This window comes from Hemitrygon akajei, chromosome 8 (assembly GCF_048418815.1).
Source record: "Hemitrygon akajei chromosome 8, sHemAka1.3, whole genome shotgun sequence".
Classification (NCBI taxonomy): Eukaryota; Metazoa; Chordata; class Chondrichthyes; order Myliobatiformes; family Dasyatidae; genus Hemitrygon; species Hemitrygon akajei.
In genome coordinates this window covers 179,132,919-179,205,007 of record NC_133131.1, presented here as the reverse complement: position 1 = coordinate 179,205,007, position 72,089 = coordinate 179,132,919, and the positions used below count along the sequence as shown (strand labels likewise).

General features: G+C 42.8%; 1 protein-coding gene across 13 annotated transcripts; it reads left to right on the top strand.

Moving 5' to 3' along the window:
* The first annotated feature begins 17,465 nt into the window (after positions 1 to 17,465).
* LOC140732484 (fucolectin-like) lies at positions 17,466 to 27,588 on the top strand. Of its 13 annotated transcripts, none has more exons than XM_073055205.1 (5): positions 17,473 to 17,689; positions 18,558 to 18,625; positions 19,165 to 19,450; positions 24,141 to 24,313; positions 27,101 to 27,236. In XM_073055205.1, the coding sequence occupies exons 2-4, from the start codon at positions 18,559 to 18,561 to the stop codon at positions 24,298 to 24,300; spliced, it is 513 nt and encodes a 170-aa protein (XP_072911306.1). In that variant the 5' UTR covers positions 17,473 to 17,689; position 18,558; the 3' UTR covers positions 24,301 to 24,313; positions 27,101 to 27,236. The 13 variants fall into 13 exon arrangements, with proteins under 13 accessions (XP_072911314.1, XP_072911306.1, XP_072911305.1 ...); XM_073055204.1 differs by having other exon boundaries at positions 17,473 to 17,693; XM_073055201.1 differs by having other exon boundaries at positions 17,473 to 17,747; positions 18,537 to 18,625.
* Positions 27,589 to 72,089: the final 44,501 nt, after the last annotated feature.

Sequence of the window (72,089 nt, the reverse complement as noted above, 5' to 3'; positions counted from 1 at the left end):
ATGGTAATGAGAGACACAGATGGCAGAGGAACTGAATGTGTATTTTGGATCAGTCTTCACAGTGGAACACATCTGCAGTATACCGGACATTCAAGAGTGTCAGTGAAGTGAAGTATGTGCAGTGAAAGTTAAGACTGAGAAGGTGCTCAGGAAACTTAATGGTCTGAGGGTGGATAAATCTCGTGGACATGGTGGAATGCACCTTTGGGTTCTGAAGGAAGTAGGTGGAGAGTCAGCGGAGGCAGTAACACACAGGAACATCAGGACGAAGGGTCTCGGCCCGAAACGTCGACAGTGCTTCTCCTTATAGATGCTGCCTGGCCTGCTGTGTTCCACCAGCATTTTGTGTGTGTTGCTTGAATTTCCAGCATCTGCAGATTTCCTCGTGGAGGCAGTAACAATTATCTTTCAAGAATCGATAGATTCTGGCATTGTACTGGATGACAGGAAAATGCCAAAGTTACTCTGCTATTTAAGAAGGGTGGGAGGCAGCAGAACAGAAACTATAGACCTGTTACCCTGACATCAGTGATTGGGAAGTTGTTGGAATCGATTGTTAGGGATGAGATTATGGAGTACCTGGAGGCACATGACAAGATAGGCCAAAGCCAGCATGGTTTCCTGAAAGGAAAATCTTGCCAGACTATCCTACTGCAATTTTTTGAGGACATTACCAGCAGGGTAGACAAAGGAGTTGTAGTAGATGTGGCATACTTAGATTTTCAGAGGGCCTTTGACAAGGTGCCACACATGAGGCTGCTTAGCAAGATAAGAGCCCATGGAATTACAGGGCGGTTACTAGCATGGGTGGAGCATTGGCTGATCAGTAGAAAACAGAGTGCGAATAAAGAGATCCTATTCTGGCTGGCCACTGGTTACCAGTGGAGGTCCACAGGGGTCACTGCTTTTTATGATATATGATATATGATATATGCCTGTGATTTGGACTACAGTATTAATGGATTTGTGGCTAAATTTGCCCATGATACAAAGATAGGTGGAGGAGAGGGTAGTGTTGAGGAAACAGAGAGTCCGCAGAGAGACAAAGATAGTTTAGTGGAATAGGCAAAGAAGTGGCAAATAAAATACAATGGTTATCCACTTTGGTGGAAAAAAATAAATGGGCAGAGTATTAGTTAGATGGGGAGAATTCAAAATGCAGAGATGCAAAGGGAAGTCCTTGTGCAGGATACCCTAAATGTTAACCTCCAGGTCAAGTCAGTGGTAAAGAAGGCAAATGCAATGTTGGCATTCATTTCTAGAGGTATAGCCTATAAGACTATAGAACATAGAAAATAGAATAGTACAGCACATTACAGGCCCTTCGGCCCACAATGTTGTGCCGACCCTCAAACCCTGCCTCCCATATAACCCCACACCTTAAATTCCTCGATATACCTGTTCCATCAGCATTTAAAGATGAAAACATCCAGAGGAGGCAGAGGAGATTTGAAGATGAGAGAAGGAGTCATCAGTGCGGGGAGGGGAATCCTTGCCAGAGAAGTGGGGCTGGAAACAGAGGCGACAGAGAAGAGCTTGGTGTCGTGGTGGGCAGGGGATCACTGAGGTGTAGGTGAAGATAAGACCCTTGCTGAGGACAGAGAGGACAATGTTGTAGGGAATGGTGAAGACTCAGCAGGGATTAGAGCTCAGATCAGAGGGGCAAAGAGAGTTGGAGGTGTCAGAGGAGGGGGAGGATTGCTTTGTTCAGGGAAGGTAGGGTGGGAGGTAGATGCAAAAGTGAATTTATAGGTTGTGGAATCAGTTCAGAGTTGAGTTATATATCTGAAGAAACTTTTGGTGTTCTCTTTAATATTGTTGGTTAGCTTACATTTGTACAGTATTCCATAGTTTCCTTTATTATTTTTCAGTTGCCTTCTGTTGGTTTTTAAAAGATTCCCTATCCTATAACTACCCACTAATTTTTGCTTCACTATACAGCATTTCTTTGTCTTTTATGTTGGCTTTGACTTGTCAGCCACAGTGGTGTCAATTCTGCCTTTAGAATCCCTTTTCTTTGTTGGGATATGTCTATCCTGCATCTTTCAAATTGCTCCCAGAAACTCCAGCCATTGCTGCTTTGCCACTATCCCTACTAGTACTCCTTTCCAATCAGTTTTGGCTATAAGAGCAGGGATGTGATATTGAGGCTCTACAAGACACTCGTGAGACCACACTTGGAGTATTGTGTGCAGTTTTGGGCTTCAATTTTGGAAATGTTAGACTGACATCGAAGAAGGTTCAGAGAAGATTCACGAGAATGATTCCAGGAAAGAGAGGGTTACCATATGAGGAACATCTGGCAGCTCTTGGGCTGTATTCCTTGGTGTGTTCAGGAGCACGGGGGGGGGGGTGGATTTCATAGAAACATTCTGAATGTTAGAAGGCCTGAACAGATTAGATATGGCAAAGTTATTTCCCATGGTAGGTGAGTCCAGGATTGAAGGATGTCCATTTAGAACAGAGGTGCAGAGAAATTACTTGAGTCAGTAGGTGGTAAATCTGTAGAATTTGTTGCCACAGGCAGCGATGGAGGTCAAGTCATTGAGTGCATTTAAGGCAGAGATAGATAGGTTCCTGATCAGCCAGTGCATCAAAAGGTATGTGGAGAAGGCAGGGGAGTGGCAATGACAGGAAGAATTGGATCAGCCCATGATTGAATGGCGGAGCATACTTGATGGGCTGAATGGCCTACATCTGCTCCTATATCTTATGGTCTTAACTTACCAACCACTGAAAGAAGACTCAGTGGTCTATAATTTCCTGGGCTATCTCTACTCCCTTTCTTGAATATTGAACAACAGCTGCAACCCTCTAATCATTTTCATTTTAAAATCTTTTTTATTAATTATTATTGACGATCAACAAAAAATACATTAAGTCAATATGTTATTATGTACAATGAATTAAGTTAGCAAATAACTGATTAACAAAGCTAAGCAATATATCAATGATAAGAAAAAATAAAGTGTTAAGAATATTTTTTGAAAGAAAAGAGAAAGAAAAAAAAGAACCCCTACTAACAAAGAGAAAAAACTCTACTAACTGGAAAAAACCCCAAAATAAAAAACCCCATTGGGAGCACAACCCCAGAGCTGTACATCATACAAGCTTCCATTAAAAAAAAAAACATCAATCCGCCAACTCAAATCCATTTAATGAAAAATCAGAAGGAAACCATATTAGTTAACTCAAATCAGATGATAGTAGCGGGCAAATGAACCCCACCTTTCCTCAAAATCAAATTGAGGATCAAAAGTTCGACTTCTGATTTTCTCCAAACTAAGGCATAGCATCACCTGAGAAAACCATTGTATCAAAGTAGGAGCAGAAGCATTTTTCCATTTCAACAAAATAGCCTTTCTGGCCATTAATGTAACAAATGCAATTACTTGTTGGTCTGATGGAGAAATACCATGAATATATTGAGGGATTATACCAAATAAAACTGTCAATTTATTAGGTTGTAAATTAATTTAAGATTTTAGAAATTGTAGAGAAAATAGACTTCCAAAAAATGTTTCAGTACAGAACATGACCAAAACATATGTGTCAACGTGGCTGTCTCAGTTTTACATCTGTCACATTGACTATCAACATTAGGAAACATTTTAGACAGTCTCTCCTTTGTCAAATAGTAACGATGTACAATTTAAAATTGAATTAAAGAGTGACTGGCACAGATCAAAGAAGAGTTAACCAACTTCAAAATCCACAACCAATCTTCTATTATCAAGATCATGTTAAGCTCTCTCTCCTAATCTTGCTTAATCTTAAGTGAAGGATAATTGTGCTGTTGTAACAATAAATTATAAGTTTTCCTAATAAAACAATTCACTAAAGGATTCATTTTAAAAATAATATCTAACAGGTCAGAATCCTGTATATATAGAAAATTACTTAAATATTATTGTAAGCAGTGTCTGACCTGAAGATATTGCAGGAAATGTGAATACGAGAGAGAGTATTTAGTTACTAGTTTCTCAAAAGACATCAATTGGCCATCTTGGAACAGATCCATGAAAGAATAAACCCCTTTATTCCTCCAAAGAAGAAAGGTAGGATCACTTAATGAAGGTTTAAATAAATAATTTCTACAAATTAAACTAAAATGTTTACATTTTTTGAGATTAAAAAAATTACGAAACTGGATACAAATTTGTAATGACTGCTTAATTACACGGTATAAATTTAAATGACTAATTTTGGCCAGTTGTACAGGTAGAGAAGCTCCTAATAATAAGGTTGAGTGAAACTGTTTCAGAGCATTCAATTCCAAATCAGTCCAAGGTGGTCATTCATTTTCATCAGCCCAATTTTCTTCGGTATTCACTAAGGAGAAGGATATTGAATAGTGTAAGGTAAGGGAAACAAGTAGGGAAACAAGTTGGAAACTATGATGATTAAAGAAGAGGAAGTACTGGTGCTTTTAAGGAATATAAAAGTGGATAAGTCTCCGGATCCTGACAGGATATTCCCTAGGACCTTGAGGGAAGTCAGTCTAGAAATAGCAGGGGCTCTGACAGAAGTATTTCAAATGTCATTAGAAATGGGGATGGTGCCGGAGGATTGGCATTTTGCTCATGTGGTTCCATTGTTTAAAAAGGGTTCTAAGAGTAAACCTAGCAATTATAGGCCTGTCAGTTTGACGTCAGTGGTGGGTAAATTAATGGAAAGTATTCTTTGAGATGGTATATATAATTATCTGGATAGACAGGGTCTGATTAGGAACAGTCAACATGGATTTGTGCGTGGAAGGTCATGGTCACGTTTGACAAATCTTATTGAACTTTTTGAAGAGGTTACGAGGAAAGTTGATGAGGGTAAAGCAGTGGATGTTGACTATATGGACTTCAGTAAGGCCTTTGACAAGGTTCCACACGGAAGGTTAGTAAGGAAGTTTCAATCATTGGGTATTAATACTGAAGTAGTAAAATGGATTCAACAGTGGTTGGATGGGAGATGCCAGAGAGTAGTGGTGGATAACTGTTTGTCAGGTTGGAGGCCGGTGACTAGTGGTGTGCCTCAGGGATCTGTACTGGGTCCAGTGTTGTTTGTCATATACATTAATGATCTGGATGATGGGGTGGTAAATTGGATTAGTAAGTATGCAGATGATACTAAGATAGGTGGCGTTGTGGATAATGAAGTAGGTTTTCAAAGCTTGCAGAGAGATTTAGGCCAGTTAGAAGAGTGGGCTGAGCAATGGCAGATGGAGTTTAATGCTGATGTGTGAGGTGTTACATTTTGGTAGGAGTAATCAAAATAGGACATACATGGTAAATGGTAGGGCATTGAAGAATGCAGTAGAACAGAGTGATCTAGGAATAATGGTGCATAGTTCCCTGAACGTGGAATCTCATGTGGATAGGGTGGTGAAGAAAGCTTTTGATATGCTGGCCTTTATAAATCAGAATATTGAGTATAGAATTTGGGATGTAATGTTAAAATTGTACAAGGCATTGGTGAGGCCAAATTTGGAGTATTGTGTACAGTTCTGGTCACTGAATTATAGGAAAGATGTCAACAAAATAGAGACAGTACAGAGGAGATTTACTAGAATGTTACCTGGGTTTCAGCACCTAACAGAGAAAAGTTGAACAAGTGTTACGTATTCAGGCAACAATAAATATATATGTTAGGCAAGGGTTTTTATAACAAATAACACGTTTATTAAACACTGAAAACAAACCCCCCAAAAGTAAACAAACATTAGCTTAACCGGAATTCAGCTGCTGTGCGGTAGATTCACAGTTCTTAATAGCATTGCAGTTCAAACAGTTCTTAAAGCGGTATTGGAAAAAAACAGTTCTTTAAAGTGGTATGCCGAAAGTTCAAAAGCTCACAGTCCATTTAAAAGGAGAGACTTTTTTAAAGCGATTTAAATTCTCTTCCACGTCGTTGTCCTTCGATTCCCCGGCGTCGAACTTTCCCACGAAGAATTTTATGAAATATAACGGCTTAAAGGCACTGACCTTCCTTCCACACTATTCTCAATCTCCCGCTATCCCAGCGGAGATTAACACAAGAACAGTCAACGAAATCCTTCCGAATGAGGATCACACAAGGTCGAACTTTCCACCGTCAAAAATCATTTCTCCTCGATCTTTATCTTCCAAATTCTTATCTTCACTCTCCACCAGCAAAGAAACCGCTGGCAATGACCTTTTAAACTTTAGGCATTATATAAAACTTCATTTTTCAACTAAACTGTGTCATCACATTAAATCACGCAGTGACATGAAGTCAGCTTGGCAAATCCCGCCATGAACTGCCCCACCTGACAGGGTGGGTCTTCCTTTTATAACCTGTAAAAAAAACCTGTCACATGACCTCTACTGGCGGGAAAATGATGTCACTCCACCATCACAAGACCATTACCTCAAGTCCAGTATAACTTCAACCCCAGTCACGTGACAAGGGTACCACTGTCACGTGTCACGGGTATGTAACACAAGTTAGGTCTTTATTCTTTGGAGCGTAGAAGGTTGAGGGGGGACGATAGAGGTATTTAAAATTATGAGGGGGATAGATAGAATTAACGTGGATAGGCTTTTTCCACTGAGAGTAGGGGAGATTCAAACAAGAGGACATGAGTTGAGGGTTAAGGGGTAAAAGTTTAAGTGTAACACGAGGGGGAAATTCTTTACTCAGAGTGGTAGCTGTGTGGAACGAGCTTCCAGTAGAAGTGGTAGAGGCAGGTTTGATATTGTCATTTAAAGTAAAATTGGATAGATATATGGACAGGAAAGGAATGGAGGGTTATGGGTTGAGTGCAGGTCGGTGGGACTAGGTGAGAGTAAGCATTTGGCATTGACTAGAAGGGCTGAGATGGCCTGTTTCTGTGCTGTAATTGTTATATGGTTTATATAACTAAAAACACATAACATATATTAACAGCCCAATAATACATTCTTCAATTAGGCAGAGCAAGACCTCCATCTTTTAAAAAAAAATTTGTAAATGATATTTACCAGTTCTTAGTCTTTTATTATTCCAAACAAAAGATGAAATAATAGAGTCAACCTGATCAAAAAACTTCTTAGTTAAATAAATAGGGATATTTTGAAATACATATAAAAATGTTGGTAAAATCATCATTTTAACTGCATGAATTTGGCCAGCTAACGAAAGTGTAAGTGGTTTCCATTTACAAAATAATTTCTTCATAAAATCCAATAAAGGAACCAAAATAGCTTTATAAAAGGTCTTTATGATTTTTAGTAATAATAATACTTAAATATTTAAATGAGTCCATAACTCTAAAAGGAATGTCATCATATATAGAAGCAGAATCATTTAGGGGAAATAATTCACTTATATAAAGGTTTGGTTTATATCCTGAAAACTTTCCAAAATCGTTTAATAGTTTCAATAAACTAGGAATGGATTCTTCAGGATTCAAAATATAAACTAAGAGACCGTCAGCATAAAGGGAGGTCTCATGAGCATCCCATTTATGAGAATTACATGAATATTTTTAGCTTCACAAAGTGAAATAGCCAAAGGTTCCAGCACCAAATTAAACAACAAAGGACTTAACAGACATCCTTGTCTTGTACCCCGTGAAAGCTTTAAAAAAAGGAGATCTGCAATTATTAACAACAGTAGAAATAGGGCTTTTATGTATCATTCTGATCCACTTATTAAAATTAATACCAAAACCAAATTTCTCTAAAACATTAAGTAAGTATTTCCATTCAACTCTGTCAAATGCCTTTTCAGCATCGAGAGACAACACATTGAGAAGTCTTAGAAAAGGATGAATATATAACATTTAACAGTCTCCAAACATTAGAGAAGGAATAATGGCCCTTTACAAAACCTGTTTGGTCTTGAGATAATTTTAGCTTTAAAGTTCTCCAGCAGATTAGCCATTATTTTTGAAAGAATTTTAGCATCCACATTTAATAATGAAATAGGCCTATATGAAGCACAGTCAGTAGGGTCTTTATCTTTCTTCAGAATTAAGGAAATAGAAGTTTCATAAAATGTGGGAGGTAACTCTCCTATCAAAAAAGAATCTTTATGTCACAATGTGGAGGGGCAAGTGTGCTGGAGGAGGACCCAAATACGTTTTGTAAATTTAACTAGAGTTTATTACTATTTACAAGGAAAGTTGTGACACAAGGATAGAACAAAGAAAAATCAAGGAGAGCAAGGAGGAAATAGGAATAGGCATAATGGATGAGGACTCATGCCCAGGACAAGGCTGGGACTCAGGGTCTGGGAGCCAGGACTTGGAACACAGACCTTGGAGCCAGGACTCGGAACACGGATGTTGGAGCCAGGACTTGGAACACGGACCTTGGAGCCAGGACTCGATACTTGGAACACCAGAAACACAGAACACAGAGCCGGGATCCCTCCTTGGGACAGGACATAAACCAGGGTTTTACACACAGTCAGGACCCCTCCTTGGGGACAGGACTCATACATGGAACACAAATGACAGTCCATTCGAGTAGCGGAAAACAGACTGTCTACTGAGTTGGATATGAGATGACAAAACAACGACAGTCCATTCGAGTAGTGGCAAACGGCCTGCCTACTGAGTTGGATACGAGACAACACAACAATGGACGGTACTATAACTGGGCTCAGATTTGCTCCAAGCAGTGGGAGCTCTTGACTCACCCTGGCGGGTTAACCTTGCCCGGACCTGCTCTGGCAAGGGAAGGTGGCTTGCTGGTACTTGCTTTGGGAGGAGACTTGGCTTGTTCCGGCTAGATGGCTTTGGCTCGCGGTGACTTTGTTAATGCTCTTGCGCCGAACGGCTGAAGTCAGAGACTTATAAACTGCCGGTTTGGTCGAGAGTAAATTGCCTTTAATCACCAAGCCTGAGGGACACGGGAAAACAGGGAATTAACAAGAAACAAGGAATCAATGGTCCGGATCGTAACACAAGCTAGGTAAATTTAAAGGGAACTCAATCCGGACCATGACACTTTAAGCATTTCCAACATATATGGAGAAAACAATTTTTCAAATTTTTTTATAAAATCCTACAGAATAACCATCCAGTCCAGGAGCTTTACCAGACTGCATTGAAAAAATAGCTTTCTGAATTTCACTTTCAGTAATAGGAGCATCAAGAGTCTGTTGATCTTCAACAGAAATTTGAGGAAAATCAATCTTTGTAATGTTATGTACCCCGTAACTGGGTGTCAGACAAGCAGAGAGAGAAGAATCCGTTTGAGTCTGATGGTACTATATTCAAAAGGGTTTTTGTTAATAAAATAAGCAAAACAATACCAATAATGCAAATATACATATAACACAAGTTAGCAGTAATAAACCTAAAAGTGTAGGAATAATAATAATAAGCAATAATAAACAAGTTCTATCGTTGTCTAGGGGTAAATGAATTGTCATAGAAAAGTATAAAGTTCAGTTCAGTTCATGAGTGCTGAGGTAGTTATGCTTGTTGTGTTGTAATTGTTGGAGAGAGAGAGAGCAAGCAAGAGGTAACAGCTACAGCAGCCAAACCTTCCTTTGCTTTCTTAATCCATCGTATTGCTGTGGTCATTCAGTTATGACCCCTCTTGTCTTCAGCCAGACCATTTTTCTGTGGTGGACTCATCACTCTGGCATGAGTGGACACACACACAAGTCCCCACCGGCCCTGCTGTAACACTGTGAGTTTTACTGATCAATCTCCTGGTTCGGTCTCCGAAGCCCCCACCTTTCTGTGGGTTCCCAACACTCAATCAGTGTCCACTGGTGTGTCTGAAGGGTGTCTCTCCATACCAGTCTTTTTATCCCTACTAACGGGGTCTCAGCTATCCATCAACTCTGAATGACTGTGTCTATCAAATCAGGCCACTCCTGCAGTCTCCTGAGGAATGTTAATGAGCAAAGTAACGTCCTTGTAGTGTAAGTAAATAATCCAGGAAGAGTCATAATAAATCAACAGTCTCTCTCTCTCTCTTATCTGTAGCAAATGTTCGTGCCTGTGTTTCCTCTCTCTCTCTCATGAGCAGCATAGCAACAGCAATAGTTCATGGTTCTCGGGGGGGGGGGGGGGGAATGGTTAACTCTGCACCCCATTTCCATCAGGTCTGTTCATCACTCATAACAGTAAAAAGGCATTCATTTTAGAAGAATCAACCGGAAACTGAGATTTATAAAGTTCAATGTAAAAGTCTTGAAAAAATTTATTAATATCTTCATAATTACATGCTAACCTACCATCTCCCTTACAAATTTTTAAAATTTGTCTTTTAGCTCTAGCTGCTTTTAGTTGAGATGCTAATAGTGTATTATTTTTATCTCCATATAACCATATAATCATATAACAATTACAGTACAGAAACAGGCCATCTCCGCCCTTTTATTCTGTGCTGAGTGCTTAATCTCACCTAATCTCACTGACCCACACTCAGCCCATAACCCTCAATTCCTTTCCTGTCCATATACCTATCCAATTTTGCTTTAAATGACAATACTGAACCTACCTCTACAACTTCTACTGGAAGCTCATTCCACACAGCTACCACTCTCTGAGTAAAGAAATTCCCCCTCATGTTACCCTTAAACTTTTGCCCCCTAAGTCTCAACTCATGTCCTCTTGTTTGAATCTCCCCTACTCTCAATGGAAAAAGCCTATCCACATCAACTCTAACTATCCCCCTCATAATTTTAAATACCTCTATCAAGTCCCCCCCTCAACCTTCTATGCTCCAAAGAATAAAGACCTAACTTGTTCAATCTTTCCCTGTAACTTAGGTGCTGAAACCCAGGTAACATTCTAGCAAATCTTCCCTGTACTCTCTCTATTTTGTTGACATCTTTCCTATAATTCGGTGACCAGAACTGTACACAATAGTCCAAATTCAGCCTTTCCAATGCCTTGTACAATTTTGACATTACATCCCAACTCCTATACTCAATGCTCTGATTTATAAAGGCCAACATACCAAAAGCTTTCTTCACCACCCTATCCACATGAGATTCCACCTTCAGGGAACTATGCACCTTTATTCCTAGATCACTCTGTTCTACTGCATTCTTCAATGCCCTACCATTTACCATGTATGTCCTATGTGGATTAGTCCTACTAAAATGTAGCACCTCACACTTGTCAGCATTAAACTCCATCTGCCATCGCTCAGCCCACTCTTCTAACCGGCCTAAATCTCTCTGCAGAATTTGAAAACCTACTTCATGAACCACAATGCCACCTACCTTAGTATCATCTGCATACTTACTAATCCAATTTACCACCCCATCATCCAGATCATTAATGTATATGACAAACAACATTGGACCCAGTACAGATCCCTGAGGCATACCACTAGTCACCAGCCTCCAACCTGACAACCAGTTATCCACCACTACTCTCTGGCATCTCCCATCCAGTCACTGTTGAATCCATTTTACTACTTCAATATTAATACCTAATGATTGAACCTTCCTAACTAACCTTCCATGTGGAAACTTGTCAAAGGCCTTACTGAAGTCCATATAGACAACATCCACTGCTTTACCCTCATCAACTTTCCTCGTAACTTCTTCAAAAAGTTCAATAAGATTTTTCAAACATGACCATGACCTTCCACGCACAAATCCATGTTGACTGTTCCTAATCAGACCCTGTCTATCCAGATTATTATATATACCATCTCAAAGAATTCTTTCCATTAATTTACCCACCACTGACGTCAAACTGACAGGCCTATAATTGCTAGGTTTACTCTTAGAACCCTTTTTAAACAATGGAACCACATGAGCAAAATGCCAATCCTCCAGCACCATCCCGTTTCTAATGACATTTGAAATATTTCTGTCAAAGCCCCTGCTATTTCTACACTAACCTCCCTCAAGGTCCTAGGGAACATCAGGGATCCTGTCAGTATCTGGAGATTTCACCACTTTTATATTCCTTAAAAGCGCCAGTACTTCTTCCTCTTTAATCATCATAGTTTCCATAACTTTCCTACTTGTTTCCCTTACCTTACACAATTCAATATCCTTCTCCTTAGTGAATACCGAAGAAAAGGAATTGTTCAAAATCTCCCCCATCTCTTTTGGCTCCACACATAGCTATCCACTCTGATTCTATAAGGGACCAATTTTATCCCTCACTATCCTTTGGCTTCTGACTCCTAGGGGTGACTATCTCCCTGAAACTCCTGTCTATTTCTGCCTCTGCCTCCCGAATGATCCAAAGTTCATTCAGCTCCAGCTCCAAACACATAAAATTGACTTTTCAATTTAAGCAAATTTCTTTCAATAGGATAAGTTAATAATAAATTATATTGTGATTGGAGTTCAACTCTTTCTTTGAATAAATCAGTGTTAGAAGTGATTGCATAAATATTATCCAAGTCTTTAATTTGTTTGGAAATCTTACCTAACTCTGTTTTTGTCTGTTTCATAAATTTAGCTAAATAGGAGATTATCTGACCTCTAATCCTCTGGAACCTCTCCCATCCCCATTGATGATGCAAAGATCATTGCCAGAGGCTCGGTAATCTCCTCCCTCACCTCCCACAGTAGCCTGCTGTACATCTCATCCGGTCCAGGTGACTTATCCAACTTGATGTTTTCCAAAAGCTCCAGCACATTCTCTTTCTTAATATCTACATGCTCAAGCTTTTCAGTCCGCTATAAGTCAACCCTACAATTGCCAAGGTTCTTTTCCGTAATTTGAAGCAAACTATTCATTAAGTACCTCTGCCATTGCCTCTGTTTCCATACACACTTTTCCACTGTCACACTTAATTGGTCCTATTCTCTCACAGCTTATCCTCTTGCCCTTCACATACTTGTAGAATCTCCTGGAGTTTTCCTAATCCTGTCCACCAAGGCCTTCTCATGGCCCATTCTGGTTCTCCTAATTTCACTCTTAAACTCCTTCCTGCTAGCCTTATAATTTTATAGATCACTATCATTGCCTTGTTTTTTTTTTAACCGTTCATAAGCATTTCTTTTCTTCTTGACTAGATTTTCAACAGCCATTGTACACCACGGTTCCTGTACCCTACCATACTTTCCCTATTTCATTGGAACATACCTATGAAGAATGCCACACAATATTATCTGAACATTTGCCTCATTTCTGCCAAACATTTCCCTGAGAACATCTACTCCCAATTTATGCATCCAAGTTCCTTTTGATAACTTCATAATTCTCCTTACTTCAATTAAACCCTTATCTTTTCTGTTCTTATCCCTCTCCAATGGCAGATGGAGCTCAGCCCAGATAAGTGTAAAGTGATTCATTTTGGTAGGTCAAATATGATGGCAGAATATAGTATTAATGGTAAGACTCTTAGCAGTGTGGGGAATGAGAGGGATCTTGGGGTCCGAGTCCATAGGATGCTCAAAGCAGCTGTGCAGGTTGACGCTGCCATTAGGAAGTCAGACGGTGTATTAGTCTTCATTAATCGTGGAATTGAATTTAGGAGCTGACAGGTAATGTTGCAGCTATATAGGACCCTGGTCAGACCCCACTTGGAGTACTGTGCTCAGTTCTGGTCGCCTCACCACAGGAAAGATGTGGAAGCCATAGAAAGGGAGCAGAGGAGATTTACAAGGATGTTGCCTGGATTGGGGAGCATGCCTTATGAGAATAGGTTGAGTGAACTTGGCCTTTTCTCCTTGGAGTGAAGGAGGATGTGTGGTGACCTGATAGAGGTGTACAAGGTGATGAGAGGCATTGATCATGTGGATAGTCAGAGGCTCTTTCCCAGGGCTGAAATGGTTGCCACAAGAGGACACAGGTTTAAATTGCTGGGGAGTAGGTACAGAGGAGATTTCAGGGGTAAGTCTTTTACTCAGAGTGTGGTGAGTGCATGGAATGGGCTGCTGACAATGGTGGTGGAGGTGGATACGATAGGGTCTTTTAAGAGACTTTTGGTTAGGTGCATGGAGCTTAGTAAAATAGAGGGCTATAGGTAAGCCCAGTAATTTTTAAGGTAGGGACATGTTCGGCACAACTTTGTGGGCCGAAGAGCCTGTATTGTGCTGTAGGTTTCATATGTTTCTGTATTTCTAATGCTATGGTAAAGGAGATAGAATTGTAATCACTTTCTCCAAAATGCTCTTGCACTGAAAGACCTGACACCTGAGCGGGTTCATTTCCCAATACCAGATCAAGTATAGCCTCTCCTCTTGTAGGCTTATCTACATATTGTGTCAGGAAACCTTGCTGAACACACCTAACAAACTCCACCCCATCTAAACCCCTTGTTCTAGGGAGATGCCAGTTAATATTGGGGAAAATAAAATCTCCCATCACGGCAACCCTGTTATTATTGCATGTTAATTTATGTTACTTGCATTTGTAATGTTATGTGCTACTGTCGCTGCCAATGGTTGATTTTCATGTCATTTATAACATAGGCACATGTGGCTCCAACAACAATAAACTTGAACTTGAATTTTGATCTCCTCTGGTCCCTGCAGGAACTGGAATAATTCCATAACCAGAGAATGTGTTTCAGTGATAGTGAATGTTGACCAGAACAGTGGGCCCCTTTCCTCTCAGAGTAGTGCCATACGGTCAGAACCGAGGCATGGCATCTTCTGCCTGACTGGAGCAGTCTGGGCTTCCCACCCTCTCTCAGTGTTCAGTAGAGTTTAAATGTGTCTGCTGCCGTTGTTGGGCTCAATGTTCTGAAGTTGGATGTGAACATTTGATATTGAATCAGAATCAGAATTATTATCAGTGATATATATCATCAAATTTGTTGTTTTTCAATTTAATTCAAATTGAATCATCATTGAACCATACATGAATATTCATGAATGCAGCCAGATGAGACAGGGTTACTCCGGGGCCTTAGAAACTGTCACACACAGCAAGGAAGCACACATGGCAAGTATAAGAGAGAAAACTGCAGCCATATAACACAACCATGCAATGAAAGTGTAAACTTGGGTTATTCAATGCGCCAAAATCTGCAGATGGCCTCAATACAGCTTGTCTTTGCTGAGCGAACACTGGGGGGCAGCACTGACCCAGCCTGAACGCTGTGCCACAGCATCCCTGGTGGAGCACACCGTCTCTGATGCCTCTGTCCTGGCGGCTTTCAATAGGTGACACCATAGCCTTGCACGTACTGGATAGCAAGTACGTATAAGATATCAGTAAAATACTAGTATGAATACATAAACGTTACCCTAACTTACAAAAACACAAATATAATTATTTACATGTTTATAGAAGAATGAGGGGGATCTCATTGAAAACTATCAAATGTAGAAGGGTCTAGATGGAGAGGACACGGAGAGGATGCTTCCTATAGTGGGGAGTCTAGGGCAAGAAGACACAGACTCAAGGTAGAGTGTAGATGGGGAGGAATTTCTTTAGCCAGAGAGTGGTGAATCTGGAATTTGTTGCCACAGGGGGCTGTGGAGGCCATGTTATTGGGTGCTCTTCAGGTAGAGGTTGATAGGTTTTGATTAGTCAAAGTGTGAAAGGTTATGGGGACAAAGCAGAAAAATGGGTTTGAACACGAACTGGATTAACATGATGAAATAGAGGAGCATACTCGATGGACCGAATGGCCTAATTCTGGTCCTATGTCTTATGGTTTTAAATAGTGCAAAAGTGGAGTAGTGAGGTAGTGTTCATGGGTTTACCGACCGTTCAAAGATTGGTGGAGGGGAAAATGCTGTTTCTAAAACATTGTGTGCATCTTCAGGCTTCTCATAGTAGTAACAAGAGAGGGAATATTCCAGATGGTGAGAACCTTAATAGTGCTGCCCCCTTTTTGAGGAATCATCTCTTGAAGATGTCCTCACTCATGTGTCCATGATGGAGCTTACAACCTTCAGCAGCCTCTTTAGATCCTGTGCTTTCGAGGCTCTGCGCCAGGCTGTGATACAACCGATCAAAGTGCTCTTGTATTTACTGTGAGTGCCCGCAAGCAAATGAATCTCAGTGTTGTAAATGGTGATATAATGTATTTTGATAATAAATTTACTTTAAACTTTGAACTTTTGTGAAGGCCAACAGCTGACGACGGCAAAGACAAGATGGTGTGGGGACCCTGGAAGAGGTGGGCAGCAGACCAGTATCAGAGGATCTCTCCACACCCAATACTTTGATGCAATCAGGAAGAGAGGATACGTGCTGGTTTATTTCTTTAGGACTTTGAGGGGATATGTTATGTCACAAAAGACTCTAGCAAATTTCTAGCAAATACAAAAAGAATAAAAGAAATAATAATAATAACAACAAGGAATAACAGACATAAAACACAGACAACAGTCAGATGAAACTTCTAAGGATATATTTTCATCAACAAAATCTCTATGCGAGCATATGCAATTCTGATAAGAAGTACACACCAGTACACAAAATGAAAGCACAGCCCAGAAAAAAACGAAGAAATTATCGCAGTTGAAGGAAAAGTTAACCAATGGAAGAGCATGGAAATCCATAGAAGACATGCCAATGACATGAGCAGAGTGGATGTTGACAAGAAAGTGTCAAACGAATACGTGGCTCAGAGTTAGAAACCTCTTCCCAGAAACAGAAGGGTTCTTGTAGAACCAGGTAAAGGAAAGGTATGTCGCATCCAGAATTTTCCAGTTAGTGGACGATTTCCTTCCACGTCACTCCGATATATTGGAAAACTGTGTGCGAGGCAAGTTACAGCAGTGGTTTGCCATTGCCTTCTGCCGGGTGAGTTTTTTTTAAAGGTCACCAGCTCTTAACCCAGCACGGATGGACAGCGTGCTGGATGGTGCAGGCTGGATTCAAACTAGGGACCATCATCCAGTGCTGACGCCACTACGCCACCAGCCGGCCAACTAGAAACCACACCTTGCTATAAATACCAGCCCAATCCAGTTTCAGAGTCAGAGCCTTACAAATTATATTTCAACTGATCCATTATTACAGATAGGAAAATCCATAGCAACCAGCGGGATTTACCGGATAAACAAGCAAGAACAATTTACTGTATCGCCATTCCAAACACACACAACATACAGAAATCAATAAGTGAAGAGCACTAGTAATATGCTGAATTAAAATAGGGAAGTTGAAAGGCTATCAAACATGAACGGGTTATTCATTGTCCCAATGGTTATATCTACAACTGATAGCATCTCTAAGACACTACACAATAGCATTAAACATTAGGCCCACACAACAATATTTATGTAAATTTCCAGAAAGCCACAATTACAAACTCCTCTAGAATCGTCTGAAAGTTCCTAGCAATTGGGAAAAGTGTCTTCTTGGCTCTGCATGCCTGTACCTCAGATTTTAGCAGCTTGAGCTGAGAAAAATAAAAATACAACAACAATAATAATAATTAACAATTAATGTAGAGAATATGAGAGGAAGTGTTTTTGAAAGAGAGTCCACAGGCCGTGGGAACAGCTTAGTGATGGGTCGAGTGAAGTAAAGTGAAGTTATCCCCTCAGGTACCCCGGGGTGAGAGGGACTGAGCACACCCCCTCTCCATACTTCCCCTTTCCAGCCGACCGTTTTCTCTTTCCTCACTGTGGGCGAGTAACGGTCGCTGAACACTGCACTTCCCCTCTCCTTCCATGTGTCTTTTACTCAATGTTTCCATTGCCCAAAGCTGACAAAATGGCATTATCTTTCAGCCAATCGAAAGCTTGTTCTGGCCACCATTTGACCAGTGGGCACCGAACCGTCCCTGGGCTGACTCGATATAAAATGTGACCAAAGAGAATTCCTCAGCTCTGGTGGAGATTTGCGGTAGGTGAGCAACTTTTACTGCTCCCAGAAATCCAATTTGAGCAGTACCATTACCCAGGTAATTAAAGGGTGAGCATTTTTACAGAGTCTTTCACAACTGCAGATGGATGCTCAGCTGTAAGGGCCCAGTGTATGAGTGGAGTGACTGGGGAACTGTGGGGCTAATTTTGCAGAGAAGGAGGGAATTCTCCAGAGGAGAAATACTCGGTGACCAGGTCACGCAGACAGCAGCCCAGCCTCAGAATAGAGGGACGTCCCTTTAGATCAGAGATTTGGAGGGATTTCTTTAGCCAGATAGTGGTGAATCTGTGGAATTCATTGCCAAAGACGTCTAAGGAGGCCAAGTCATTGGTTATATTTAAAATGGAGGTTGATAAGTTCTTGATCAGTAAAGACCTCAAAAGGTTTCAGGGAGAGGGCAGGAGAATGGGGTTACGAAGGATAATAAACCAGCCATGATGGAATGACGGAGCAGACTTGTTCGTCCAAATGATCTAATTCTGTCCGTACGGTATGACTTACGGTCTTGTAGTCCCACGAAGGAACCAGCCGGCAGATGGTGAGGATCGTTCACTTTCTAAGCGGTATTGGGATCCTGGGACCTGTGTCTGAAGCCTGGAGCAGGATGCGTACATTCTGCCCCTCGTTCAGAGGGTTATGGATGGACAGGAGTATCTAGGAGTAGTAGGGAGGATGTGGCATGGACCACTTGGTCTGAAGGGCTGTTCCATTCAGTATTACTTCATTCCTCTACCTCAAGTAGATAACTTGGTCAGCATGGGCAAGCTGGGCCGAAGGGTCTATTCCAATATTGTACAACTATGACTGTCCTCTCTGTGAATCACAGCCCATCTCTGGATTCCTATAGGATGAAGTCCTGTTTCCTGCTGCTGTTCGCTACTCTCTGTACGATAAGTCCATGCACGAAGTCACAAGGTAAGACCTTCCACTGTCTGGATTAGAGTTGATGAACTACCAGGAAAGGCTGGACAAACTTGACTTGTTCTCCCTAGAGTCTCAGAATCTGAACGGAGATATGATAGAGGTTTGAAAAATTATCACAGTTATATATAGGCTAGATGGTCCGAATCTTTTCACCAGGGGAGAAATGTTAAACTGCAGAGGGCACGCTTTTTAGTTAGGGGAAAGGGGGAAAGATTAAAGACTTTTTTTTACAAATAGTGTGTAAGTGCCGAGAATGGGTAACTTGCCGTAGTAGTGGAAGCAGGCACGTCATCGTGGGCCGAAGGGTTTGTTACTGCCCTGTGTTCTACAGTTTATTAGAGGGAACAATTTGTAACATCTCCAGATTTGGAGAAGGCACGATGCAACAGGGAGTGCAGACATTGAGAGCTGTGAGATGCAGAGAGCTTTTCACTCTGTGTCTCAGACTGGGATACGTGTCCAGACATTCGGACGTTGTGACCTGCGACCGGTGGCCTGTCTATGTCATATCTAACGTGAGGCTTGTGTAGCAGAAAATGTAATCGCTGGAGTTCGGGCGACCCAGTCGACCACGGGCGCGCACTTTGCAGACGCGAGCAACGCCATCGATGGAAACAGGGACAGTCGGTTTCGGCACTCTTCCTGCAGCCGCACCAGACGGCAATCGCGCCCTTGGTGGAGAGTGGATCTGGAAAATCATTACCGCATTTACGTGGTCAGCATCACCAGCGCGAAGTCGAGGAGATGTGGTAGGCTCAACGGAGCCGAGATCCGGATCGGGGACTCGCTGGAGAACAACGGCAACAGCAACACCCTGTGAGTGAGAGACGAGTTGTCCCTCCATAGCCCGGCACTTCCTACATCCACAGCCTACTTGCACCACCCACCCATCACAACAGATCATATGTTTTCCCTCGAGTGAAGGAAGCTGGGAGTAAAATCATACAATATTGGGGCAGAATTAGGCCATTTGGCCCGTTGGGGATCTCCATCATTCCATCATGGCTGTTCTATTTCCCTCTCAACCCTACACTCCTACCTTCTCCCCGTAACCTTTGACACCCTGACTAATCCAGAACCTATCAACCTCGCCTCAAATATACTCAGGACATCGATGGCCATCTGTGTCAATGAATTTCAGAGATTCACTACACTCTGGTTAAAGAAATTCCTTCTTATCCTTGTTCTAAATGGATGTCTCTGCGTTCTGAGGCTGTGCCCTCTAGTTTTCGACTCCCCTAGTATAGGAAACATCCTCTCCACACCGATTTTATTTGGCCTTTCAATTTCCGTAACCTTATACTGGTATATACACTCACGAAGGGTGTAGTTAACTCAAATAGTCACAGTGGTTCTCACAGTGTAGGGGAGTGGGAAACCAAAGGGCACGTTTTTGAGGTGAGAGGGGAATGTTTTAAGGTTATCCAGGTGTTACCTTTTCACACAGAAGTGGAAGGAACTGCTGGAGAAAATGATGGGATTGTACAACAGGCCCCCTCATAGCCACCTGGACACTGAGGAACAAATATGTAATCAGATTAAAGAAAATACTTAAAAATAATAGGATTGTTGTCCTGGGGGATTTCAACTTCCCTAATATAAACTGGGACTTTCTTAGTGAAAGAGGTTTAGATGGGGTTGATTTTATTAAGTGTATCCAGGAAGGTTTCTTAAATCAATGTGCAGGGTCCAGTGAGAGAAGGTGGTGTTGGGTAATGAGCCTGGCCAAGTGACTGACTTTTCACTGGGTGAAGGGAGAATGTGAGTGAGGTACTTAATGAGTACTTTGCTTCAGCATTTTCAATGAAAAGGATGTGGAGGACCAGGAGATCAGTGCTGGGTGTATAAATATGTTAGGGCATTTAGAGGTCAAGAAGGAGGAAGTGTTGGGCCTCCTAACGACTTATCGTCCTTAGGGCCTGATAGGATTTACTGCAGGTTTTTGAAGGAGGAATGAGACGAGATTGCTGGGCCTTTGATCAGTATCTTTTTGTCCTCTCTAGCCATTGGCAAGGTCCCGAAGGACTGGTCAGTGGCTAAAGTTGTTCCTCTATTTAAGAAGGGAACATGGGGAAATCTGCAGTCTGGTGAGTCTCATGTCAGTTGTAGGGAAATTGCTGGAGAAAATTTCTTAGGGATAGGCTACATGAGCATTTGGAAACCCATGGTCTAGTTAGGGAGAGCCAGCTTGGGTTTCTGCGTGGCAGATTGGCCTTACCAATTTGTTTGAGTTTTTCGTCAAGGTGACGAGGCAGATTGATGAGGGTAGGCAGTGGACATCATCTATGTGGATTTTAGTAAAATGTTCGACAAAGTCCCTCATGGGAGGCAAACCAGAAGATTAAGATAAATCCCAATCCTTTAACCAACATATCAAATATCAGATAGTGACTGCCCAATAATAAAATCTAAAATTAGGCAATGCCAATCCACCTTCCTTCCTTGCCTTCTGTAAATATTTTTTACCTAATCTAGGATTTTTATTCTGCCATATATATGAGGAAATTTTTGAATCAACATTAGCAAAAAAAGATTTCGGAATAAAAATTGGTACCACTTGAAATATATATAAAAACCTGGGTAAAATAACCATCTTAATAGCATTAATCCGACCTATCAGAGATAAAGATACTGGTGACCATTTAGTAAACAAACATTTAATCTGATCGATTAGGGGTAAAAAATTAACCTTAAATAAGTCCTTATAGTTTTTTGTGATTTTAATCCCTAAATAAATAAAAGATTAGTTAATACATCATCTATATGTGCTAAACACTCATTAATACAGTTTAAGGTTGTGCATAGGGCTCATATGTCCAAGGATAAATTGGCTCATTTTTATTCCTATATAAATCCTATTTGTGACAGATGTCATTCTGAGATAGCGTCTTTAACTCATATGTTCTGGTCTTGTCCACTTTTGAAAAAATATTGGAAAGACATTTTTGATATTATTTCCATGGTATTGAACATTGATTTACAACCTTATCCTATTACTGCAATTTTTGGTTTACCAATGATGGACTCACTCCATTTATCCTCTTCTGCTTGTCGAATGATTGCATTTCTTACATTAATGGCTAGAAGATCTATTTTGTTGAATTGGAAAGAAATTAATCCTCCTACCGTATTTCATTGGTTTTCTCAAACTATGTTATGTTTAAATTCAGAAAAAATTAGAAGTGTTATATTTGATACTTCTATTAAATTTGAAAAGATATGGAGACCATTTATTCAATATTTTCATATGATGTAATATGACCCTGTTCCAAGCCTATTTGTTTTTCCAGTTTTGATTTTACATATGTTGAGAGGATCGGAGTTGACGACACTGATGATTTTGTATTTTTGTTAGATATTATAAACAGCCCTTTTTTTTCATTTTTTCTTTTTCCCTTTTTTCTTTTTTCATTTTTTTCTTATTAGTTATTAGATTGTTAGATTAGTTTTTTTGCATAATTTTTTTTTCTTTTTCTTTTTTCTGTTTTTTAAAAATATATATTATGATATACCTAGGTTTGCCTTGTTTATTGGTTACTTGTATCATCCATGATTTGGGAATACTCATTTATACTGTAACTATTGCTTATGTATTCTTTCATGTTCAGTTGAAAAATGTATGTTTGTAATCCCATTATCTATGTATCAATTTTATTATGTTAATATTAATAATAATAATAATAAAAAGATTGAAAAAGAAGATTAAGATACATGGGATCAGTGGAGAATTGGACATTTGGGTTCAGAACTGGCTTATGCATAGAAGACAGAGGGTAGTGGGTAAAGGGACTTACTCGAGCTGGAGGTCTGTACTTAGTGGAGTTCCACAGGGATCTGTGCTGGGACTCTGCTGTTGATGTATTTAAATGAGCTGGATGAATATGTAGTTGGGTGGGATAGTAAATTTGTGGATGATACAATGATTGGTGGACTTGTAGATGCTGTAGAAGACTGGCAAAGAATACAGCACAATATAAATTAGCTTCGGATATTGGCTGAGAATTGGCAGATGGAGTTTAATCCAATGGCAAATGGAGTTTAAATGAGAGGTGTTGCAGGGTGGCAGGGCAGGTGCAAGGAGACTGAACACTGTTAAGGGCAAAATCATTGTTGCTGAGCAGAAAGATCTTGGAATCCAAGTTCATATCTCATTGAAAGTGGCTGCTCAGGTGGATAAGGTGATTTAGAAGGCTTATGGAATGCTTGGTTTAATGAGTCGAGTCACTGAATGCAATGGTCAGGAGGTTGTTTTGCAACTTTATGAAGCTCTGGTTAGATCGCCTCTGCAGTAATGCGGACAGTTCTGATCACCCCACTGTTGAGGCTTTAGAGAGGGTGCAGAAGAGGTTTACCAGGATAAAACATAAAACATGGAAAAGCTACAGTACAATACAGGCCCTTCGGCCCACAAAGCTGTGCCGGACATGTCCTCTCTTAGAAATTACCACGGCCTACCCATAGCCCTTTATTTTTCCAAGCTCCATATACATATCCAGGAGTCTCTTAAAAGACCCTATTGTATCCGCCTCCACCACTGCCGGCAGCCAGGATGCTGCCTGGTTTAGAGGGGATATGCTATCTCGGGAGGCTGGAATTTGGTTTCTTTTCTCTGGAGTGTGGGAGGCTGCGGGGAGATCTGACAGAAGTTTACAAGATTATGAGAGACAGAAAGTATTTGTTTCCCAGGGTTGAATTGTCTAAAACCAGAGGGTGTGCTTTGAAGCAGAGAGGGGGTAGGTTCAAAGGGAATATGATGGGTAAGATTTTTTACTCAGGTTGGAATGCACTGTCTGGTATAGTGTTAGAGGCAGATACACAAGATGCTTTTAAGAGACCTTTGGATAGGCACCTGGACGTAAGGAAGATGGATGGATATGGACATGCTGTAAGCAGGAGGTTTCGTGTTTGGTGAGTTTGAGCTGGTTCAGCATAACATTGTGGGCCAAATCGCCTGTATCTCTGCTGTACTCTTCTATGTTCTATGAAGTGTTCGAGGTTAATACATATGCTGCATTTAAAAGATTCTCAGACGGGTACGCAGGCAAGGTTAGCATGATATGGGCCAAATGGAGACAAATAAGACTAGCTCCCGTGGGCAAAATTACTGGCATGGAGGAGTTGGGCCGAAGGGCCGGTTTCCGAACTGTGTGACGGCTTCAGAATCTCCCCATATGCAGATGTACCCTCGTGGGATTGTTCTTTCTAGAATGGAGAAGGTTGGGGTGGGGGGTTTGAACAGTACGGGGAGACGGACAGTCCAGTAGCTCAATTAAGGACTGAGCTGTGTAACTTATTGTTGGTGTTTGAAGTCTGCTAAGATTCAAGACCTCTTTTATCCTCTTATCAGTGTGCCAGATTCATCTAATGTCAATCTCTTTCTCCCCTCCCCTCTCTCCCTCCCTCTCTCCCATACTCTCTCCCCCTTCTCTCTCTTCCCCTCTATCTGTCCCTCTCTTTCTCTTTCCCACTTTCTCCCTCTCCATTTTCCCCATCCCCCGTATCTCAGATGTGCAAGGATTAACTCCATGCCCTCTGGACAGACTGTTAACTTTTACTGCGAACCCGCTGGTGTTCACGGTCGGTACATAAACATCTTCCTGCCGCGGTGTCGGAGTTCCCTCACTCTGTGTGAGGTGGAGGCTTTCGGGGTGCACGAACCCCATTGATCCAGCTCATGATGTGAGTACAGATCACCACAGCGCACACTGCTCACCCTCATTCTCATTGTAATAATCACTTCACTGTCCCTCACACCATCCCCTCGTCTCGCACCCAGCCTATAGCTCCTGCCAGCTCTCTTCCTGTCCATCCTCCCTCCCCTCCATTCTCCCCCTTGCAGGATCGAACCTGACTCTCTGTAGCTGGGAGCAGCCGTTCTGTCTGCTGAGTCACAAAATGCTTCTTAATTGTGGAGCCCTGCTGCGTTAGAGGCGGTCGGTCTCTTTTCATAGCCACCTTCCCCACAATCAGGGTCACAAACCCTACTCCTTTCCCCTCTTCCCTCGCCAACTCGAGTACCTTGTTTCCTATGTATCCCGAGCCAGTTGTCCCCATTTTGGACGTGTTGAGGACAGCGTGGTAACTGAGGAGACCCTGGTTCCATCGCGGTAACCAGAGGAATGACGGGTTTGGGTGGGGGAATGACTATAAGAACATAAGACATAGGAACAGGATTAGGCCATTCAGTCCATCAATATCACTCTGTCATTTCACCATGGCTGATCCCGGATCCCATTCAACCTCATACACCTGCCATTTCAGCACATCCCTTGATGCCCCGACCAATTACAAATCTATCAACTTCTGCTTTAAGCATACCCACCGACCTGCTCCCCACTGCAGTCTGTGGCAGAGCATTCCCCAGATTCACTACTCTTGGGCTAGAAAAATTCCTCCTTACTTCTCTTCTAAAATGTGACCCCTCAATTTTGAGGCTGTACCCTTTAGTTCTGGATACCCCACCAGAGGAAACATCCTCTCCATATTCAGCTTATCTGGTCCTTCCAACATTTGGTAAGTTTCAATGAGAACCCTATGCATTCTTCTAAATTCCAGTGAGTACAGGCCCAAAGCTGCCAAATGCCCCACTTATGTTAACTCCTTCATTCCCGGAATCACTCTCATGAACCTCCTCGGGACTCTCTCCGATGATAATACTGTACATCCTTTCTGAGAAAAAAGGCTCAAAACTGTTGCCAATACTCCAAGTGCAGCCTGACTAGTGTCTTATAAAGGCTCAACATTACCTCCTTGCTTTAATATTCTATTCCCCTAGAAATGAATGCTAACATTGCATTTGCCTTCTTTACCACAGGCTCAACCTGTACATTAACCTTCTGGGAGTCTTGCACGAGGACTCCTAAGTCCCTTTGCACCCTGATGTTCGAAATTAAATCCCAATTTAGATAATAGTCTGCAATGTTGTTCCTTTTACCAAAGTGCATGATCATACATTTCCCAACACTGTATTCCATCTGCCAATTTTCTACCCATTCTTCCAATTTGTCTATGTCCTGCTGCACTCATATTGCTTCCTCAGCAGTATCTGTCCCTCCACCTTTCATCGTATCACCCGCAAACATTGCCACAAAGTCATCATTACCAATATCCAAATCATTGACAAACAATGTGAAAAGCAGCAATCCCAATACTGACCCCTGAGGAACACCACTAGTCACTGACAGCCAACCAGAAAAGGCCCCTTTTATTCCCTCTCACTGCCTCCTGCCTGTCAGCCATTCCGCTATCTTTCCTGTAACGCCATAGGATTTTATCTTGTTAAGCAGCCTCATGTGAAGCACCTAATCAAATGCTTCTGAAAATCTAAGTAAACAACATCCACTGCCTCTCCTTTGTCCACTCTGGGTGTTCCTTCCTCAAAAAGTTCTAACAGAGTTGTTAGGCAAGATTTCCCTTCAAAGAAACTATGTTGATGTTGACTTATTTTACTGTTAGTCTCCAAGTACTCCGAAACTTCATCCCTAAAAATAGGATCCAATGCTTTTCCACCCTCTGAGGTCAGGCTAACTGGCCAATAATCTCCTTTCTTTTGCTTTTCTCTGTTCTTAAAGCATGGAATGACATTTCAGTCCTCTGGGACTACACCAGAATCAAGTCATTCTTGAACGATCATGACCAATGCATCCGTTATCTCTTCAGCAACATCATTCAGGATTCCGGGCTGTAGTTCATCTGGCCCAGATGATTTATCCACCTTAAGAGTTCTTTATTTGCCTGGCACTTTTTCTTTTATAATAGCAATGGCACCTACTCCTGCTCCTTGACACTCACAGACCTCTGGCATACAGCTAGTGTTTCCACAGTAAAGATTGAAACAAAATACTTATTAAGTTCATCTGCCATTTCTTTGTCCCCCATTATTACCTCACCAGCATCATTTTCCAGTGGTCCAATAACAACTCTCACCTCCCTTTTATTCTTTGTATAACTGAAAACTTATGGTATCCTATATATGATTCTATGTATGATTCCTCTATTGTTTTTTTAACTCTTGCAGTTTCTTAATTCCACCCACAGAAAATCAATATTCTCTTACCCTATGTCACCTCTTTCTAAGGATGTAATTCAATCTCTTACCGACAGAGCCACACCACCGGCCATGCCTTCCTGCCTATCCTTTTGATACAAGGTATGTCCTTTGCTGTTAAGCTCCCAACTATGGCTTTCTTTCAGCCACGACTCAGTGATGCCATCAATGTCATATTGACCAATCTGTAATTATGTCCACCTTATTCCAAATGCTATGGGCATTTAAATTCAGTCCTGCATTCTTCACCCCTTTGTATTTTGCCTCTGTGGTACAATTTAACTCTTTTCTCTGTCTAGAATTGTAACCAATCATTGGCTGGTACTTCCTTGCAAGGATGATGCTCTATAACCAAGTACCCATTGCGCTGCACCCAATGTAACAGGAACTTCTGATATTAACTGTGCTTCTCATTCTAGAATGATCTTGCGCTTCTGGCTTGTGCCACCGACCCAGATGGATCCTGCTTTGTGTCCTGGGACATTCCGGTCGAACCCCGCTTCAAGCAGCAGTCTTCAGGTTTGCCAACCGGGGATTGTGTAGCCCAGCCTAGAGTGAATGTTAGCGGTTGTTGGTGTGGGACTGGAGAGACCAGAAAAAACACGTCATGTAGGAATGGCCAGAAAGCGGGTATGGGCACACTCAACGCCTGAGCAGTGCGGGATAGAGGGAGCCTTGTCTGCCACTGCACTGCTTGCCCTGCAATGTTTCCTTGGGAAAGCCGTTGGACTGTCAAACCTCCGGTCCGTCCAGGCCGGGATTGCTCCAAGACCTTCGAGGCCTTTGATGTCCAGTGTTCGGATCACCTCATGCAGCCTGTACCAGTCCTCCCTCATTCTGAGCATGTGCATAATCCCCTATCTATGCAACCTCTGTCTAAATAAAACAGCGAAACTGTTTCTGCAAACCCTGTCTCAAGCTCTTCTCTCCGTGTACACCAATCATGAAACGTTAACCAACCAGTGCAGTGGGTGGTGGGCGACAGAGATGGTGGATCGGCCTCTGTTGTAGGGAGGTTATCCTTCATCCAGTCCAGTATATTCCATGACTATCATTGTGATGGGGAGAGAATTCAAAATGCAGAGATTCAAAGGAACTTGGGAGTCCTTGTGCAGGATACCCTAAAGGTGAACCTCCAGGTTGAGTCAGTTGTGAAGAAGGCGAATACAGGACCAGGTGGTTCTCTCTCTCTCTCTCTCTCTCTCTCACACACACACACACACACACACACACACACACACACACACACACACACACACACACACACACACACACACACACACACACACACACACACACACACACACACACACACACACACACACACACACACACACACACACACCATATTGAGAGAAAGACCAACACATTCAAGATTCAAGGTTGAAGATTCAAAAACTTTATTGTCATTCTAACCGTACATCAGCTCTGCAGGGCAGAATGAGACAGCATTTCCCAGGGGCAAGAGCAATCTTATGCAGAGAATACCAAGGGGCCAGATTACATATTACAGGATCCATATTACAGGATCTTGCAGCAGTTTAACTCAATCCGATTACTTACAGATTGAGTTGCACCATCAAATCATTCACAGTGGGGAGGAACAATTGATCTCCATCCTGGCACTTATCCTTTCAAGCAGAACAAATCCTAAGCCAGCCCCTACACTTCTTACCCTAAAGGATAAATCATAAATAAACTAACAAAGTATCATCCCATCATAAAAATTGCCCTTATATATGAAACATGCTGAATATATAAAACAACTAGAATATTAACTTGCAAAGAAAGCAGGTCATAGTGCAATAAAGGGGAAACCTTCGACCAAATTTACCTCAAGGCTGAAGAAAATCTGCCAAATGGAGCTCAGTAGTAAAAATAGAACAGAAGACATTGAATACTTTCACTATACCCATATTAACATATTTTGGCACTATATATCAGGCTAAAGCGGATCTGAAAAATTTACAAAGAAAATTAAGAACTTCAATAGCAAATTTTAGAAAAGTTTATGCATACTATGTCTGTCTGTCTGAGGCCCTCCATTGGTCAGAAGTGACTATGGATGTTGCATCCTAGCTGTCTAGATACACAAGCCTGTGCAGTACGATATGGAGAGCAACCTGATGCCCATGTAGCTAGCTTCTCCGCTCCATGCATCTGATGAACCCAGCAGCATCACAGGAGTTGCCAGTCAGCATTGAACTCAATGAAGGACTACCTTAGGGAATCCAGCTCCAGATATTTCCCTGGGGGTTTACTCCCAAAGCCTTCCCCATGTGTGGGTATAGCTGCAAGGCAGCAGAGGTTTGAGATCAGAGCTTTCCTTCTCCTAGGTGAGCTGACAACCATGGCTGAGACCTATCTGCTCAAAGTGACTGGTTTTAAAACACCAGTAACCTGCCTTTGCCCCTTCTCCTGTAAGTAGAAATGGCACCACCATGCTTCATAGGTAAGCCACGCGTGAAGGCCAGGAGCTGGATTTGGTTGTCAGAGGCTATTTGAAGCACTCACCATTGGGAACATTTAGTAGGTAGTGGGAACTTGCCCCATTACCACCTCCGGCTATAACAACCTTAAGGAATTATAAGGTTGACATTCCTATGATCTGAGCAGACGACCATGTCAACAAAGAATAGTCAAATGCCTGGCTCAGAGTTGAAGACCTTTTCCCAGAACTCAAAAGCAATACAGGATCAGATGGTTAGCATAAAAATATCAAACAGTTCAAAATAATAGACTAACAAATTCAAGACGATAAATTCAGAGATTGCAAACATAACATAAATATTCCTACAACTTATCGAATCCTGCAGCCTTTAACTCAATCTGATTGCTTACACAGGCACAAACAATTGGGATATGTCATACACAGAACCTTGTTTTAAAATACACACGCACGCACGCGCACACACACACACACACACACACACACACACACACACACACACACACACACACACACACACACACACACACACACACACACACACACACACACACACACACACACACACACACACACACACACACACACACACACACACACCCCGACAATAAGTCCAATCACAAGCAAGACATAATCTGCAGATGTTGGTGTGTTGCTGTTTATAAGTACAAGCCTGATCCAGTTTTAGAATAGCAGTTCTACAAATTATATTACGAACATTCATTATTACAGATGGGACAATCCAAACGAACTGTCCATATAAAATACCACAGGATAATAAAAACAAGAACAACTTAGTTAACAGATATAGTCACACATACACATAACAAACAGAATGCAGTAAGAGAAAAATACGAGTTAATTGCTGAAATAAGACTATAGGACCATAAGATTTAGGAGCAGAAATAGGCCATTTGGCCCAGTGGGTTGGCTCCGCCATTTCATCAGGGCTGATTCAATTTTCTTCTCAGCCCCAATCTTCTGCCTTCACCCCACATGCCGTCATGCCCTGGTGAATCAAAAATCTATCAGACTCTGTCTTGAATAACCATATAACAATTACAGCACGGAAACAGGCCATCTCGGCCCTTCTAGTCCATGCCAAACGTTTACTCTCACCTAATCCCACTGACCCGCACTCAGCCCATAACCCTCCATTCCTTTCCTGTCCATATACCTATCCAATTTTACTTTAAATGACAATACCGAACCTGCCTCTACCACTTCTACAGGAAGCTCATTCCACACAGCCACCACTCTCTGAGTAAAGATATTCCCCCTCATGTTACCCTTTAACTTTTACCCCCTAACTCTCAACTCATGTCCTCTTGTTTGAATCTCCCCTACTCTCAGTGGAAAAAGCCTATCCACGTCAACTCTATCTATCCTCCTCATTATTTTTAATACCTCTATCAAGTCCCCCCTCAACCTTCTACGCTCCAAAGAATAAAGACCTAACTTGTTCAACCTTTCCCTGTAACTTAGGTGCTGAAACCCAGGTAACATTCTAGTAAACCTTCTCTGTACTCTCTCTATTTTGTTGACATCTTTCCTATAATTCGGTGACCAGAAATGTACACAATACTCCAAATTCGGCCTTACCAATGCCTTGTACAATTTTAACATTACATCCCAACTCCTATACTCAATGCTCTGATTTATAAAGGCCAGCATACCAAAAGCTTTCTTCACCACCCTATCCACATGAGATTCCACCTTCAGGGAACTATGCTCCATTATTCCTAGATCACTCTGTTCTACTGCCTTCTTCAATGCCTTACCATTTACCATGTATGTCCTATTTTGATTATTCCTATCAAAATGTAGCACCTCACAGTTAACAGCATTAAACTCCATCTGCCATCATTCAGCCCACTCTTCTAACTGGCCCAAATCTCTCTGCAAGCTTTGAAAACCTACTTCATTATGCACAACACCACCTACCTTAGTCTTCCAGTTAGGAAGTCGAGGCTCCAATTGCAGAGGAAGGTACAGAGGTCTAGGTTCTGCAACTTCTCAATCAGGATTGTGGGAGTAATGGTATTAAATGCTGAGCTGTAGTCGATGAACAGCATCCTGACGTCGGGGTTTGTGTTGTCCAGGTGGTCTAAAGCCGTGTGAAGAGCCATTGAGATTGCATCTGCTGTTGACCTGTTGTGGCGATAGGCAAATTGCAATGGGTCCAGGTCCTTGCTGAGGCAGGAGTTCAGTTTGCAATTGTTGAGGGAAAATATGAATTCAAAATTGTGACAAAAAAGTTTGTGAACCCGGTAGAATTTTCACTGTTTCTGCATAAAGCCTTGTAGCCAAGATGGCGGCACGACGCAGCTTGCAGCGGCCACTCCAGAGCTGATATCTGTTATTTGTTAAGCGGGGTGTCATGCGCAATCCTAATCTGATGAAAAACAGATGTGGGAGCACAGAGGAATATCTGGAAATCTCCAGGAAGGCCCTCTTCATTGCTGCTGCTGTGAGGTCTGGGTCTCTGCTGGGAAGAACAGACCCCCAGTCCTCGGGGTCGCGTTGCCAGTGGCTGTTGGTGGGGGTGTCTTAATACGCTCGGCAGAGGATGGTGCTCAGAGAAGCTGTGCCAGAGTGGATGGTCAGAGGCTCGGAGGTTCGACGGACTCGGAGTCCGCTGTGGTCAGGGCGCTTTTCTCTGTGTGCTGTGTCTGCGAGGCTGGGTTCGATGGAGCTTTCATTGTGTGCTGCGTCTGCGAGGCTGAGTTGTGCGGCACCGTGGAAGTCCATAGCGGGGGTATTCCCTTCTGCCGCCTGCATGGGATGACAAGTCTATCGGGACCCTGAGGACTTGTGGAAACTGTGTGGTGGTTTCTTTCAAACTTATAGTTTTTTAACATCTTTGGACTATTTTTACTGTGCCCATGGTCTATTTTTAAAAAAATCAATTATGCTATTGTTTGCGCTGTTGTAACTATATATTGTAACTATGTGGTTTTGTGCAGGTCTTGTAGCTTTAGTTTTTGGTCTTATTTTGTCTGGTGGGTTTGGAGCTCCTTTCCGGGTACGTGCTAGACGGTAGCACGATATTAATATGCAGCAGCCTCTCCAGACTCTGGATTGGGGATTGCCAAACGTTATGTGGATTTTCTGGTGTAGTCTGTTTTGTCATGTGCTTTTGTGATATCATTCTGGAGGAACGTTGTCTCATTTTTTAACTGCATTGCATTTGTGGTTTCTAAATGACAATAAACTGAAACTGAACTGAACTAAATATGACCTAAAATGTAATCAGATCTTCAGGAAAGTCCTAAAACTAGAAAAACAGAACCCAGTTAAAGCCAGCAACCATTGATCAATCTTGCTCATCGGCTTGGAGGAATTTTAGGTCATTCCTCCTTACAAAACTTCTTTATTTCTGTGATTTTTGTGGGCTTCCTTAAGTGACCTGCTTGCTTCTGGTCCTTTTTAACATTTCTATAGAGTTAAGGTCTGGAGTTTGACTCAGTCATTCCAAAACATGAATGCTTTACTTCTTTAACTATGTTGTGGTTTATTTAGTCCTGTCTTTTGGATCATTGTCTTGTTGTATTACCAAACTTCTATTAAGCTTCAGATGACAGACTGCTGCCCTGAAGTTATACTGGAAAATGTTTTGTCACAATTTTGAATTCATTTTTTCCCTCAACAATTGCAAACTGCCGATGCCCTAGGCAGCAAAGCAGCCCCAAGGTGCTGGGCAGTTTTGTCCCACAAAGGAGGAAGTGCTCAAATGGCTGCGGTAGGCAACCATGGCTGACAAAAGAAGTTAAGAACTGCATAAAAGCTAAGAAAAGGGCATATAAGGTAGCAAAAGTGATGGAAAGTTGGATGATTGGGAAGTTTTTAAAATCCAACTAAAGGCAACTAAAAAAGCTATAAGAAGGAAAAAGATGAAATATGAAGGCAGGCTATCCAATAATATAAAGCAGGATGCCAACATTTTTTCACTTATATAAAGCATAAAAGTGAGGTGAAACTTGATATTGGACTACTGGGATATAATGCTGTTGAGGTAGCAATGGGGGCAAAGAAATGGCAGATGAACTTAATGGGTATTTGCATCAGTCTTCACCGTGGAAGACACTAGCAATGTGCCAGAGATCTGTAAGTGTAAGGCAGCAGGTGTGAGTGCCATTACTATTACAAAAGGTAAAATGCCAGGCAAACTCAAAGGTCTTAAGATGGATAAGTCACCTGGACCAGGTGGACTACATCCCAGAGTCCTGAGAGAGGTTGCTGAAGAGCTAGCAGACGCATTGGTCATGATCTTTTAAGAATCACTTGATTCTGGCATGGTCCCAGAGGACTGGAAGAATGCAAATGCCACTTCACTCTTTAAGAAGGGCGGAGGGCAAAAGAAATGAAATTATAGGTCAGTTAGCCTATTCTCTGGTTGGGGAAAGTGTTGCAGTCTATTATCATAACTACACCAGTCCAATGAAATAATGGCCACTCATCCTACAGGTGTCCTTGAAGATTTATTTTTATCTCTCTCTGTCTTTCTTCAGCAGACACCATGAAAACTACAAGAAAATAAAAGATATAAAAGGTTTGAAACATACATCTCTCAGTCTTTTAATATCTCTCAAGCTAGTGTCTGCCGAGAAACAGGCCCAAAACACATCAGCACAACAGAAGTGTACTGAAATCAAATAAAATCACTAAAAATGTATCACTCTGTCCATGTAAAGGCACATTAACAACATAATACACAATATAAAACAAATAAAAAACAATTACCGTGTGTGCCTCTTGGACCACATGCAGAATAAAGTTATTTTAGGGCCCAAATGCCTTTCTCGGCTTCCATATCGGTTCTGACCCATAATGCCACAGTCATGCTCTTATTAAACTCTGGTCATGTGACCCATTACACTTTATATTTATTCGAACATTATTTTAAGATGATAAAATAATCATGAATTAATGATAAAACATATAAAATAAACATCTCAGTGAAACATGTCTCTGAGACAGTTACAATTATTAAGGGTGAGGTTTCAAGGTACTTTGAGACTAATGATAAAATAAGTCAAAGTCAGCATAGTTTCTGTCAAGGGAAATCTTGCCTGACAAATCTATTAGAGTTCTTCGAGGAAGTAACAAGCAGGATGGACAAGGGAGAGGCAGTGGGTGTCATTTACTTGGATTTTCAGAAGGCATTTGATAAGGTGCCTCACATGAGGCTGCTTAACAAGATAAGATCCTATGGCATTCTAGAAAAGATACCGGCATGGATAGAAGAATGGCTGACAGGCAGGAGACAGCGAGTGGGAATAAAGGGAGTATTTTCTGGTTGGCTGGCAGTGATTAGTGGTGTTCCTCAAGGGTTAGTAATGGGACTGCTACTTTTCCCATTGTTCTTCAGTGACTTAGATTGTGGAATTGATGGCTTTGTGGAAAAGTTTGTGGATGATACGAAGATAGATGGAGAGGTAGGTAGTGCTGGGGAAGCAATATGATTGCAGAAGGAATTAATTGGAACTAATTGGAAGGATGCAAAAAAGTGGTAATTTCAGATATTACTTTTTGTGTTTGTGGGTGTTATATGTACTCTTCCATGCATGCGATTGGGGAGGGGGAATGTTGTTACATTCTGTACTATACATGTGTATGGTTGAAATGTCAATAAACCTGAACTTGAACTTGACCAACTTGTCAAAGGTCTGAAAATCCATGAAAAAACACCCACTGACTTTCCTTTGTCTATCTTCTGTGTTATTTACTCAAAGAATTCCAACAGATTGGTCAAGAAGAAAATGGAAAAGTATGTGAAGCTGTCATGGTTCCAGATGGCTGTTACCCTTTAACGCTCCTTTCTCCCTGATTATGCCTTAATTTCAGATCTCCAATTGCTAACACGAGGAAATCTGCAGATGCTGGAAATTCAAACAACAACACACACAAAATGCTGGTGCTAGTTTACTCACTTACAGTACACCTGGCTTTCATCAGAGACTGTGAAATAAGTCACTATCACAGGCTGCCAGTTTGTTGGTTTATTCCCATGTGATAACTTCGTTTCTCGACTGCTTAGAACCGTTTGTTCTAAGTTCAGCTCCTGTTTCAAGATATTCCATGAAAACCCCGTCTCCATGTCAAGATTCCTCCTGTTTGCTGTTCAACGTTCACGTTTACGTCAGCATCCCCAACTCAGTCTCTGTGCCTGTGTCCTGCACTTGGGTTCTGCTCAGTCACCCCGTGCCGCGGAACAAACTGGCCATAATGAACCCAGTGGACACCAATCACCTGCAACAAGCCCTCGCCAGCCACGGCTCCCGACTGGGCCTGCACGATCAGCTGCTCCGGGGTGTCATGGAGAACCTCTGTTCCCTGTCAGTGAACGTAAGAAAGGTCGGTGAACAGGTCGACCGAGTATCCGCCCATCTCACCCCGTCGACTCCGGGAACTCTGTCTGACCAGCCCAGACAGCCTGTAGTGGCGACGCCCGATGCGCCAACAACATTTCCGCTAAGAGAGCCGCACGTACCTGAACCAGAACCCTACGCCGGAGATCTGGGGAAGTGCCGGGCTTTTCTCCTGCAATGCTCCTTGGTGTTTGAGCAGCAGCCGTCCGCGTACGCCACGGACAGATAAAAGATAGCTTACATTATGGGGTTGTTGCGAGGAAATGCCTTAGCACGGGCCACCGCGATTTGGGATAATCAGCCAGAGACCTACTTTTCCTTCCTCACCTTCATCTGAGAAATAACTAAGATTTTCGACCATCCCGTCCGCGGTGAAGATGCCGCTAAGCATCTGCTCACCCTCCGTCAGGGCTCACGCAGTGTTGCCGAATACTCCGTGGAGTTCCGGACGCTAGCGGCCGACTCAGGCTGGAATGACGAGGCTCTCCAGGAGGTATCCCGGATAGGCCTCTGTGACAAGGTAAAGGGCGAGTTGGCGGCTAGGGATGACACTAATAGTCTGGATTCATGAGAGAGAGAGAGAGAGCTCACCAGTAGAAAGGGGGATCCTGGTGAGTCAGACAACATTCCCTTCCGTCCCCCAATCCCGGATGCAGATGCAAGCTACTGTAAGCTACAACCAACAGACCCGGTCCTTGTCTGCCTTGATAGACTCCGGTGCTGAGGGGAATCTGTTGGATGAAAATATAGCTTCCCAGGCGGGAATTCCTCGGGAGCCGTTGAGCACCCCTCTGGAAGCCCGGGCGCTGGACGGAAGACTTTTGGCCCGAGTCACTCACCGTACAACACGACTGTCTTTGATCCTATGTGGGAACCATCGGGAGCAGGTACAATTTAACTTAATTTCCCCTCCTCAATCTCCAATAGTTCTTGGGTACCCCTGGTAAAGCCACCATAATCCTTACATTGATTGGTCCACCGGGAAGATAGCCAGCTGGAGTCTGTTTTGTCACTCCACTTGTCCACAGTCGGTCCTTTCCCCTGTAAGAACCACCACGACCTCATCTGCCGTTGAACCCCCCGACTTGTCCAGGGTTCCAGCGGAGTACCATGACCTGGGACAAGTGTTTAGTAAACAATGCACCCTTTCCCTGCCTCCACATGACCATGCGATTGGGCTATCGACCTTCTCCCCTACCCACCAGTTGGCTGTATAACTTGTCCCGGCCAGAGAGGGAAGCAATGGAGGGTTACATCAGTGCATCTCTCGCGGTGGGCATCATCCGACCCTCATCCTCCCCGGTGGGCGCAGGGTTCTTCTTTGTGGGGAAGAAGGATGGCTCTCTCCATCCCTGCATCGACTCCTGAGGCCTAAATCAAATAACCATAAAGAACTGCCCCTTATAAGCTCTGCGTTCGAACCGCTTCACGGAGCCACCATCTTCTCGAAGTTGGACTTACGAAGCGCCTACCATTTGGTCCGAATGAGGGAGGGGGACGAGTGGAAGACGGCATTCAGTACCCCTGTAGGCCACTTTGAGTACTTGGTCATGCCTTTTGTCCTCACCAATGCCCCCGCAGTTTTTCAAGCCTTGATTAACGCTGTACTAAGAGATTTCATTAACCACTTTGTGTTTGTCTACCTGGATGACATCCTAATCTTTTCCAGCAGTCCCCAGCAACGCGTGCACCATGACCGTCAAGTCCTGCAGAGGCTGGGGGAGAATAAATTATTCGTAAAGGCAGAGAAATGCGAATTCCACGTCCCCATGGTCAGCTTCCTAGGTAATATAATCGAGAGGGGACAAGTGAGAGCTGATCCCAAGAAGATCCGGGCTGTGGCGGAGTGGCCCAAACCCACGGACCGCAAGCAACTCCAACGATTCCTGGGGTTTGCGAACTTCTATCGCCGGTTCATCAGAAACTACAGTCAGGTGGCGGCTCCCCTTATCCGACTTGCCTCACCTGCCACCCCTTTCCGTTGGAACTCCGAGGCAGACTCAGCATTTGCCAAACTGAAGAGGCGTTTCACGTCTGCCCCCGTTCCGATTCAACCGGACCCCTCCTGTCAGTTCATTGTGGAGGTTGATGCCTCCGACTCCGGGATGGGAGCGGTACTGTCCCAACGTTCGGGCGCGGATCAGAAACTACTCCCTGTGCCTTCTCTCGCCGACTGTCTCCCGTTGAACGAAATTACGACGCGGGGAACCGGGAGCTACTGGTGGTCAAACTGGCTTTGGAAGAATGGAGGCACTGGTTGGAGGGGGCGATACAGCCGTTCATCGTCTGGACAGACCATAAGAACCTTGAATATATCCAGACTGCCAAACGCCTGAATTCCCGCCAGGCCTGTTGGGCATTATTTTTTGGCCGTTCAGGTTTACCCTCATCTATCGTCCGGGGTCCAAGAACGGGAAGCCCGATGCTCTCTCCCGCCAATATGTTTCCGAGAAGGACCTTCCCAACCCCGAGACCATTCTTCCACCATCCTGTGTAGTGGCTGCCCTCACCTGGGAGATCGAGTCCAGAGTCAAAGAGGCCCAACAGACTCAACCTGACCCAGGCATCGGACCACCCAGTCGCCTCTTTGTACCCGATTCTGTTCGTTCGCGGTTCTCTAGTGGGGGAACACTTCTCGTTTCGCCTGCCATCCCGGAACCGATCGGACCCTGACCCTCCTAAAGAGACATTTCTGGTGGCCCTCCATGGTCGCTCCATCCGCGTCCAGCCCGGATCTTCTCGTTCCTATGTCTCTGCATGTTCCGTCTGCGCCCGTGGGAAGACCTCCCATCGGCCACCTGCGGGATTACTTCGTCCCCTACCTGTCCCTGGTCGTCCCTGTTCCCACATCGCTGTCACCGGTCTAGCCCCTTCACATGGAAACACTGCCGTACTCACTGTGGTGGACCGTTTCTCTAAGTCGGTGCATTTTGTAGCCCTCCCTAAACTACCCCAAGCGCAGGAGACCGCAGACCTTCCGTCACCCACGTTTTCCGACTTCACGGAATCCCTTCAGATGTTGTCTCCGATCGGGGACCTCAATTCATTTCGCAAGTTTGGAGATCTTTTTGTCCAGCCCTTGGTGCCTCAGTTAGCCTGTCGTCCGGGATTCACCCACAGACGAACGGGCAAATGGAGCGGGTCAACCTTTACGTTGTATAACAGCCAACAACCCGTCTACCTGGACCAACCAACTCGCATGGGTAGAATACGCCCACAACTCGCTTGTCAGCACCACTACCGGAAAATCCCCTTTTGAATGCTCTCTTGGGTATCAACCCCCGCTGTTTCCCGCCCAGGAAGAGGAGATTGTGGTGCCGTCAGTCCAGACCCATATACACAGGTGCCGGAAGATCAGGGAAGACGCGCATGGCCCTGCTTCGCTCAGCTAACCATAGCTGAAAAATTGCCGCCCGCCATCGTACCCCTGCTTCCGAGTATTGACCTGGGCAGATGGTGTGGCTCTCGTCTGGAGACATTCCTCTCAAGAACGAGCCCAAGCAACTCACCCCCCCCCCCCCCCCCGCTTCCTGGGACCCTTCGAGATGGAGAGTATTATCAATCACACGGCAATCCGGCTCAAACTACCTACGTCTATAAAGATCCATCCTACATTTCACGTCTCCCAGTTAAAACCGGTTTCTTTCAGCCCCTTGACCGAACCCCATCCACCCCCCCCCCCCCGATCATCGGAGACCATCCGGCGTACACCGTGCGGCGGTTATTGGATGCCCGCCGTCGGGCAGGGGTCTCCAGTACCTGGTCGACTGGGAGGGGTTCCAGAGGAATGTTCCTTTCCTGCTCCTTCATCCTGGACCTTTCTCTCATCCGGGATTTCCATCAGGACCATCCAGACAAGTCTGGGGGGTCGCCTGGGGGGTTGCCTGGAGGCCCCATTGAGGAAGGAGCACTGACATGGTTCCGGTTGGCTGTTCCCCTTTCTCCCTGATTATACCCTAATTTCAGTCATTAGATCTCCAAATGCTGCTAGTTTACTCACTTACAGTACACCTGGTTTTCATCAGAGACTGTGAAATAAGTCACTATCACAGGCTGCCAGTTTGTTGGTCTATTCCCATGTGATACTTCGGTTCTCGACTGTTTAGAACCGTTTGTTCAAAGTTCAACTTCAGTTTCAAGATATTCCATGTAAACCCCGTCTCTGTGTCAAGACTCCATATCAGAGCTCCGTGCCAAGATTCCTCCTGTTTGCTGTTCAACGGTCACCTCTACGCCAGCATCCCAACTCAATCTCCATGCCTGTGTCCTGCACTTGGGTTCTGCTCAGTCGCCCTGTGCAACAGAAGCTTTGGAAGTTAGGATCAAACGAAGCACACAAGGAGCATAAAGAAGCCAGAAATAGACAAAAGCAGGGAATTAAGGAAGCCCAGAGTGGCAATGAAAAGTCCATGACAAATAGGATTAAGGCAAACCCCCAGGCATTATACATACATCAAAAGCAAGAGGATAACCAGGAAGAGTGTGGTACCACTCAAGGATGGGGCAGGGGGGCATTAGAATGCATGCACAGAATATAAGCGAGGTACTCAATGAGTACTTTGCTTCCAAGGAAAAGGATATGAGGGACCCGGAGATTAGTACCTGAAAAATCAGGGCGTCAGAAGTTTACAGGGAGAAGGCAGGAAAATGGGGTTGTGAGGGATAATAAATCAGCCATGACTCGATGGGCTGAATGGCTTAATTCTGCTCTTAAGTTTTATGGCCTTATCAATGAGGTCTCTGTGCTACGGGCAGCGCTGAACGCCCAGAGGCAGAGGTTGGCAAGCACCATTGTGCGGAATGAGTTCTTCAGTACCTTCTCTGGGGCAAGTGGGGATACTTCAGTACGTTTAAAAAGTAGTGCAAGCTCCCCATTGTGCAGCTTTTTTTTTAAGGATATCTGCACCGTAGGATGGCAGTTCTGACTGAAAGCCCATGAAACAAGTTCACGATAGCTTTAGGCACTGTAAATTGGTTCTTTCCGTTAGCGGATGATTCAAGACGAAGGGCGTAGGTTTAAGTTTTGGGGCAGATTTTCAAGGAGGGGCGACCAAACCCAATTTCTACACGGACTGGTACTGGTGAAGGCCTGAAATACTCTCCCGGTACGGGCGATACTTGGAATTTCAATATGAAAATAAAAGAGCACTGCAGGGGGATAATTTACAGAACTGGAGAAGAGTACATGATGGGAATGATAGAACTATGACATAGAGCTTTGAAATTTGAATTAGTAAGTCCATTTGTTATTGATGTAGCGGGGCTGTTCGTGTAGTCAACCGTCAGTCTAGTGGGAAAGGGGCTGATTCAGTTGAGTCGTAACAGCGGAAAGAAGCTCTCTTTGAAATTGGTGGTCGGTGTCTCCAGGAAGCTTCTGCCCATTGGGAAGGGGTGGTATGGGAACGTTCAGGGTGGGGAGGGGTTCAGTGTTTTTATAAGGCAGCAGGAAATGCAATCAGAGTTATTCTAGGGGAGGCTAGATTCTGTGATGTGCTGAGTTGTTTCCACTTTTCTGCAGTTTTTTTTCTTTGCTGTCACAATCAGAATGGTCACCATACCAAACGGTAATGCATAGGATTGGCTTTCTATGCTGCATTGATAGAAATAGTGAGGGTCAAGAAGGGCGTGACAAATTTCTTATGCATCCTAGGGAAGTACAGGTGCTGATGTGCTCTCTGGGCCGTGGTGTCGATGTGATTGGAGCAGGACAAAGCGTCCACAATAACATGAAAAGGAAGGTTGAGCAGCCAGAAGTCGTGGCACGTATTGGTATGTAGAAAAAGGGGGGAAGTCCTGAAAAGAGGAACACAGGGAGTTAGGAAGGAAGCTGAGAAGCAGGGCCCAAGGGTAGTAACGGTCATTCCCACAATCCTGATTGAGAAGTTGCAGTACCTGGGCCTCAGTACCTCCCTCTATAATTGGATCCTTGACTTCATAACCGGAAGACCACAGTCTGTGTGAATTGATGATAACATATCCCCCTCACTGATGATCAACACTAGTGAATCTCAGGGGTGTGTGCTTAGCCAACTGCTCTAATCTCTGCATACACATGACTGTGTGGCTAGGCATAGCTCAAATACCATTTACAAATTTGCTGATGATACAACCATTGCTGGTAGGATCTCAGGTGGTTATGAGTGGGCGTACAGCAGTAAGATATGTCAACTAGTGGAGTGGTGTCACAGCAACAATCTGACACTCAACGTCAGTAAGACCAAAGAGCTGATTGTGGACTTCAGGAAGGGTAAGACGAAGGAACACATATCAATCCTCATAAAGGGATCAGAAGTGGAGAGAGTGAGCAGCTTCAAGTTCCTGGGTGTCAAGATCTCTGAGGATCTAACCTGGTCTCAACATATCGATGTAGTCATAAAGAAGGCAATACAGGGACTATACTTTATTAAGAATTTGAAGCGATTTAGCATGTCAACAAATACACTGAAAAACTTCTATAGTTGTACTGTGGAGAGCATTCTGACAGGCTGCATCACTGTCTGGTATGTAGGGGCTGCTGCACAGGACTGAAAGAAGCTTGTTATGAGTGATGAACAGACCTGATGGAAATGGGATGCAGAGTTAACCATTCCTCCCCCCCCCCCGAGAACTATGAACTATTGCTATTGCTATGCTGCTAATGAGAGAGAGAGATGAAGCACAGAGGCAGGAACATCTGCTACAGATAAGAGAGAGAGACACACACAGTTGATTTATGTATTATGGCTCTTCCTGGATTGTTTACCTTTCACTGCAAGGACATTACTTTGCTTGTTAACATTCCTAAGGAGACAGCAGGAGTGGCCTGATCTGATGGACACAGTCATTTAGAGTTGATGGATGGCTGAGACCCCATTAGTAGGGATAAAAGACAGGTCTGGGGAGACACCCCTCAGACACACCAGTGGACACTGAAAGAGTGTTGTGCACCCACAGAAAGGTGGGGGCTTCGGAGACCGAACCAGGAGATCGGTCAGTAAAGCTCACAGTGTTACAGCAGGGCTGGTGGGGACTTGTGTGTGTGTCCACTCATGCCAGAGTGACGAGTTCACCACAGAAGAACGGTCTAGCTGAAGAACAGAGGGGTCATAACTGAATGACCACAGCAGTACGACGGAATCAGAAAGCAACGGAAGGTTTGCCTGCTCCAGCTGTTACATCTCGCTCACTCTCTCTCTCCAATGATTACAACACAACAACCATAACTACCTCAGCATGCATGAACTGAACTTTATACTTTTCTATGACAATTCATTTACCCCTAGACATCGATAGAGCTTGTTTATTATTGATTATTATTGTTCCTACACTTTTAGGTTTATTACTGCTAACTTGTTTTATATGTATATTTGCATTTTTGATATTGTATTGTGCAGTTTACTAATAAACACCTTTAGTTTTCGTACCACCAGACTCCAATGGATTCTTCTTTCTCTGCTGGTCTGACACCCAGTTACAGGGTACGTAACAAGCTGCAGAAGGTTGTAAATCTAGTCAGCTCCATCTTACATTAGCCTAGAAAGTATCCAGGACACCTTTAGGAAGCAGTGTCTCAGAAAGGCAGCGTCCATTATTAAGGACCTCCAGCTCCCAGAGCATGCACTTTTCTCACTGTTACCATCAGGTAGGAAATACAGAAGCCTGAAGGCACACACTCAGTGATTCAGGAACAGCTTCTTCCCCTCTGCCATCTGATTCCTAAATGGACTTTGAAGCTTTGGACACTACCTTACTTATTAAAATATACATTATTTCTGTTTTTGCACAATTTTAATAATCTATTCAATATACATAGTTGATTTACATGTCTATTTATTATGATGTTTTATTTTATTTATTATTACTTTTTCCTCTCTCTCTGCTAGAGTATGTACTGCATTGAACTGCTGCTGCTAAGTTAAATTTCACGTCACATGCTGGTGATAATAAATCAGATTCTCTGGATTGATTCTGATAAATCTGATTCTGATTCTCTGGATTGCTGACTGTGCCATGCAACAGTAACACCATGAATAGAGTGAGGTGGCAGATAAATGCGTGGCTGGAGAATTAGAGCAGGGGGCAGGGATTCAGATTTCTGGATCATTGGCACCTCTTCCGGGGCAGGTGTGACCTGTACAAAAGGGACGGATTGCACTTGAATCCAAGGGGGATCAATAATCTTGCAGCCAGGTTTACTTCAGCTGTTGAGAGTGGTTGATATCAATATGGCAGGGTGATGGGAACCAGTTTAATAGAGCTGAGCATGAGCCTGCAGGTTTATGAGTAGATTATGGGTGTGACATGAATGTGAAGAAGGACAAGCCAATGTTTGGGTACAAATTCAGACAGAGTAAAGAGTTAAATTGTACCACAGAGGCAAAATTGAAAAGGGTGAAGAACGCAGGACTGAATTGCTGTATTTAAATGTGCATAATATTCGGAATAAGGTGGACAAACTCGTGGCGCAGTTAGAGATTAGTCGGTATGACATTGTGGGCATCAGAGTTGTGGCTGAATGAAGCCCATAGCTGGGGGCTGAACATGAAGGGATACATTTTGTATCGAAAAGACAGGTAGGAAGGTATAGGCGGTGGTGTGGCTGTGTTGGTAAGAGATGGCATTACAAGAAAGATAATGACATGGATAGCGGAATGGCTGACAGATAGGAGGCAAAGAGTGGGAATAAAGGAAGCCTTTTCTAGTTGGCTGCCAGTGACGAGAGGTGTTGCTCAGGGATCAGTATTGGGATCACTACTTTTCACGTTGTCAATGATTTCAATAAGGGATTGATGGTTTTGTGGCAAAGTTGGCAGGTGATATGAAGATAGGTGGAGACGTAAGTATTGCTGAGGAAGCAATGCGATTACAGCAGGACAGACAAATTGGAAGAATGGGCAAAAAGTGGCAGTTAGAATACAGTGTTTGGAAATGTATGATAATACATTTTGGTGAAAAGAACAATAGTGTAGGCTATTATATAAATGGGGAGAGGTTTCAAGCATCAGAGGTCCAGAATTACTTTAGAGAGAGTCCAGAGGCGGTTCACGAGAAGGCAGGTGTATGCGGGTGAGTGGGATCTGGGATCAGCCATGATGGAATGACGGAGCAGTCTCAATGGGCTGAATGGCCTAATTCTGCTCCCAGGTCTTATGGTCTAAGGCAATTGGTATTGTTCACTGCTAGCAACTTGAAAGTTTCAACACGCCTGACCTCTGGACCATTGAAGTAAAGAGCAGCTGTGTACTACAGCCGCTCCCATTTCTTCATTCCAATCAGACCTTCTTTTATTTAGCTGGCCTTGAGGAAAATGTTGTTATCATGATGCTATGGACTTCAGGTCAACACGGCTCCTGCGTACTACGTTCTTTCGGTCAACATCTTCTCTATAGATCATGAAGCCATATATTTCATTTCCTTTATGGCTTTTACGCTTGTTTTTCGTCTTGAATGTGATCCTGGAATGGTTGGATCCTGTGATTTGCAGGTTGTAGATCGTTTTGGTGTTGCAGAGCTCTGTAGTCTCCGAGAGGATTCCGAGCAGAGGCAATGTGGTTAAACCTCGTGGTGAGAAGGTGCGAGCCGATGTTCGAGTCCATTTCACTGATTAAAGTTTTCAGTTCTCTGATTAAAGTGCCCAGTGAGATTGAAACATCGAGGCACGTGAGGAAGGTGAGCACACCTACCTGGCTTTTGGTCGCTGGGGGATTGCTGTTCTATCAGAGAGGGAAAGGTCAGAGAACTTTACCCAAGTTTTTTGTGTTTTGGATATGGACTAGGACTGTAGACTTTTTCAATCTTATAGTGTTTTATATTCTGTGTTTTTCACCTGATTTTTCTCGTTTTTGTTAGTGTGCGGGGCCAGGGTATTTGGGGGTTGATGTGCCTCTTCCATTTTTGTTTGTTTGTTTTTCAGATTCAGTTTATTGTCATTTATAAACCCCAAATACAATGCAGTTAAAAAATGAGACAACGTTCTCCGGAATGATATCACGAAAAAGCACAAAACAGACCACACAAGAAAAACCACATAACGTTTGGTAATCCCCAATCCAGAGTCCAGAGAGGCTGCTGCATATCAATATCATGCTACCGTCTTAGCACGTTCCCCGGAAAAGAATTACAAACCCATCAGACAAACCTAAAGCTACAAGACCTACACAAAACCACATAGTTGCATATAGTTATAGTTAACATATAGTTTCAATGGTGCAGACAATACCATTATTTATAGAAGACTAACTGACAAAGACCACATAATTATAACACATAGTTTCAACAGTGCAAAGCAATACCGTAATCTGATAAAGAGCAGTCCATGCACGGTTTAAAAGAAAGTCTCAAAAGTCCCGACAGCCCATCATCTCACGCAGGCGGTAGAAGGAAGAAAAACTCTTCCTGCTATGAACCTCCAGTGCAGCACCTTGCCGATACAGCACTTTGGGAGCTCCGATCACAGCCAACTCCGAGTCTGTCCGAAAACTTCGAGCCTCCGACCCGCCCTCCAGCACCGAGCACCATCTCTGCCGAGCACTTTGACCTCGGCACCGGCCGCCAAGCAACAGGCAAAGCCGAGGATTCGGGGCCTTCCTCCTGGAGATTTTTCTGATTGCACAGTAGCAGCGGCATCAAAACAGGCATCTCAAAAGTTCCACCAGATGTTCCTCCGTGCTTCTCACATCCGTCTCCATCAAATCAGGATTGTACACGGCCCCTACTTACAGATAACAGATATTCATTCCTGGAGTGGCCGCTGCGCGCTGCATCGCGCCGCCATCTTGCAAGACCAGATGCCAGGTTTTTAAGCAGGGAGGAGGGATTTGGGGGCTAATAATTGTGCTGCCGTTCTTTTCTTTCATGGCTTTGGAACCATGGAGAAGAATTTCAGAGTTGTATACTTAGATGATAAATGAACCTTTGAACCTTCGAACTGTATCAATTGGGTCTCTATCTCCCTCCTGAGCTTTTACATCACTATTTGTGATTTGGTCCACTGGGGGTGGTATCTGTAAAGTGGTAGAGGGAGCCAGAGCAGATCTCGGTTACACAGTCATGAGTGTACAGAGAGTAGCAGTTTTCTCAGCTTATCTCATCCTAACTGCCTCCGCTTTCGTTAGTCCTTTTGGAACAGAAAAGAAGAAGAATTTCTTCAGCTAGATGGCGGCCAGTCTGTGGAATTCATTGCCACAGAGGACTATAAAGGCTACGTCATTGGGAATTTTTAAGGCAAAATTTGATAGCTTCTTGATTTTAAGGGGATTAAGGGTTGTGCGGAGAAGACAGGAGAGCAAGGTTGAAAACATTACAGCCATTTTGAATGGTGGATCCCACTCAAAGGGCCAAACAGCTAATTGTGGTCTATGACATGAAAATTAAAATTAGGTTTATTCGAAGTGTACAATGAAACCTACAGCAGAATGCATCGTTTGCATCAAATCACATCAGCGAGGATTGTGCTGGGCAACCCGCAAGTGCCACCATGCATCCAGCACTGGCATAGAATGCCCACAATTTGCCAACATGTCCCTAGGATCTGGGAAGAAACTGTAGCACCCGGAGGAAAGCTACGTGGACGGACAAGAATCTTAGAGACTGTGGCAGAAATCGAACCCCAATCTTACAGCAGGCGTGGTAATCTGTTACGCTAACCCTTACGTTAACGTGACGTCTTTCGGTTACAAATATGGCAGAAAAACAGGAAATGGAGTTTAATCTGGAGGAGGGTGCTGATGGCCTTTGGGAAGTTACATGTAACAGTGAGTCAACAAGAGTGAATGATGAGACATCTTTATAACACTAGAGGTCGGTCGTTTAACAACTAGATGTTTCGCAACTTTTTGCAAAGGTAGAAATTCTATGATATTTTCCAAATTAAAGGTATTGGCACATTTAAAGTGGAAGAGAGAGTGGTTCAAAGGACATTTATACTGAAAGCAGCTGTATGTCACCATATACCACTTTTTGAAAGTATTCACAGAAAATAAAGAAATACGATGGAATTTATTAAAATCTGAGCAACACATAAAATCTGTGTTGAGAGGCTGAAAAACAAACACACTGCAAAAGCAGACAAATGGTGCGAATAAAACAGAAAATGAGTAATAATGAAAACACGAGCTGTGAAGTTCTTGACAGCAAGTTTTATAAGCTGTGGAATCCATTCAGATCAGTGAAGGTATCCACGCTGATCGGGAAGCCTGATAATTGAAAGGTAATTACTTTTTGACCATAAGACCATAAGATACAGGAGCAGTATTAGGCCATCTGACCCAACCAGTCTACTCCGTTATTCAACATCACTGATCCCTTTTTTCCCCTCCTCCTCAATCTCAGTTGTCAGCCTTCTCCCCGTAACCTTTGATGCCATGTCCAATCAAGAACCTATCAACCTCTGCCTTAAATACACCCAACGACCTGGCCTCCACAGCTGCCTGTGGTAAAAAATTCCACAAATTCACCACCCTCTGGCTGAAGAAATTTCTCAGCATCTCTGTTTGAAATGGATGCCTCTCTATCCCGAGGCTGTGCTCTCTTGTCCTAGAGTACTCCACCATCCAAAAGGTTCCCCCCTCTCTAAATTCCAGTGAGTGCAGGCCCAGAGGTATGAAATATTACTCATATGATAAACCTTTCTTTCCTGGAATCATCCTTGTGAACCTCCTCTGTACCCTCTCCAATGCCAGTACATCGTTTCTTAAATGAGGGGCCCAAAACTGTTCACAACACTCAAGGTGAAGCCTTACCTCAGCATCACATCTGTTATTTTATTCTAGACCTCTTGAAATGAATGCTAACCACCACTGACTCATCCCTAATCTTTAGGGTGTTCTGCACAAGGACTCCCAAGTCCCTGTGTATCTCAGATTTTTAGATTTTCTGCCCATTTAGAAAATAGTCTGCAGATTTATTTCTACTAGCAAAATGCAAGACCGTGCATTTTGCAACATTGTATTTCATTTGCCATTCCCTCGTCCATTCTCTTAATCTGTCTAAGTCTTTTCGTAGTCTACCTGTTTCCTCAACACTACCTGCCGCTTCACCAATCTTCGTATCATCTGCAGACTTGGGAACAAAGCCATCTTGTCCGTCATCTAAATCATTGATATACAGCAGATAACGCAGCAGTCTCAACACTGACGCATGCGGAACTCTACTTGTCACAGGCAGACAACCTGAAACGGATCCTTTTATTCCCACTTGCTGCCTCCTACCAATCAGCCCATGATCGAACCATAACAGTACCTTTGCTCTAATACCATGAACTCTGAACTTGGTAAGCAGCCTCATATGTGGCACCTTGTCAAAGGCCTTCTGAAGGTCAAAATATACAACATCCACTGCATCCCCTTTATTTATTGTAATGTCCTGATTAAGATTTTTACTGCATTGCTATAGGTATTTCATTTTAGCAGTTCCATCAGAGCAGTCTGTTCTGCTTTCAGCCTTTTTAGGTTGGAGCTGAGATAAGAGGCTTTGTTGTTCAACTTAGGAATGTGTTGTCACCCAGCCAAGGTTCTGGAGAATGCTGGGTTGAGGTCGTTTTTAGCGAGAGCTGGGAGAGGAGAGGAGGGAAAATAGCTGAGGATGCTGTCCCTATTGCACAAGGTTGTGCAGATGAATGGGTTCAAGAAGGAAGGACCGGAACTCCCGTGGAAGACCCGTTTGTTCAATATGGATTTCGAGCAACAATCAGAAGTTGGTGTGTGACTTCCTGCAGACTGAGGGATCAGCAAATGGGTGACGGACAAGTTCGAGATGAGCTCCAAATTAAGTGAACATTTGACTGTTTAAGTATAATGGGCCTTTTTAATTTTTTTCTTCTTTCTTTCCTTTAATAACTGTTTGCTTAAGTTAACATTCTTAAGTATTCTTCTTTAATTATATGCAGTGTATCATCTGTTATTTCTTACAAACGGGTGATTGCCGTGTGCAGTAAATCACACAGCATTCACACAAACCAGGGCTTGGTTGGGCAAGACATTCCAACCTCACAGATTTGGCAGGATGAAAGACACACACCCTAGATGTATGAAGCCTGAAAAAGGTGGTTTTCTCACTGTTAGCGAGGGGATAAAGAGCTGCATTTCCGGATATACCCAATAAATAGGGGAATCACTCTCCTACTTGTAATCTCCTCAAAAAATTCAAACAGGATTCATCAGGCACAATTTTCCCTTAAGGAAACCATGCTGACTTTGTCTTATTTTGTCCTGTATCTCCAAGCTAATCCCTCCTCAACCTCTGCCACTTTCAGAGCCCTATGGTGCAGTTCATCAAGTCCGGCTGACTTATGTTCCCTTAGGTCTTTCAGCGTTTTGAACACCTTCTCCCTTGTAATAGTAACTGCACTCACTTCTCTTCCTTCACACCCTTCAGCATCTGGCATATTGCTAGTGTCTTCCACAGTAAAGACTAATGCAAAATACTCATTTAGTCGATCTGCCATCTCCTTGTCCCCGTTATTATTTTTCTAGTTTTGTTTTCTAGTGGCCCTATATTCACTCTCTTTCTTTTCAAATCTTTTTATTGCATTTTAATCAGTTAAATGAACATATCAATAATAACAATATCAAGAGAACAGGATTACAATAATAGCTGTAACACATACAAACATAAGTTCCAAATATCATATCCAGACATGTCCACCTGATCTCTTGATAATTGAAACAAGAAAAAGTTCAAAAGATTTGTTCAGATTTTTTCATTTATTCTGACTAATCTGGGATCAGGTAATGGGGGAGACAGTTAGAGCAGTGGTGTGCTCCGTATGCAGTATGTGGGAGGTGAGGGTCAACACAGTTGTCCCTGATGACCACTCCTGCAATAGGTGCATCCAGCTGCAGCCCCTATCAGACCGAGTTAGGGAACTGGAGCAGGAGCTGGATGAACTACGGATCATTTGGGAGGCAGAGGCAGAGATAAATAAGAGTTATCGGGAGGTAGTCACACCGAAAAGACAGGAGGTAGGCAAATGGGTGACAGTCAAGAGAGGCGGGGGAGCAGACAGAGAGAGCAGAGCACCCCTGTGGCCGTTCCCATCAACAATAAGTATACCGTTTTGGATACTGTTGGTGGGGATGACCTACCAGGAACAAGTTGCAGTGGTCCTGTCTCTGGAACTGAGGTTGGACCCTCGACTAGGAAGGGGAGGAGGGAAGAGAAGAGAGCGGTAGTGATAGGCGATTCTATAGTCAGGGGGGCGGGATAGGAGATTTTGTGGGGAAGATCGGGAGTCTCAGATGGTATGTTGCCTCCCTGGTGCCGGGGTCCGGGACATCTCAGATCGGGTGCAGGTTATTCTCGAGAGGGAGGGCAAGAACCCAGATGTTGTGGTCCATGTAGGGACCAATGACATGGGTAGGATGAGTGAGGGGGTCCTGCGTAGTGAGTTCAGGGAGTTAGGTGCGAAGCTGAAGGGCAGGACCTCCAGGGTAACAATCTCAGGATTGCTACCTGTGCCACGTGCGAGTGAGGCAAGGAACAGAAAGATTATACAGATTAATACGTGGCTGAGATGATGGTGCAGGAGGGAGGGCTTCAGGTTTTTAGATAATTAGGCTTTGTTCCAGGGAAGGTGGGATCTGTTCCGATGGGACGGTTTACACCTGAACTGAAGCGGTACTAACATTCTTGCAGGAAAATTTGCTAGTGCTTCTCGGGGGGGGGGGGGCTTTAAACTAAATTTGCAGGGGGCAGGGATCCAGAATGTGAGAGAGGATAGCGAGATGAAGAATAAAGGACAGGTGGGGACTACACGGTTCCGGGATATTAAGTGTGTAGTAGAGAAAGGTGAGGCGGAACAAGTGATAAGGAGGACACGTACAGAGCAATGGTCTGACGGAACATGGAGTTAAATGTGCAGAAAGAATAAGTAAATTTAGGAAGGACAACAAAATTCAAGGGGCGTATAGCCCAATGGGAGTTTGGGGAGCTGGGTTAAGCACAATAGGCAGCGATTTAAACAGAGAGAGGAGAAATGGGCTAAAGATTCTATATCTGAATGCACGAAGTGTCAGAAATAAGGCGGATGAGCTTGAAGCTCAGGTGCGAATGGGTAACAATGATGTTGCTGGGTAACGGAGACATGGCTGCAGGGAGATCAGACCTGGGAAATGAATGTACAAGGGTATATGTGCTGTCGTAGGGACAGAAATGTGGGCAGAGGGGGTGGGGTGGCCCTGTTGGTGAGGAATGAGATTCAGTCCTTTGCAAGGGGGGACATAGGATCAGGAGAAGTAGAGTCTGTGTGGATAGAACTGAGGAACAGTAAGGACAAAAAGACCCTAATGGGTGTTGTCTACAGGCCACCAAACGGTAGCATGGATATTGGGTGCAAGTTGAATAGGGAGTTAACATTGGCATGTGGCAAAGGTAATGTTGCAGTAGTTATGGGGGATTTCAACATGCAGGTGAATTGGGAGAATCAGGTTGGTGCTGGACCCCAGGATAGGGAGTTTGTAGAGTACCTACAGGATGCATTCTTGGAACAGCTTGTATGGGAGCCGACCAGGGACAAGGCTATTCTGGATTTAGTCTTGTGTGATGAACAGGATTTGATAAGCGATCTTGAAGTAAAGGAGCCATTAGGAGGTAGTGACCATAATATGATAAGTTTTTATCTGCAATTTGAGAAGGATAAGGGCAGATCAGAGGTGTCAGTGTTGCAGTTGAACAGGGGAGACAATGGAACCATGAGGGAGGAGCTGGCCAAAGTTAACTGGACGGATATCCTAGCAGAAAAGGCAGTGGAACAGCAATGGCAGGTATTCTTGGGAATAATGCAAAAGGTGCAAAATCAGCTCATCCCTCGGAGAAGGGATAGACAAGGGAGATCCAGTGGATGTAGTGTATCTCGATTTTCAGAAGGCATTTGATAAGGTCCCACATAGGAGATTGGTGGGTAAAATCAGAGCTCATGGCATTGGGGGGAAGATATTGACATGGATAGAAAACTGGTTGGCAGATAGAAAGCAAAGGGTAACGGTGAATGGGTGTTTCTCGGTATGGCAGGTGGTGACTAGTGGGGTGCCACAGGGCTCGGTATTGGGACCACAGCTGTTTTCGATTTACGTCAACGATTTAGATGAAGGCATTGAGAATAACATCAACAAGTTTGCTGATGATACTAAGCTGGGTGGCAGTGTGACATGTGATGAGGATGTTAGGAGAATTCAGGGTGACTTGGATAGGCTGAGTGAGTGGGCAGATACTTGGCAGATGATGTTTAATGTGAATGAGTGTGAGGTTATCCACTTTGGGAGTAGGAACAGGAAGGCAGATTATTATCTGAACGGTGTAAAGTTAGGTAAGGGAGAAATACAAAGAGATCTAGGAGTACTTGTTCATCAGTCACTGAAGGTGAATGAGCAAGTGCAGCAGGCAGTGAAGAAGGCTAATGGAATGTTGGCCTTTATTACAAAGGGAATTGAGTACAAGAGCAAGGAAATCCTTTTGCATTTGTACAGGGCCCTGGTGAGACCACACCTGGAGTATTGTGTACAGTTTTGGTCTCCAGGGTTAAGGAAGGACATCCTGTCTATAGAGGAAGTGCAGCGTAGATTCACGAGGTTAATTCCTGGGATGTCTGGACTTCTTGCGCAGAGAGGTTAGAGAGACTGGGCTTGTACATGCTGGAATTAAGGAGATTGAGAGGGGATCTGATTGCAACTTATAAGATTATTAAGGGATTGGACAAGAGAGAGGCAGGAAATATGTTCCAGATGCTGGGAGAGTCCAGTACCAGAGGGCATGGTTTAAGAATAAGGGGTAGGTCATTTAGGACAGAGTTAAGGAAAAACTTCTTCTCCCAGAGAGTTGTGGGGGTCTGGAATGCACTGCCTCGGAAGGTAGTGGAGGCCAATTCTCTGGATGCTTTCAAGAAGGAGCTAGATAGGTATCTTATGGATAGGGGAATCAAGGGATATGGGGACAAGGCAGGAACCAGGTATTGATAGCAGATGATCAGCCATGATCTCAGAATGGCGGTGCAGGCTCAAAGGGCTGAATGGTCTACTCCTGCACCTATTGTCTATTGAATAAAAGACTCTCAAGCTTCCTCGAACTTAATCGAGGAATTAACCGTGCCACTCCTAATTTTTTCTTGGATTAAACAAGCTATAGTTTGAGAGAACCATCAAAGTGTAGTAGGGGGATCAGAATCTTTCCATTTAAATAAAATGGATCTTCTGGCCATCAGCATAACAAATGCTATCAAATGGCAGGCTGAAGATGATAAATAACTAGAATCAATCATTGCTAATCCAAAACTTGCAGTAAGAGGATGGAGTTGTAAATCAATATGTAAAACTGCTGAAACAATATCAAAGATGTCTTTCCAATATTTTTTCAAAAGAAGGCAGGACCAAAACATATGGGTTAAACAAGCAACCTCAGAGTTACGTCTGTCACACATAGGGTTTACGTGGGAATAAAAATGGGCTAGTTTGTCTTTTGACATATATAGAACATAGAACATAGAATAGTACAGCACATTATAGGCCCTTCAGCCCACAATGTTGTGCTGACCCTCAAACCCTGCCTCCCATATAACCCCCCACCTTAAATTCCTCCATATACCTGTCTAGTAGTCTCTTAAATTTCACTAGTGTATCTGCCTCCACCACTGACTCAGGCAGTGCATTCCACGCACCAACCACTCTCTGAGTGAAAAACCTTCCTCTAATATCCCCGTTGAACTTCCCTCCCCTTAACTTAAAGCCATGTCCTCTTGTACTGAGCAGTGGTGCCCTGGGGAAGAGGCACTGGCTGTCCACTCTGTCTATTCCTCTAAATATCTTGTACACTTCTATCATGTCTCCTCTCATCCTCCTTCTCTCCAAAGAGTAAAGCCCCTAGCTCCCTTAATCTCTGATCATAATCCATACTCTCTAAACCAGGCAGCATCCTGGTAAATCTCCTCTGTACCCTTTCCAATGCTTCCACATCCTTCCTATAGTGAGGCGACCAGAACAGGACACAGTACTCCAAGTGCGGCCTAACCAGAGTTTTATAGAGCTGCATCATTACATCGCGTCTCTTAAACTCTATTCCTTGACTTATGAAAGCTAACACCCCATAAGCTTTCTTAACTACCCTATCTACCAGTGAGGCGACTTTTAGGGATCTGTGGACATGTACCCCCAGATCCCTCTGCTCCTCCACACTACCAAGTATCCTGCCACTTACTTGGTACTCTGCCTTGGAGTTTGTCCTTCCAAAGTGTACCACCTCACACATCTCCAGGTTGAACTCCATCTGCCAATTCTCAGCCCACTTCTGCATCCTATCAATGTCTCTCTGCAATCTTCGACAATCCTCTACACTATCTACAACACCATCAACCTTTGCGTCATCTGCAAACTTGCCAACCCACCCTTCTACCCCCACATCCAGGTCGTTAATAAAAATCACAAAAAGTAGGGGTCCCAGAACAGATCCTTGTGGGACACCACTAGTCACACCCTCCAATCTGAATGTACTCCCTCCACCATGACCCTCTGCCTTCTGCAGTCAAGCCAATTCTGAGTACACCTGGTCAAACTTCCCTGGATCCCATGCCTTCTGACTTTCTTAATAAGCCTACTGTGTGGAACCTTGTCAAATGCCTTACTAAAATCCATGTAGATCACATCCACTGCACTACCCTCATCTATATGCCTGGTCACCTCCGCAAAGAACTCTATCAGTCTTGTTAGGCACAATCTGCCCTCCACAAAGCCATGTTGACTGTCCCTGATCAGACCATGATTCTCTAAATGCCCATAGATCATATCTCTAAGAATCTTTTCCAACAGCTTTCCCTCCATAGACATAAGGCTCACTGGTCTATAATTAACTGGACTATCCCTACTACATTTTTTGAACAAGGGGACAACATTCGCCTCCATCCAATCCTCCGGTACCATTCCCATGGACAACTAGGACATAAAGATCCTAGCCAGAGGTTCAGCAATCTCTTCCCTTGCCTCATGGAGCAGCCTGGGGAATATTCCGTCAGGCCCCGGGTACTTATCTGTCCTAATGTATTTTAACAACTCCAACACCTCCTTTCCCTTAATATCAACATGCTCCAGAACATCAACCTCACTCATATTGTCCTCACCGTCATCAAGTTCCCTCTCAGTGGTGAATACTGAAGAGAAGTATTCATTGAGGACCTCGCTCACTTCCGCAGCCTCCAGGCACATCTTCCCACTTTTATCTCTAATCGGTCCTACCTTCACTCCTGTCATCCTTTTGTTCTTCACATAATTGAAGAATGCCTTGGGGTTTTCCTTTACCCTACTTGCCAAGGCCTTCTCATGCCCCCTTCTTGCTCTTCTCAGCACCTTCTTAAGCTCCTTTCTTGCTACCCTATATTCCTCAATAGACCCATCTGATCCTTGCTTCCTAAACCTCATGTATGCTGCCTTCTTCCACCTGACTAGATTTTCCACTTCACGTATCACCCATGGTTCCTTCACCCTACCATTCTTTATCTTTTTCACCAGGACAAATTTATCCCTAACATCCTGCAAGAGATCCTTAAACATCAACCGCATGTCCATAGTACTTTTCCCTGCAAAAAATCATCCCAGTTCACACCTGCAAGTTCTAGTCTTATAGCCTCATAATTTGCCCTTCCCCAATTAAAAATTTTCCTGTCCTCTCTGATTCTATGCTTTTCCATGATAATGCTAAAGGTCAGGGAGTGGTGATCACTGTCCCCTAGATGCTCACCCACTGACAGATCTGTGACCTGACCCAGTTCATTAAAATAGACAATAGGTGCAGAAATAGACCATTCGGCCCTTCGAGCCTGCACCGCCATTCTGAGATCATGGCTGATCATCTGCTATCAATACCTGGTTCCTGCCTTGTCCCCATATCCCTTGATTCCCCTATCCATAAGATACCTAGCTAGCTCCTTCTTGAAAGCATCCAGAGAATTGGCCTCCACTGCCTTCCAAGACAGTGCATTCCAGACCCCCACAACTCTCTGGGAGAAGAAGCTTTTCCTTAACTCTGTCCTAAATGACCTACCCCTTATTCTCAAACCATGCCCTCTGGTACTGGACTCTCCCAGCATCTGGAACATATTTCCTGCCTCTATCTTGTCCAATCCCTTAATAATCTTATAAGTTGCAATCAGATCCCCTCTCAATCTCCTTAATTCCAGCATGTACAAGCCCAGTCTCTCTAACCTCTCTGCGCAAGATAGTCTGGACATCCCAGGAATTAACCTCGTGAATCTACGCTGCACTTCCTCTATAGCCAGGATGTCCTTCCTTAACCCTGGAGACCAAAACTGTACACAATACTCCAGGTGTGGTCTCACCAGGGCCCTGTACAAGTGCAAAAGGATTTCCTTGCTCTTGTACTCAATTCCCTTTGTAATAAAGGCCAACATTCCATTAGCCTTCTTCACTGCCTGCTGCACTTGCTCATTCACCTTCAGTGACTGATGAACAAGGACTCCTAGATCTCTTTGTATTTCTCCCTACACCGTTCAGATAATAATCTGCCTTCCTGTTCTTACTCCCAAAGTGGATAACCTCACACTTATTCACATTAAACGTCATCTGCCAAGTATCTTCCCACTCACCCAGCCTATCCAAGTCACCCTGAATTCTCCTAACATCCTCATCACATTTCACGCTGCCACCCAGCTTAGTATCATCAGTAAACTTGCTGATGTTATTCTCAATGCCTTCATCTAAATCGTTGATGTAAATACTAGATCTAGTATGGCATTCCCACTAGTCGGCCTGTCAACAATCCATCCTGGACACACTTAATAAACTCTGCCCCATCTAAACCCTTGGAACTAATCAAGTGCCAATCAATATTAGGGAAGTTAAAGTCACATATATGTTCTATGAACCACTTTAAATTGTATTAAAGTATGTCTGGCACACATTGAAGAAGTATTAACTAATTTAAGAATCTCTTCCCATTCTTCTATGGATATACTTAGTTTAAGTTCTCGTTCCATAGAACACTACAGCACAGTACAGGCCCTTCAGCCCTCCATGTTGTGCCAGCCCATATAATCCTTAAAAAAAGTACTAAACCCATACTAACCCATAATGGTCTATTTTTCTTTCATCCATGTGCCTGTCCAAGAGGCTCTTAAATACCCCTACTGTTTTAGCCTCCACCACCATCCCTGGCAAGTCATTCCAGGCACTCACAACCCTCTGTGCAAAAAACCCCCCAAAAAAACTTACCCCTGATGTCTCCCCTAAACTTCCCTCCCTTAATTTTGCACATATGCCCTCTGGTGTTTGCTATTGTTGCAATGGGAAACAGGTACTGACTATCCATCCTATCTATGCCTCTCATTATCTTGTAGACGTCTATCAAATCCCCTCTCATTCTTCTATGCTCCAACGAGAAAAGTCCTAGCTCTGCTAAGCTTGCTTCATATGACTTGTTCTCCAAACCAGGCAACATCCTGGTAAATCTTCTCTGCACCCTCTCCATAGCTTCCACATCCTACCTATAATGAGGTGACCAGAATTGAACACCATATTCTAAGTGTGGTCTCACCAGAGATTTGTAGATTTGCAACATGACCTCTCTACTCTTGAACTCAATCCCCCGTTAATGAAACCTAGCATCCCATAGGCCTTCTTAACTACCCTATCAACCTGTGCAGCGACCTTGAGGGATGTATGGATTTGAACCCCAAGGTCCCTTTGCTCGTCCACACTCTTAAGTAACTGACCAGTAATCCTGTACTCAGTCTTCTGGTTTGCCCTTCCAAAATGCATCACCTCACACTTATCCGGATTGAACTCCATCTGCCATTTTCTGCCCAACTCTGCAACCTGTCTGTATCCTCTTGTAACCTTCGACAACCTGCAGCTCCATCCACAACTCCTCCAATCTTCATGTCATCTGCAAACTTACTCACCCATCCTTCCACCTCTACATCCAGGTCATTTATAAAAATCACAAATAGCAGGGGTCCCAGGACAGATCCCTGCGGCACTCCACCAGTCACCGCCCTCCAGGCAGAATACTTTCCTTCCACAACTACCCTCTGCTTTCTTTCTTTAAGCCAATTTTTTATCCAAACAGCCAAGGTTCCACTTATCCCATGCCTCATGACTTTCTGAATGAGTCTCTCATGAGGGACCTTGTCAAATGCCTTGCTAAAGTCCAAGTAGATCACATCCACTGCCCTACCCTCAACAATTTCTTTTGTTACCTCTTCAAAAACTCAATCAGGCTTGTGAGGCACGATCTTCCCTTCACAAAGCTGTGTTGACTATCCATGAGTAGACTGTACTTCTCCAAATGCTCGTAAATCCTATCCTTAATAATCCTTTCCAGTAGTTTGCAGACCACCGACGTAAGACTCACCGGTCTATAGTTCCCAGGTTTCTCTATTACCTGTTTTAAACAAGGGAACTACATTTGCCATTCTCCAGTCCTCCAGCACTTCCCCTGTAGCCAAAGAGGATGCAAAGATCATAGCTAATGCTCCAGTGATCTCTTCTCTCAATTCCCACAACAACCTGGAGTGTATCATATCCGGCCCTGGAGATTTATCAATCATAACGTTTTTAAGAAGATCCAGCACTTCTTCTTCCTTAATCTTCACATTGGCCAGCATACAGGCCCGCTCTATTTCGACCTCACCCTGATCAAGATCCTTTTCGCTTGTGAATACTGAAGCAAAGTATTCATTTAGGACCTCCCCAACCTCCTCCGCCTTCAGGCACATGTTGCCCTCTTTATTCTTTAGCGGTCCCACCTTTGTGCTCGCCATCCTCCTGTTGTTCACATACGCATAGAACGCCTTGGGGTTCTCCTTAATCCTACATGCCATGGCCTTCTCATGCCCCCTTCGAGTTCTCCTAAGTCCTTTCTTTAGCTCCTTCCTGGCTACCCTATATTTCTCATGAGTCCCTCCTACTTCCTGCTTCTTATATCTAACATATGCTTCCTTCTTCCTCTTGATGAGTTGCCTCACGTGTTTCATCAGCCACGGTTCCCTTTTCCTACCATTTTTTCCTTGCCTCAATGGGACAAACCTATTATGAACCTAGCTCAAGTGGTCCCTAACCTTCTATTACTTCTGTGCTTTCCCCTTTGAACATCTGTTTCCAATTTACTCTAGCTAGTTCCTGCCTCATCTGTTTGAATTTAGCCCTTCTCCAGTTAAGCACTTTCCTATTTCATCTGATTTTATCCTTTTTCATAGTTATGCTGAAGTTAAGGGAGTTGTGGTCACTCTCACCAAAATGCTCCCCCACCAAGAGGTCTGTCACCTGACCAGGTTCATTTCCCAGAACTGGATCCAGTATGGCCTCTCCTCTCGTCGGCCGGTCCACATACTGTGTCAGGAATCCTTCTTGAACACACCTGACAAATTCAGCCCCATCTATCGCCCTTGCACTCAGGAGGTGCCAGTCAATATGAGGGAAGTTGACATCACCCATAACCCCTACCCTGTATTTCCTGCACCATTCTAAAATCTGCCTACTTATCTGCTCCCTGGTGTCCCGAGAGCTATTTGGGGGCCTATAGACTATTCCCAGCACAGTGATTGATCCCTTCCTATTTCTGACTTCCACGCAGACAGACTCAGTGGATACTCCCTCTGCAGTGCCCTCCCTTTCTATAGCTGTGATACTATCCCTGACCAGCAATGCCACTCCCCCCCCCCTTTTCTACCTCCCATCCTATTCCTTTTAAAATACCTGAACCCCGGGACCTGCATGATCCAATCCTGCCCTTCCTCCAACCAAGTTTCGGTAACGGCCATGACATCGTAGTTCCATGTACTAATCTATGCTCTAAGTTCATCCTCCTTGTTCCTAATACTCCTAGCATTGAAATAGACACATTTCAACCCCTTTAACTGGCTACAATTATGTTTCATTTCCTGCCTGTCCTTCCTCATCAACTCAGAACTCTTAGCAACATGCCCACTGTCCTTCTACCTTAATCCCTGCACTCACATTAATTAATTTATTTTTGTATTGAAGTTCATCATCAAACAAATATTTCCATAAGATGTATTTCAGACATTGTACATATATATCATATAATCATATATATCACAAATCTCCACAAATTATTTATCTGAGGTATGCACTTATAGAAAAGAGTGGAAAGAAAAAAACAAGCAAAAGGAAAGAACTATGTACAAGTAGGGAGTGATCTTTTTTTTTAACAACAGATTCATTGATTTGTGAAAATAGAATCAGGCCAATGAGACATTATGTAGTTAAACCATTTTCCCCAGTATGAATCAAATTATTCCAGCTTATGTTTAACAGATGCTGTTATCTTCTCCATTTTGTAAATGTGCATTGTAATTTCCATCCATGTATTTAAATTTGGGCTCTCCTGTGATAACCATTTCCTAGTAAGAGTCTTTTTACCAGCCACCAACAGTATATTCATTAAATATTTATCTCTTTTCAACCATTTTTGAGGTATATATCCAAAATATATGGTCTTACTCTTCAAGGGTATTTCACATTTAAAGATGTCTTGTAGGGCATTGTGTATCCCTCTCCAATAGATTTTGATAACAGGGCAGTCCCAAAAAATATGATAATGATTTGCATTTTGATTTCTACAATTTCTCCAGCAAGCAGGGAGGTTACTATCATAATGGGATTTCTGAGAGGGTGTAATAAAATATCTTTGCAAGTTTTTCCATCCAAACTCCCTCCATTTCTGTGAATGGGTACACTTCCATTGATATCTCCATATTGTTGTCCATTCTTCCTCAGATATAATTATCCGTCCTTCCTTCTCCCATTTTGTTTTAATGTATGAAGTCGAATGTGTTTTAAGATTTGACAACCCCTTATACATGCTTGAAATGATTCTACTACCATTATCTGAATTATATGCTTTTCTAAAGAGCTCTATCAAGCATGTATTTGCCTTGGTTACATTTTTAAGCGTCTTATTAACATATTGTCACATCTGTAAATACCCATAAAAATCTTGTTTTTAAAATGTTGTTTTTCTAAGAGTCATATGCACGCCATTTAAGAATTGCAATATCTCTCTCTAGATTATATTCTTTTATAGTAATTTTCCATATTTTAAGAGTCATTTTCACCCATGGGTTATCATGGGTTGCAGGTTGTTATCAGCCAAAATTGCTTGTATGGGGATGGGAAGTACCCGCTCTTCAATGTTTTTCCATTGAGCATCATATGATGTGTTACACCAACATATCACAGCTCTCAACTGTGCTGCAAAATAATAATCTCTAAGAGAAGGTAGGCCCCATCGCCCCTTTTCCTTTGCTAACTGCAAAGTTTTGAGATGAACTCTAGGCCTTTTACCCTGCCAAATATACTTTGATAGTATCTTGTTCCATTCATTGAATTGATTTTGATTAATCTCTATTGGTAGGGTCTGAAAGAGATATAACAGTCTGGGCAGTATATTCATTTTAAATAGACTCAATCCTTGAACTGAGACTGAAAAAAGGAATCAGGTTCCATCTTGCCACATCTTCCTTAATTTTTTAATATAAAGGCTAATTATTACATTCTGATAATTTTGCCAAATCTTTTGGCATAATGATGCCCAAATATTTGAAAGACTCTGTGCGCCATGCCCAGGGGTATCGACTTTCAATTTCTCTTGGTGGGCTATAGTAATATGAAAGTAATTGGGTTTTATCTATGTTGATCTTGTATCCTGATAATTGACCATATTGTTCAAAGGATTTAGGTAAAGAGTATGTTGGTTGCCCTAGGTAGATCAAAATGTCATCCGCATAACAAGCCAATTTATGCTCTGTCCCTTTAATAGTAATTCCCCTGATATCATCATTTTGTCTGACATATTGAGCTAATGGTTCCAGATATAATGCAAAGAGTAGTGGTGACCATGCAAACCCTATCTCGTGCCCCTTTCTGGGGTAAGACTATTCGATAAATATCCATTGATTTTAATCCTAGCAGTAGGATTGTCATATAGTATCTGTATAGTTTTAATAATTGTGTCTTGGAAACCAAATCTATATAAAACTCTGTAAAGAAAATTCCAATTAACCAAATCAAATGCTTTTTCAGTGTCCACACTTATCACTATTGCTTCGATTTTATTTTTTTGTATATGATCCATAATGTGAAGTGTCCTCCGTATATTGTCTTGCGTCTGGCGTTGTCGTATAAAACCTGTCTGATCATTACGTATCAGTATGGGTAGAAACTCCTCTAATTGTTTGGCCATGATGGAGGTAAATAATCTATAATCTACATTAAGAACGGATATTGGTCTAAATGACCCACATTCCATTTTATCCTTGCCTTCTTTCGGTATAGCTGAGATTATCGCTTCCTTCCAATTGGGTGGCATTTGTGCCTTTTTTAGAGCCCAGTTCATTGTGGGGAGTAAAACAGGAATTAACTCATTTTAAAATTCTTTGTACCACTCTGCTGTATACCCATCGGATCCTGGTGCAGCTTTTAATTCAACTTCAGTTATGTCAGCAGTCATCTTTCTATTTTGTTCTTCGCTTAAAGTGGGTAACTCTAGAGAATTCAAGAAGGTGTCAATTTGGGTTATGCTTCCCCCTGGAACTTTGGAATATAGAGTTTTGTAAAACACTTCAAAAGCTTCTTGAATTTCACTTAGCTTATTTTTTATCATTTTCATTCTTCGGTCCCAAATTCTATGAAATGTATTTTTGCTATCTTTTTTTCCAGTTTCCATGCCAGTATTTTCATAGATTTCGATCCACTTTCATAATGTCTCTGTTTCAGAAACATTAAGTTTTTCCTGATTTCTTGCGTAGCCAAATTATTTATTTCATTCCTAATTCTTTTAATTTACCCTGATGTATCCTGTGCCAAATTCAATTTGTGTTTTTTCTCTAGTTCCTTCAGCCTATTTTGTAATTCCTCTAATGTTTTATTCCTTATTTTTTTCTTATATGAAGATATCACTATAATTTTCCCTCTTAAGACCGCCTTCAGTGTATCCCATAAAATGGGAGGTGAAACCTCTCCATTATCATTAAATTCTATGTAGCGACCAATTAAAAAAAAAAATTTGTTCCTTAAAGTATGGATCATTGAGTAGACTTGAATTTAGTTTCCAAATAGTATTCTTTGGTTGTAGGTCAAAATCAACAGATAAATATATAGGTGCATGGTCACTTACATCTATTGTCCCAATTCCACAGGTGTTTATTTTGTCTTTGTCTTTTCCAAATGTTTATGAAATAGTCTATTCTTGTGTATACAGAATGGGGAGCAGAATAATGAGTGTAATCCATTCTGTCAGGGAAAATGTCCCTCCATATATCAATTATACCAACTTCCTCAAAAAGTGTATTAACTTCCTTATGTGAAGATTTTGTTTCATAGGTTTCTCTATTGGAAGAGTCTAAGTTTGGTTGTAATTGTAAATTTAAGTCTCCCCCACATATCAGGAGACCTTTTGTTTCCATTATCATAATATCAGTAATTTTCTGAAAGAAACCAATATCACTTCCCGGGGGTGCATATATATTCAATAGAGTAACTGAATTGCCGTCTATATTCCCCCTTACCAGAATATATCTGCCCTCTTAATCTCCCATTTCAAATACGTTTTCAAAATTTAGCTTACTTAAAATAAGAATAACAACTCCTCTCCTATGTCCTGATTTATATGAGGAGAAAGACAGATTAGTGAAGCCCATTCTCTTTAGTTTTTTATGCTCAATATCACTTAAATGAGTTTCCTGTAAATATACTACAAACGTGTTGTACATGGGCTTGTTCTTTTTTTTCATTTTGGATAAAATTCTCTTACGTTTGATTGGATTTAATAGGCCATTGACATTAAAAGAAAAGAATTTTACCTTGTCTTTAGCCATCTGTATTTATCTGTCAATGTATCATTGAAATTAGAATAAATTTTAATCGATCTACTCCCTGAACAAATAAGAACCAAGAAACGCAAATAATAACAAAAATGGCAATGAACGTGTGATTCTAAGGCTGAGGTCTCTAGTAGATGACCCTGCATTGAGCTAGAGGAAATGTTTAGCTGTGGGGGATAACACCTCCTACTTGTGAGTTGAAGCCCCCATTACAGTATTCATAAAAGTCAGTGAACACACACACAAATATATATATACATACACACACACACACACACACACATTACATACATACACATATACGCACACATGTACATATATTCTCATTTTGGTGGTGAAAAAGGAGGAAGTGTGCGAATAAAGAATAACAACTAAATATTATAAAATCCACATTATAATAAGTATTTCTTGAGATAGGTATATCACTGTCTACTTTTGCTTCCGTTTAGCTTCTCAACATTTTTAAAGTTAGCCAAACCTTATGGCTCTTCTGAAGGGGGTGAGAACTGTCTTTGGGAAACTTCCGGTCTCTTCCTGATATATTTCTCTCGGCCTCCTCCTGTCTCCTGCCTTCTCGATTCTTGCACTATTTCCCAAGCGGAGCGGGATAATTCCTCAGCCACGCTTTCCCTCATTTTGGTCATGCTGATGGGCAACCCTCTGGCCTTCATGTCTGTAGTCGCCTCTTCCACTGTCTGGTACAACCGTGTCCCGTTGTCATAAAACACTCGAAGTTTAGCAGGGTATGGAGTTTGAAATCTCATCTTATTTTGCTTTAGTACTCGCTTTACTTCGGAGTATTCTTTGCATTTCTGGAGGACCACGGGGGGGGTGGTAATCTTGGTCAAAATATATTAATTTATCCTCTACAAACACTCTCTTCTTACCCCAGGCCCTTCGTAGGATCTCTGCCTTGGTGCTGTATCAAAGGAATTTAATTATTATTGAGCGTGGCTTTCTATCCTGGGTAGGTTTCGGGACTAACACGCAGTGGGCTCTTTCGACTTCCAACTTCATAGCCAGGGGAAGATCCAACGCTTCCCACAGTAACTTTCCGACAAATTCCGTCATAGACGAGCCCTCCACTCCTTCGGGAATGTTGTAGATTCTGATATTTTTCCGCCGTGACTTTCCCTTCAGGTTAAGCAGTTTACCTTCTTAGTGATGTAATATTTTTATTGTCTTACTCAGTATCCATTCCACGTTTTGAATGCGATCTTCCACCTTCTCAATTCGAGTCTCTGCCACCGCTATTTTTTGATTGACGCTGGCGAGCTCTGACTTAATATCACGGAGCTGCTGCTTTATTTCTTTCTGGACCTCCATTATTTCTTTCAGGATTTCGAAGATATTCACCGCTTTGCCTGAACGAGGCCCAGCGTCCGCCTCGCTCGCACGCGGTCGGGTCGGAGAGCAGCTCGCTGCACTCCTCTCAGCCACAGGCTCTGCAGTGTCACTTTTTAAATTTCCATTCTTTTTCCCCATTCTTGCCCCTCCTTTCAGTTCAAATATTTTTCGAAAAATATTATATTTGAGGGTTAACGGGCTTAATACGTGTTTTTCCGAAGGAGCCAGTGACTTAAGCTGCCGTTCTCAACGATGACATCACAAGAAACCTTCATCCTCCTTCCTAACTCCCTGTAATCTTTTTTCAGGACCTCTTCCCTTTTTCTACCTACGTCATTGGTACCAATATGTACCACAATCTCTGGCTGTTCTTCCCACTGCAGAATATCTTGGACACGATCTAAAACATCCCGGACCCTGGCACCTAGGAGGCAAACTACCATCCGAGTTTCTTTCCTGCATTCAGAGAATCTCCTGTCTGACCCCCTAACTATAGAGTCCCCTATCACTGCTGCCTTCCTCTTCCTTTCCCTTCCCTTCTGAGCCACAGGGCCAGACTCTGTGCTAGAGGCATGGCCACTGTTGCTTCCCCCAGGTAGGCTGTCCCTCCCCAACAATACTCAAACAGGAGTACTTATTGTCAAGGGGTTCAGCCACAGGGGTATTCTCTAGTACCTGACTCTTCCCCTTCCCCATCCTGACTGTGACCCACTTGTCCATCTCCCGTGGCCCTGTTGTGACCACCTGTCTATAACTCCTCTCTATCACCTCCTCACTCTCCCTGACCAGGGGAAGGTCATTGAGCTGCATCTCCAGTTCCCTAACTCAATCCCTTAGGAGCTGCAGCTCGACACACCTGGTGCAGATATGGCAGTCCGGGAGGCTGGGAGACTCCAGGACCTCCCACATCTGACACCAAGCACAGAACACTGGCATCAAACATATACTATCTCCTTTCTGCAAATAACACAGGTAAACCTACCTCGCCTCATCCCTTTACCACCTAAACCCATTGAGCCACAGCCCTATCACTCTGCGCCTCTCACTCCCCTGCCCGCTGGATATGGTGGTCTTCTTTTTAAACCTTTTGCACTCAACTGGCTGATGTTACACGCCTGCGCAGTCTGGCCTCTCTCTTCCCCCAAGAACTCAAATGTTTACCCGCTGGAAATCCTTAGGTGCTCTCCCACTGCCGTCTTGTTCTGAATCAAAAACTTCTGCAGATTCCTTGCCCTTTTTAAACTGTTCGCGCTCAACTGGCTGACGCCATGCGTCTGCGCAGTCTGGCCTCTCTCTTATAAGGTCAAGGTTATTTATAGGACTTATTAAAGTAGGACTACAACCTAGCTTACCCATAAATGATGTTTCTCTATTGTTAGGCAATGATTTGGCAGATGGACAAGTTTTCCCTGAAGTGCATTTGAAGGTAAATTCAGAGGAACCACAGATGGATTCTAATACAGATTCTTCCTGTGTTGTAACTCGAGCTATGGCTTAAAAAGCTTGATGTGCAGAATGACATTGTAACCATGACTGATGAACTTGGGATTCGAATTTTGAGGATGAGTCAGAAACTTCCTTACTTTCATTGTTTGAACAAGATTCTTGGAGTAAGTCTGACCCTGAAGATTTGTCTCCTTTTCGGAAGGAGATGATAGCAGAGCAGAGTAGAGACACTGTGATTATCAAATTAAAGGAATAAGATCTTCCGGATAGTGAAATTGATAAGGTGCCAGTAGGATATTATTTTGAGGAAGGAGTGTTGATGAGGAAGTAGAGATCACCTACAACTCCTGCAAGTGATGAATGGAAGGTTGTTCACCAGGTAGTTGTTCCTAAAGTTTATCGAAATGAGATTTTAACTTTAGCTCATAGTGTGCCCTTGGTTGGACATCAAGGAGTGAGGAAAAATGTGGACAAGGTTTTTAAACATTTTTACTGGCCTGGTTTGAGAAAAGATGTGGCGACATTTTGCAGAATGTGTTATACTTGCCAAATTGTGGGTAAACCTAATCAAGTTACTCTAGTGGCCCCACTGCAACCTATTCCCGCATTCAGTGAACCATTTTCCAAAATTATTATAGATTGTATAGGCCCATTACCAAAAACAAAAACTGGCCATCAATACTTGTTGACTATCATGTGCACTGCGTCTAGGTTTCCAGAGGCAGTACCACTTGGGAATATAACAACTAAAACTGTAACAAAGGCTCTTATAAAATTCTTTACTTATTTTGGGTTGCCTAAGGAAATACAATCTGATCAAGGTAGCAATTTTATGTCTGGATTGTTTCAACAGATAGTTTATAAACTGGGAGCTAAGCAGATTACCTCATCTGCATACCATCCAGAATTGCAAGGAGCCTTGGGGAGGATTCATTCTACCCTGAAGTCTATGATTAGGATGTATTGTGTGGAAAATGAAAATGATTGGGATGAGGGCATATACTTACTTCTATTTGCAGTAAGGGAGTCGGTACAGGAATCATTAGGTTTTAGCCCATTTGAACTTGTATTTGGGCATAGGGTTAGAAGGCCTTTGGCCTTATTAAAAGAACAATGGATTAATAAAGAGGAACACACTAATTTTCTGGGTTATATTTAAAATTTAAGGACAGATTACATAAAACTTGTAGCTTAGCCAGAGAAAATTTTAAATCAGCTCAGGAGAAGATGAACACCTGGTATGATAGAGAAGCTAGGATGAGGTCATTTAAGCCTGGAGATAAGGTGCTTGTTCTTTTCCCTGTGTAAACAAATCCTTTACAAGCTAAATTTCATGGTCCTTTTGAAATTATGTCTAAAGTTAATGATGTGGATTATGTGATAAAAACTCCAGATGGTAGAAGGCCAACACAACTTTTCCATATAAATATGATAAAACCATATTATGAGAAACAGTCTGCTACTGACTGTTGTGGTCAATAATAATGAGTCTGATCGCACTAGGAACATAATGGATGATTCATCTGAAACTCATTCTAAATCCAACATTGTTTCTGCCAGATTACCAAACTCAACCATTCTGGAAAATTTTAACGCGAAATTAGCTCATTTACAGTCAGAGCAGATACAGCAGATGAGGCAATTAATTTTTAAATATAAGGACTTATTTCCAGACGTTCCTAGAAGAACCACAGTAGCTTCACATGATGTAGATGTTGGAGATGCCAAACCCATAAAGCAATATCCATTCAGGATGAACATGGAAAAATGTGAACTTGCTGAGATAGAAATTAAGTATATGTTAGAGAATAATATTATTAGACCTAATTTGAATTGGAGTTCACCTTGTGTCATGGTGCCTAAGTCAGACGGTAGTATTCGGTTTTGTACTGACTACAGGAAGGTGAATGCTGTAATGAAAACAGATTTGTATCCAATCCCTAGAGTGGATGGTTGTGTAGATAAAGTTGGAAAAGCAAAGTTCCTTACAAAGATTGATTTATTGAAAGGGTATTGGTGTGTTCCATTAACGGACAGAGGTAGAGAGATTTCTGCATTTGTAACCCCATCTGGGTTATATGAATATAATGTTCTTCCATTTGGGATGAAGAATGCCCCAGGTACTTTCCAGCAGATGATTAATTCAGTGATTCCAGGGTTAAAAGATACAGTTGCCTATATTGACGATTTAGTTACAGGAAATGATACTTGGGAAGCACATATCACTGCAGTGGGGAAACTATTGGAGGGGCTTTCAAAAGCTAACTTAACTATTAACCTAGCCAAAAGTGAATTTGGTCATGCCACTGAGACTTACCTTGGTTCTGTTGTAGGTCTGGGCTTGGTTAAGGAAATAAATCAAAATCCAATTTAGCACCATAGGTTTGATGTTACAGGAGTATAATATTTTGATAACTCATATTAAAGGCAAAGGTAATGTGATTGCTGATTGAATGTACAATGTAATTTTTTTATGGAGTGATATTTTAACATTTGTAACACTCCTACTGTATAGTAGTTTGTAAGGTGCTGTATGATAATACTATGTATACTGTGTATGTTGTAAATTTTATACATTTTGTATTTTTTTTGTAAATAGTTAATTGTTAAATTTTGTTCATGACAGACCAAATTTTTTTTGGAGGGAGGTGTTACATACCCCGTGGGTATCTTGTGACTGTCACGTGATCATGATGTAATTGAGTATCTGGTGAGCATGATGGAACGGTCTTGTGATAGTGGGATGATGTAATTTCCCGCCAGTGTGAGGTCACATGATGTAATTTTCCGGCCAGTGATAGGTCATGTGATGGGCTGTTTCAACAGGGAAAGCCTTGCTGTGATGCAGGTTAGTTCATTGTTTAATTCATCAGTGACTCCGTTATGCTGCGTATTCGTCTTATGGCGCAGTTTTGTTTTAAAGTGGAGTTTTACTCTCTATCTTAAGTCTCAAAGGTTATTGCTGGCACTTTTCACCACAACACTGCTAGTTTTGATTCCTACCTTTGCAGTCCAGTTGGAGAGTGAAGAATTTACCGAAGTACGGAAAACCCGAAAGATCGAGTAAAGTTGGTGTCGTTGGCAGTAATACAGGATCGACCTTATTTAATCTTTGGTCAAGGAATTAGTAACCTGCATCTGAGATAGCTCCTGCATTATGAAAGCAGAAAGAACTGGGTGCAGTGTTATTCATCAAGAGAAGGTCAGTTCTTTCAAGCTGTTTTTATTTCCTTTGTCGTAAGTCTTTCAGGCGAGGCATATTTTGGCTGGGATTAGCAGTAACGTCAAGTCATCAAGGAATTCATTACTTCAGGAGTGTCTCTCCTGACTGATTGTGTAAATCATTTGGACTTTAGCATTTACCACTTTTAAGAACTGTGTTTGCATTTATCGCTTCAAGAACTGTTCGAGTTACCGTATAGCCGTTAACTTCCAGTTAAGTTAGCCATTTGTTTACTTTTGGTTTTTTATTGAGCAGTGTTTAATAAATGTTTTATTTGTTTATAAAAAAACCTGTCTCAATTCTATATTCATTGTTGCTGTACCATAACACTTCCCACTAGGTTTTGCTTTGTTGTATGCCCTCTCTTTTGCTTTTACATTAGCTTTGACTTCCCTTGTCAGACATGGTTGTACTATTTTGCAATTTGATTATTTCTTTGTTTTTGGAATACATGTCTCGTGCACCTTCCTCAATTCTCCCAGGAACTCTTGCCATTGCTGCTCTGCTGTCATCCCTGTCAGCAACTCCTACCAATTTACTTTGGCCAACTCCTCTTTCATAACACTGTAATTTCCTTTACTCCACTGAAATACTGCTACATCAGACATTCCTTTCTCAAATTTCAAGTTCAACTCAATCATATTGTGATCACTGCCTCCTAAGGGTTCTTTTATTTACAACTCCCTAATCATTTCCATTTTCACCCAATCAAGTATAGCTGATCCCCCAGTTGGCTCAGCAACATACTGCTCCAAAAAGCCATCTCACAGGCATTCAACAAATTCACTGTCTTGAGATCCATTACCAACCTGATTTTCCCAATGGACCTGCATGTTGAAATCTCCCATTACCATTACATGCCCTTTTGATATGTCTTTTCTATTCTGTGTAGTAATCGGTTGTCCACATTCCAACTAATTGAATTGAAAGTTTCAGGTAATTATGGAAATGGAACAGAAGGTCCCTCTGTACATTAATGCTACAAATGCTCCTGCCACTTACCGTGCATTTTCCACTTAGGTTTGTCCTTCCAAAGTGAAATATGTCACTCTTTTCTGAATTAAATTTCCTCGAAACACTTCTATGCTTATATGTCCATCTGCTTTATATCACGTTGTGCCTTTTGACTATTTCGCTATTCAGCACTCGATCTATTAATATTGTGATGTGTAATGAGCAAACCAGATGGAGATGGGGTCCAGAGTTAACCCCCCCATGAACTATGCTGCTAACGAGAGAGAGAGATGGTGGGGGGGGGGGGGGGAGGCATCCTGCTGCAGATGTGAGAGAGAGAGACAAAGATTTAAAGTTATGGCTCCATGGATGATTTAGTATTATGGCTTCTTCACTGATTATTTTCTTTTGCTACAAGGACACTCTTCTTTGCTCGTTAACATTCTTGCTGAGACAACAAGGAGTGGCCCAGTTTGATGGACATGGAGTTGATGGATGGCTGGTACCCCGGCAGGAGAGATGAAAAAGCAGGTCTGCTGAGACACCGGCAGACACGCCATGGGACACTGAAAGAGTATTATGCACCCACAGGAAGGTGGGGGCTTGGAGGATCGATTCGGAGGAATCGGTCAGAGGCTCACAGTGTGTGAAGGCAGGCCGGTGGGGCTTGTGTGTGTGTCCACCCTCACCTGGGTGACAAGCCCACCACTGAAGAAAGGTCTGGCCGGGAACGGAGGGGTCACAGTTAGTGACCACAACAGGACAAGAAGACAACGGAAGGTTTGCCTTCTGCAACTGCTCA

Bases quoted from the DNA above. Each gene is read 5' to 3' on its own strand.
- LOC140732484 (XM_073055205.1), top strand. From the start codon at position 18,559: ATGAAGTCCTGTTTCCTGCTGCTGTTCGCTACTCTCTGTACGATAAGT. The intron at 18,626-19,164 runs GTAAGACCTTCC...AGGCTTGTGTAG, and splicing joins TCCATGCACGAAGTCACAAG to CAGAAAATGTAATCGCTGGA. The intron at 19,451-24,140 runs GTGAGTGAGAGA...CCCGTATCTCAG, and splicing joins AACGGCAACAGCAACACCCT to ATGTGCAAGGATTAACTCCA.